This window comes from Mytilus galloprovincialis, chromosome 14, assembly GCF_965363235.1.
Source record: "Mytilus galloprovincialis chromosome 14, xbMytGall1.hap1.1, whole genome shotgun sequence".
Classification (NCBI taxonomy): domain Eukaryota; kingdom Metazoa; phylum Mollusca; class Bivalvia; order Mytilida; family Mytilidae; genus Mytilus; species Mytilus galloprovincialis.
The window spans coordinates 26,929,384-26,993,385 of NC_134851.1; the positions used below are offsets into that span (position 1 = coordinate 26,929,384).

At 33.9% G+C, this 64,002-nt stretch overlaps 2 protein-coding genes and 1 long non-coding RNA gene across 3 annotated transcripts in view; all 3 read right to left on the minus strand.

Moving 5' to 3' along the window:
* LOC143059414 (uncharacterized) overlaps positions 1-706 on the minus strand; it is a 5,010-nt gene extending 4,304 nt beyond the window's left edge. The window contains exon 1 of the mRNA XM_076232902.1: positions 589-706. Coding sequence (XP_076089017.1) covers positions 589-621 — 33 coding nt within the window. The 5' untranslated portion in view covers positions 622-706. The remainder of the gene's footprint in view (positions 1-588) is intronic.
* Positions 707-13,018: 12,312 nt separating this feature from the next.
* Positions 13,019-29,300, minus strand: LOC143059415 (uncharacterized). The gene is made up of 9 exons (XM_076232903.1): positions 28,731-29,300; positions 26,938-27,516; positions 22,941-23,039; positions 21,146-21,442; positions 20,172-20,375; positions 19,054-19,094; positions 18,196-18,264; positions 15,881-15,940; positions 13,019-13,111 (listed from the first exon to the last, which is right to left on the minus strand). The coding sequence occupies exons 1-9, from the start codon at positions 29,269-29,271 to the stop codon at positions 13,019-13,021; spliced, it is 1,983 nt and encodes a 660-aa protein (XP_076089018.1). The 5' UTR covers positions 29,272-29,300.
* A 6,000-nt stretch (positions 29,301-35,300) lies between these two features.
* On the minus strand, positions 35,301-38,080 carry LOC143058791 (uncharacterized). The gene is made up of 2 exons (XR_012973229.1): positions 37,737-38,080; positions 35,301-35,469 (listed from the first exon to the last, which is right to left on the minus strand). It is a non-coding gene; the product is annotated as an uncharacterized LOC143058791 (long non-coding RNA).
* Between the last annotated feature and the right edge of the window lie 25,922 nt (positions 38,081-64,002).

The following is a 64,002-nucleotide window of genomic DNA, read 5'->3' on the forward strand; positions in this document are numbered from 1 at the left end:
TTATGTGTTTTAAAGATATCAAAAATCTTTCATCAGATGTAATTAACTTAAGCCGAAATAAGCACCACCGGACATCTTACTTTACTAAGTGATATTTTTTTTTTATTTCATTCGTTAGCACAAAAATGAGCTTTCATTTGAATTTTGGTGTAAAACACATGATGAACTGCTCTCACACGCGCAAGAACATATATCTACGGTAAGTTTTCGAAATTCACATTTATGATACGTGGGAAATATAACATTCTTACATCTCAAAAAAATAAATAACCACCAAACCTAAGTGGTACAAGACGGATCGTCTTGAAATTAAAAGTTTAATGAAACCATTCATAATTATGTTATAAAAAAGCTACAAAAAGTCGTTTGAGAAGACAATTATCATGGACGGCACATTAAATGACCTAATCCAATCCTTAAAGACACATATTTTGTTTATACATGTGTAATAATTTATATCTCTTATTGGTAGCATTGCACAAAACGTCATTTATGTGTACGCTAAAAGAATCAATAAGATAAGTTGTATTCAATTAATTAAGTAATATAAAAATTTCATTAATAATCATAACTCTATTGTATGTATACCTTTCCTGGGAACCAAGCAGTGATTGTTTGCATTTCGTGTTCAATGCCATGTAGAGGACATATCCATACTTTGCTGAATATTTTTAGCTGGCTGACGTCAACATGGTCAAGGATACAAGGGTTATCTGATGAGTTACAACATATTCTGGTTATAAAGGATGCATCACTGATTTGATTCTTGTCGCTGCTGGTTCTTATATACAACTGACTTATTCTCTCCAAGGCAGATGTTAAACATTCATTGATGCTGGAAGCCAAATCCCTCTTTATTACTGCGTTTGTTCTAGCATGAACAAGACGGGCAATTATAGTCCCATCTTCACAAATAATGTACATATCCAAAGAAGGATTAATAGTAAAAACCCCTGATCTATGGAACAGCATGTCCTTATTTGTCTCACCGTATGTCTTTACCGCCCAGACATATAGACAGTAACTTAGAAATCTAAAGGATAATGCAGGAGGTATCATCAGTGATGAAGATTGAAAGGCTATTGCAATACTTCTTCTTGTGAAGCCATCTGACTTAAGGTATCCAGAATCATCTGTTGCTCTGACCATACTTGCAATATAGTAGAAATCTGCAGGTATGCGTTCGTTGTCTGAATCATACCTCTTTGGTTCTACCAAAATATCCAGATGGGTCATAACTTTCTGTAAATATTCCTTGTTGTTGTAAAATGTACGATATTTCTTTTTCTTCCAAACTGTTTGGATATCATTTTTTGATACCACTCCTTGCTTGCCCATCACATCCCACAAATTTTGTCTTTGTTTGTCTCCTTTATATAACCTTCTATCAGTAACAATAGATTTAAAGGCATCAATGAGAAGTGTGGGTGACAAAATTATATGTTTGTCCAATTTGTTTTCATCAAAGTACAAAATCTTGCCTATTGAGTGCTGAAACTTCAAAAATACCTTTAACTCAGTTTCCGAAAGAGGTCTAATACGTTGCGCTGAGTTAATTGTATTTAGATGCTCTAGAGTAATCAGCGGAATGTTACGTCTGATAAGTGATGCAAATTCTAATTCTAGAGGGATGAAGCATTTCGGTAGAGATTCACCCCATGTTGGTTGATTTTCTGATTCTCTGATGATAACAGCTTTGATCTTCTGCATCTCTGGGTCATGTTCGTCTTTCGCGTTTACGAATATCTGATCATCAATCACCAAATGTTGCATTAATGGCGTTGGTGCAAACAACTCTCTGATTTCTGCGAAAAGTCTTAGTCTTTGGCTGTCAACCTCATTCTTAAAAATACAATGGAATGATATAAACTGATTATCAGATATGTTAATCACCTGAGAAAAAATTGTTGGTTGATGCGTTTATAATAAGTCTTACCAGTCATCGATTATTTTTGATGTAGAATGTTAATAGAATTTTTGTGTAAAAAGACGTGTTTTTTTAAAGTTTGAAAATTTAGTTTGATTCTTTAGATTCCTTAGATGAGCATAGTAAACATATAATCACAGATCAAACTGCACCGATTGCAAATGTACAATTCCAAAATTGCTTTAAACCAAAAGTTTGAATATGATGCAACACTTATCTAAAGCATTTGTATTAATAATAGAAGTTAAGATACCAAATTCTTGAAAAGATCGAAAACATAGAAAAGAGAAGGGTTTGAAATTCAACAGAAATCCAGGAAAAGTTTTTGACAAAATTCAGATGCAACCTTGGTCAAACTTCAGTTATACAGATTGTAAACTTAAGTTTTACATCAACATGTGATTTGATGTAAACCAGCAACATAATATTGAATATCACTCTCAACAAGTAAGGATTAATTATATATAATTTTAAACACACACAAATTAAATTCCATTGTATTTGCGTCACATTAACTTGTGTTACTAAGACCAAAACGCATATTTCCCCTAATAGATATCAATCCTAGTAATGACTTCTTCGGGGTAGTCCATAAATGTGTAAATACCAATTTATATAATAATTGAAACACACACACTGTTTCCGCCATAAACAAGAAGTTTAGATTCAATCACTGTTTATCATTTTTTTTTATCAAACTATGATTACGTTGAAAATGAAAAAAAAACCCTCACCATTCATATTACCAAAGATTTTGTTCACATACATATACTTACTGCCTTAACCTTGTCCTTATGCGTTAGAACAACCATAATTTTCGGAAAACCATTAATACTCCCCTTACAGTAGGTTACAATTGTGTTTATCCAGAATAATAGATAATCTGTCAAAGTAAACAAATAAAAAAGTGTAAATGATTGAAGACGAATTCCTGAGGAGTATCTGAATTGTAATTAATAAAAAAACTTAATTATTCACTCTTTCATCAAGTTCAAAGATGGACATAACTCATATGATGTATGCATTTAATATTTTATGAAGCATATTGTACAGATTTCTATTGAAAATAAAATTATGTATTTATATACACACCTTTTGATGTTTTATGACCAGTCTTTCCTGGGAGGTACTGATCCACAGGACAGGGGTCGTCAAGTTTTCTACTTCCATCCAATACAATCATGTAAATTGCTCTATATGTTAAAAATGTCTGATGAGTTGAATAGAAAACATCCTGTCCTCCAAAATCCCAGATAATTATTGGTGCTATCTTTTTACTATGTAACTTCTTCCTCCCAACTGTAGAAGACATTTTTGATAAATTTTCCTTTGTAATTGACACTTTGACTTCTCCTACTTTTTTGGTAACGCCAAAAAAGGTTTTAAGCCTTCTAATCAGTCCAGGTTTAGTGACAATACGTGTGTGCCTGTCACCAGGGAAATCTGACTGTAAAGACGCATCATCTGATTCATTTAATTTTGTCTCAAAAGGAGTTTTTCTGTATTTGATAGAATCCGTACTTTCTCGGCCAGTTTCGTAATCATGATCAATGATTTCGTTATGATTGTTGATACCACCTGCACTGTTTTCGTCAAAAACTTAGCTTCCTAATGGTCTGCTGAAACTAGACATTTTCTTTTCTATACCTGACGGATACATGTCATCGGTGTATTGTGATTTCGTGTTTTGTTTATGCATATGGTCTATTGGCCTGTCGAAAACAAGTTGATTGATTGGTGCTTTATCTTGTGTTTCGTCTTCTTTTAAAAAGGATCTACTAATGATGATTTCTTCTAGGGAAAAATCTACAATCAGATAATATTTAAAAAGATTTTCAAATACATGTACACATGATACTTTAGAATTCTGGTCCAACAAGATAAACTATCAGTTAGTCAAAAAAGGAATGTAACTTATTTTTACCACTGAATATTTTGTGCTGTATTAGGACATTGCTTTATATCTTAAAATTAAAGCTAAACTTAAATGTATGTCTACATCGCATCCGATCAACAAAAATTTACAAAACATATCGATACATTAGAAGACGATTACCATAACTGTCATAGTTTTCCATGTGTACAAGCTATACATCAGCATGTAATCCCAAGTGCTAAATTCTATAAAAACACCAATATATGCATGATATGTAAACAACTAAAGAAATTTTTGCTGCAATGAAATGTCGAAATAATGTTACAACTGTCAGTTTAAAGGAAAACTTTTCTTTAAGAGCATCTTTCTGAAATTACCAGATGTGACGTAATATTATCTGGTGGTATTACACCAATAGATTTTTTTGGTTGAATAAAATTAATGTATTTGTTTACCACTTTGTCTTGCTTATAAGATTAATTTAATTTTCACATTTTCTCAAAGTTTCACATTTTAGTCCAATCATTTAAAAATTTTATATAGTTTTCACGTATGTATGCAAGAAATGTGTTAATAAATGAGCAACTGAGTATTCAAGCTTTATAAACTATAAAATTTAACTGATATGGAAATAAATTGAATTTACGCCCCACATTCGAGAGAGGTATACAAAACTTCCCTATAAGTGAATATTTTTTTATTGGGGTTTCCGAAAAAAATATTAACTTATAATTATGTATTTATAAGGGTGTTACTAATAGATTTTTTTTCTACTCAGGCAAAACATAAGAAATGAGAAAAATGTGCTGGCTTATATTCTTATATTCATGGTAGAATTCTATTTTAAGGCATTTTTCTCTTAAACTATGTTTTTGAGACTCAATCAACTCATAATATTTCATTATGTAATATATGACATAAATAATATGACATTTTAACAATGCCAAATGTGCATATGCAACATCCAATTTTAGGTAATGTACATGTACCACCAGATTGATCTTTCTAATCTAAATTGTTCAGAATTTATCTGTGTTTCATATAAAGAAATACTTGGCATGAATAAAGCTTGATCCTGTCAAGTGCAACAGTCAAATTTCACAAAAATTCGTTGTATAAAAAAATACATGTAATAATCATCACTGAAGGAAACAAATTTAAGAATTTCACATTTTTTTTTCTTGTGTACCAGCTTTAAATAACTATAAAACCTCAAGTTTTCTTTAAAATGTTATACAAAACACCAAATGATAACACAAATTAATGGTAATATGCAGCACCTCAGTTTTAAGTTAATGAGTTTACTGCTATGAAATGTAGGATAAATTTCCTACAACTGTCAAATTCAGGTGAATATTTTTTTCAACCAACTTTCGTGGAAGTATTCTCAAGTTTTGTCAAAATAAGTTCAATAGTTTGATAAAAGTCTAGTATACTGTAAGATGACATCTACAGCGATTCGAGTAATATTTCTACGAAAATATCATAGCAATATAACCAATCAATAATCAAATAGTTATCACAAATGCCTACAACAGTTGAATATGATGCAGAATAAATACAACAGTAGTATACCGGTGATCAGAAGTCAGAAATCGTTAAAGGGTTACAAACTAACAAGATGAATATATCAAATTAATAATGAATGTTGAGAATGTGTCAAAAAGACAATACGAGGCCAAATCGCAAAAAGCAGCCGAAGACCACCAATGGGTTTTCACCATAGGGAGAACATTCTGCCCAGGCGGGATTAAGATTGCCATTACACAAATGTGTATTATTGTGCTAGTTAAATGTAAATGAACAACACATCAACCATATCAATAAATTAAAACCAAAAAAACAAAACATACAAGAATAACAAATGACAGAGTTGGGACACGATCAAACATGCGACGGTGTTTTGTTGAATTTTCAACCCTTCCAATATAATTCTAACCATTTGAGAATAAACATATAGCAAGACAGTAAAGTTCAGTTTTCAAGAAATCAGAGTCCGATTCAGAATTGGCAAAAAAACTAAGCAAATTGACAATGATAATTGTACATAAATAAACACTGGACTACAGACATGCCAGCCTGAGACCTCAATTACACTGATTAACAGATTATGTTAAAAATCAATCAAATCCCTCCTGTAAGGGGTATGATGTCTTATCATCATAAAATACTCGAGAAGAACATAACCAGTAACTTGACAACAAGTGGTTTAAGAATACACGAGTTTATATCAATGCAAATACCTTATGAGTGAATAAATATTAAAACCAAAATATGTCATCTTTGATGACATGACAACAGTTTTATAATTATGTTCTGTCTAAATAAGTCTGTCCTTATGCTTAATTAGCTATGGAGATGAATGCCAACATTTTTTTACTTTGTATAGAATATTACAATAAATGATTGGAATGCAATACCAGGATGTATTAGATCTTATTTTTATTTCTATTTCTAAATAATATTATTATATCGATGATAAAATTGCATAAAATAAATGTTTTTATATTAACCATCGAATCGAAGAAGTTGAGATCTGCAAACAACATAAGATGGTGACAAGGGAACTTTACCATCTGAAAATATATTATTTACTGTAGGGAATGATAATTCATAATTCATTGATTTTGTATTTATCATCCCGATAAAAATATCAAGATCCTTGAAAAGGCAGTGTTCATTGTTAATATCAGCTTTATTTGAAGTTAGTTCAGCATAATATTCTAAGGTTATTGCATGAATATTGTCCCGAGTAGAATTTATATTGCACGAGTTTGTTATTGCAATATATGTTCTACGAGGGACAATATTCCCCCATATTCATGCAATAACCCTTTTATTGTATAGCAATATAATATTTGAAAGTACAAATTGGTTTAAACTAAGATTTTGTCGTTGATGACATCAGGATTTTTGAAGATTTATGGCACTAGCAATGACTAGTGCAATATTATGATTTATTGCACGCTAACTTTTGGTTACTTTATGTGGGAAATATAATATTGCTATGCAATAAACCTCTTTATTGCACATACTGAAGTCGTCATTATTAAGAGCCAATACGTCATTCAAATATATAAAAGTTTTATTAACTGTTTGTATTTGATTTTGTTTTGATGGATTTTTGCTAATCTTAGTCAAAAATTATAACTCAGAACAATACAGAAACAATTCCACCAGTTATGATGCACAATTGGACCACATTGGAATTCCGATAATTTATTGATATACAGAATCTTAAAAGCAAACAAAACCCTTTTCAATGTCATTTATCGAATTAAAGCAGGTCCATGGACATATTTCTTTTGTTTAAAAAAACTTTAAGTGTCTAAACCAAAGATGATGTAGTATGATTGCAAAGATTCTTATCAATGGTATAATCCGACATTGCTATAACAACGCACAATTTCTTCTATCGGGTCACTCGGATCATTTCATCATTTTTGTTGTTTATATATGCAAAAGGTGCGGAAAACAGTATCACATCAATGCCCATGATATTACCGGAGAGTATTGGTTGTTATGCAAATGAAGGATCCACATAGATACATTGATGGCAGATATACATTGGAAAATAATCTTGGATGATGTGAGTGTCAGAATTATACAGCGCAATCACAATAGGTGTTTTTGAAAGATTGTTTATCCCGCTTATCAAAATAAATCATCTTGAATGAATGCGTTTGGTAATTTGAATATTTTCGAGAAAAAAAAACCCAGTGCCAATTGTAGCTTACAGCGACTATAGTTGTATATTTATTACAGTATTATTTACGAAATATGTTCTATTCTACTACTTAACATAAAAAACAAGGAGAAAAATTCAGGAAAAATCCAAGAAATACTGAGTATTGCTTGCTCTGTCTTTTAATATTCATGGTAGAGTCTTATTTGTAATACATTGTTTTCTTATAATGTGTTTTTGAGACTCAATCCACTAAGAATATTTCTTTTTTGGTGAAATTTTCTTGTATAGCATGAAGTTTTAACAAAAAGGATTGCATACAAGGTCAAATATGCATGCGTTTCATCCCAGGTAATATATTAGATGTGTACCATCGTTTATTAGTCGTTGTTTTATTTTGTACTTTTATAAGTGTTCAGAATGTATATTCGTTTAAGTTATAGAATTGCATGGCATGAGTTTTAATCTGTCCGGTATATATTCTATCATGTCTATTGAAAAAACAAATAAAAATAGAATGATGATTGGAGACACCCAAGATGTATGCATTTTTTTGCAATGTAGAAATTCTGTAATTGCAAAATACATCAATACTGGTACATATATGTTATCATCGTTTTTAATTCCTGCTTTATCTGAATTGAATTCTTATACCAATTAAATCACAGTCGCCTTTGAAAGAATTTGATAACAACAGTTTTACAATTTTCTATTCATAAATTAGTATATCGATACGGACGAATTAGTGTTAATTGTCTTGAATTATTGTTATAAGCATGAAACACTATCATGTTATTTTGAGGCGGTATGTGTATATTGGTGGAAGAAGACTAAGTGCCCGGAAAGAACCACCGTCATTCGGTAAAAAAACTCAGTGAATATTCTAGTCACTTACGATTGGAGTCGAGATTACGAGCCTTCATGTTTTTGCGAGATTTGAACTCACAACCTTAATTTTGCTAGGCTTGCGATACAGTAATTCAATGGTTTCTACAACTTGGTCTTGGTATAAATGAAAACAGATATGTTATAAACATGAACTTGGTACATTACATTTATGCAAAGCTATTATTCTACAACCTGCACAGTAATCCGCAACATAGAAGGTTTCACTAACAGTCAATCATATGGAAACTTCCAGCCTTTCAGGGGATATAAACTCTAAGCCGGGAATGTCACAGTATATACCCTGTCTGAGACCTGAATAACATATAATATATATATATATATATATATATATAATTCATGACCACACTGTCGAAAAGGAAATCGAAATCACTGGAGCTGAGTAAACCAAATGAGCCAATAGACAGAAAGAATTCCGAAACGCGAAAAAGAGGACATGTGCGGATTTACAATATAATGCAGATAAAAAACAGACATAGACGTTTGAGCTGGTAATCAGTCATTTTTGGTAAGCATACAAAGATATTTCCCATTAAATTAGTTTCACACATCATTCAATTGCTCCAAGTTGATGAAAGCCATGGAATTACAGAAACACTCGAGAATCACAAAGCAAAATGTACAAAATTGTCAAAACAAAATCTCAATATATTTTGTTGGAAAAAACAAAAACACACTCTTGAAGGCCAAGATGAGTCACTAATTGAAAGTACTAGTACAGAATGACCGATTCGATATTCATGCTGCTCTTCTGTTTAGACCCAATTTTATCCTATTCTTGTCATAAATTCTTGGACTGAATTAGAATTCACAATGTTAGTGTAGACTTATTGCATCAACGTTCCTGATCATGTCCCGTTGAGTTTATACGAGTATACCAGCTTTAGTTTTATCAGTTTTTATATTTTATATAAGAATTCATCATTATGCTAGTAGGTGATTCAGATGTCGAAAATCGATTTTAACTAGTAGTAGCTGTTAAAATAAGCTGTATAAGAAATAAATACCTGTATAACCTGTTCTTTCATATGTTCCTGAATAAACAAAATATCTATTCAGTAAGTATCATACACCTTTAGTCAAAATCATTTTTAACAAAACAAGATTTAAAATGACGCATTTAAAAGAAATACGAGACTATCTCTAGGTTGGAATAGCAGTTATTTGTTCTAAAACAACATAACTACTTGTTTAATTCAACTGGCACTGTTTACCAGATTGGTGAAAAAACCCATGAATCTCCGACAAAATATATAACGTAAATATGATGACTTATTACTACACAAAATATGTCTTACGTTAAGAAGCTAATCAATGATAACAGGACAAATGTTTTGTACACCAATAGACTCATCAGGGACGCTTGAATAAAAGAAACTCACTATGTTAAAGAAAAGAGGGACGAAAAATACAAGAGGTGCGAATGATATCCGAGGGACAGTCAATCTCATATATTGAAAATAAACTGACAATGCCATGGCTTAAAATAGAAAAATAAACAGACACATAACAGTACGGAAGACACAACACGGAAAACTAAAGACTAAGCAACACGAACCCCACCAAACACTGTTGGTGATTTCAGGTGCTACAACAAAGTAGGAAAATAAATGAGCACCGAAGAAACCCACACGTGTTTTTTTTTTTTTTAGAAAACACAGCTAAGGTAATCTATTCCGCAGGGTTGAACATCCATTATATTTCCAACTATTTGAATCTCCGTCAACAGTCTATTTTAGAATGTGACCATATCAAACATATCTATATTAAGTTGTGTCACCACAGACGTAGTGATTGAAAACAGAAGTTTCAAATATCTTTAATGTCTTAAATCGTCACATAAGAAACTATGAACTTGATATTTTAGAAAATCGAAGAAACAAAGGTGATTTCAGGTGCTACAACAAAGTAGGAAAATAAATGAGCACCGAAGAAACCCACACGTGTTTTTTTTTTTAGAAAACACAGCTAAGGTAATCTATTCCTCAGGGTTGAACATCCATTATATTTCCAACTATTTGAATCTCCGTCAACAGTCTATTTTAGAATATGACCATATCAAGCATATCTTTATTAAGTTGTGTCACCACAGACGTAGTGATTGAAAACAGAAGTTTAAAATATCTTTAATGTCTTAAATCGTCACATAAGAAACTATGAACTTGATATTTTAGAAAATCGAAGAAACAAAGGTGATTAAGCTTCGTATTATATCGTATTGACAAATTATCTATCCCGAAAGCTATAATCACCACTAACGATTAATTAATTTCATATTATTATAGTTTCTAACACCGTATTTTTTTATTTTCGTTTTTTTTTTCACTTTATCGTGTCGAAAAGAAAACATTTAGTATCGAAATCACTGGAGCTGAGCAAACCAAATGAGCCAATGGACAGAAAGAATACCGAAACGCGAAAAGGAGGACATGTGCGGATTTACAATATAATGCAGATAAAAAACAGACATAGACGTTTGAGCTGGTAATCAGTCATTTTTGGTAAGCATACAAAGATATTTCCCATTAAATTAGTTTCACTCATCATTTAATTGCTCCAAGTTGATGAAGGCCATGGAATTACAGAAACACTCGAGAATCACAAAGCAAAATGTACAAAATTGTCAAAACAAAATCTCAATATATTTTGTTGGAAAAAACAAAAACACACTCTTGAAGGCCAAGATGAGTCATTAATTGAAAGTACTAGTACAGAATGACCAATTCGATATTCAAGCTGCTCTTCTGTTTAGACCCAATTTTATCCTATTATTGTCATAAATTCTTGGACTGAATTAGAATCCACAATGTTAGTGTAGACTTATTGCATCAACGTTCCTGATCATGTCCCGTTGAGTTTATACGAGTATACCAGCTTTAGTTTTATCAGTTTTTATATTCTATATAAGAATTCATTATAGTGGTAGTAGGTGATTCAGATGTCGAAAATCGATTTTAACTAGTAGTAACTGTTAAAATAAGCTGTATAAGAAATAAATACCTGTATAACCTGTCCTTTCATATGTTCCTGAATAAACAAAATATCTATTCAGTAAGTATCATACATGCACACCTTTAGTCAAAATCATTTTTTAACAAAACAAGATTTAAAATGACGCATTTAAAAGAAATATGAGACTATCTGTAGTTTGGAATAGCAGTTATTTGTTCTAAAACAACATAACTACTTGTTTAATTCAACTGGCACTGTTTACCAGATTGGTGAAAAAAAACCATGAATCTCCGACAAAATATATAACGTAAATATGATGACTTATTACTACACAAAATATGTCTTTCGTTAGGAAGCTAATCAATGATAACAGGACAAATGTTTTGTACACCAATAGACTCATCAGGGACGCTTGAATAAAAGAAACTCACTATGTTAAAGAAAAGAGGGACGAAAAATACAAGAGGTACGAATGATATCCGAGGGACAGTCAATCTCATATATTGAAAATAAACTGACAATGCCATGGCTAAGAATAGCAAAAAAACAGACACATAATAGTACGGAAGACAAAACACAGAAAACTAAAGACTAATCAACACGAACCCCACCAAAACATTGGTAGTGATTTCAGGTGCTCCAATAAAGTACGAAATAAATGAGCACCGAAGAAACCCACACGTGTTTTTTTTTTAGAAAACACAGCTAAGGTAATCCATTCCTCAGGGTTGAACATCCGTAATATTTCCAATTATATGAATCTCCGTCAACAGTCTATTTTAGAATATAACCATATCATGCATATCTATATTAAGTTGTGTCACCACAGACGTAGTAATTGAAAACAGAAGTTTAAAATATCTTTAATGTCTTAAATCGTCACATAAGAAACTATGAACTTGATATTTTAGAAAATCGAAGAAACAAAGGTGATTAAGCTTCGTATTATATCGTATTGACAAATTATCTATCCCAAAAGCTATAATCACCACTAACGATTAATTAATTTCATATTATTATAGTTTCTAACACCGTATTTTTTTATTTTCGTTTTTTTTTTTAACTTTATCGTGTCGAAAAGAAAACATTTAGTATCGAAATCACTGGAGCTGAGCAAACCAAATGAGCCAATGGACAGAAAGAATTCCGAAACGCGAAAAAGAGGACATGTGCGGATTTACAATATAATGCAAATATAAAACAGACATAGACGTTTGAGCTGGTAATCAGTCATTTTTGGTAAGCATACAAAAATATTTCCCATTAAATTAGTTTCACACATCATTCAATTGCTCCAAGTTGATGAAGGCCATGTAATTACAGAAACACTCCAGAATCACAAAGCAAAATGTACAAAATTGTCAAATTAAAATCTCAATATATTTTGTTGGAAAAAACAAAAACACACTCTTGAAGGCCAAGATGAGTCACTAATTGAAAGTACTAGTACAGAATGACTGATTCGATATTCAAGCTGCTCTTCTGTTTAGACCCAATTTTATCCTATTCTTGTCATAAATTCTTGGACTGAATTAGAATCCACAATGTTAATGTAGACTTATTGCATCAACGTTCCTGATCATGTCCCGTTGAGTTTATACGAGTATACCAGCTTTAGTTTTATCAGTTTTTATATTTTATATAAGAATTCATTATTAAGCTAGTAGGTGATTCAGATGTCGAAAATCGATTTTAAATAGTTGTAACTGTTAAAATAAGCTGTATAAGTAATAAATACCTGTATAACCTGTCCTTTCATATGTTCCTGAATAAACAAAATATCTATTCGGTAAGTATCATACATGCACACCTTTAGTCAAAATCATAATTTAACAAAACAAGATTTAAAATGACGCATTTAAAAGAAATACGAGACTATCTCTAGGTTGGATTAGCAGTTATTTGTTCTAAAACAACATAACTACTTGTTTAATTCAACTGGCACTGTTTACCAGATTGGTGGAAAAAACTCATGAATCACCGACAAAATATCTAACGTAAATATGATGACTTATTACTACAAAAAATATGTTTTTCGTTAAGAAACTAATCAATGATAACAGGACAATCGTTTTGTACACCAATAGACTCATCAGGGACGCTTGAATAAAATAAACTCACTATGTTAAAGAAAAGAGGGACGAAAAATACAAGAGGTACGAAGGATATCCGAGGGACAGTCAATCTGATATATTGAAAATAAACTGACAATGCCATGGCTAAAAGTTAAAAAAAATAAACAGACACATAATAGTACGGAAAACACAACACAGAAAACTAAAGACTAAGCAACACGAACCCCACCAAACACTGGTGGTGATTTCAGGTGCTCCAATAAAGTACGAAATGAATGAGCACCGAAGAAACCCACACGTGTTTTTTTTTAGAAAACACAGCTAAGATAATATATTCCTCAGGGTTGAACATCCGTAATATTTCCAACTATTTGAATCTGCGTCAACAGTCTATTTTAGAATATGACCATATCATGCATACCTATATTAAGTTGTGTCACCATAGACGTAGTGATTGAAAACAGAAGTTTAAAATATCTTTAATGTCTTAAATCGTCACATAAGAAACTATGAACTTGATATTTTAGAAAATCGAAAAAACAAAGGTGATTGAGCTTCGTATTATATCGTATTGACAAATTATCTATCCCGAAAGCTATAATCATCACTAACGATTAATTAATTTCATATTATTATAGTTTCTAACACCGTATTTTTTTATTTTCGTTTTTTTTTTTAACTTTATCGTGTCGAAAAGGAAAAACATGTAAGTATCGAAATCACTGGAGCTGAGTAAACCAAATGAGCCAATGGACAGAAAGAATTCCGAAACGCGAAAAAGAGGACATGTGCGGATTTACAATATAATGCAAATATAAAACAGACATAGACGTTTGAGCTGGTAATCAGTCATTTTTGGTAAGCATACAAAGATATTTCCCATTAAATTAGTTTCACACATCATTCAATTGCTCCAAGTTGATGAAGGCCATGGAATTACAGAAACACTCCAGAATCACAAAGCAAAATGTACAAAATTGTCAAATTAAAATCTCAATATATTTTGTTGGAAAAAACAAAAACATACTCTTGAAGGCCAAGATGAGTCACTAATTGAAAGTACTAGTACATAATGACTGATTCGATATTCAAGCTGCTCTTCTGTTTAGACCCAATTTTATCCTATTCTTGTCATAAATTCTTGGACTGAATTAGAATCCACAATGTTAATGTAGACTTATTGCATCAACGTTCCTGATCATGTCCCGTTGAGTTTATACGAGTATACCAGCTTTAGTTTTATCAGTTTTTATATTTTATATAAGAATTCATTATTAAGCTAGTAGGTGATTCAGATGTCGAAAATCGATTTTAACTAGTAGTAACTGTTAAAATAAGCTGTATAAGAAATAAATACCTGTATAACCTGTCCTTTCATCTGTTCCTGAATAAACAAAATATCTATTCAGTAAGTATCATACATGCACACCTTTAGTCAAAATCATAATTTAACAGAACAAGATTTAAAATGACGCATTTAAAAGAAATACGAGACTATCTCTAGGTTGGATTAGCAGTTGTTTGTTCTAAAACAACATAACTACTTGTTTAATTCAACTGGCACTGTTTACCAGATTGGGAGAAAAAACCCATGAATCTCCGACAAAATATATAACGTAAATATGATGACTTATTACTACACAAAATATGTCTTTCGTTAAGAAACTAATCAATGATAACAGGACAATCGTTTTGTACACCAATAGACTCATCAGGGACGCTTGAATAAAAGAAACTCACTATGTTAATGAAAAGAGGGACGAAAAATACAAGAGGTACGAAGGATATCCGAGGGACAGTCAATCTCATATATTGAAAATAAACTGACAATGCCATGGCTAAAAATTAAAAAAAATAAACAGACACATAATAGTACGGAAAACACAACACAGAAAACTAAAGACTAAGCCACACGAACCCCACAAAACACTGGTGGTGATTTCAGGTGCTCCAATAAAATACGAAATAAATTAGCACCGAAGAAACCCACACGTGTTTTTTTTTAGAAAACACAGCTAAGATAATCTATTCCTCAGGGTTGAACATCCGTAATATTTCCAACTATTTGAATCTCCGTCAACAGTCTATTTTAGAATATGACCATATCATGCATATCTATATTAAGTTATGTCACCATAGACGTAGTGATTGCAAACAGAAGTTTAAAATATCTTTAATGTCTTAAATCGTCACATAAGAAACTATGAACTTGATATTTTAGAAAATCGAAGAAACAAAGGTGATTGAGCTTCGTATTATATCGTATTGACAAATTATCTATCCCGAAAGCTATAATCACCACTAACGATTAATTAATTTCATATTATTATAGTTTCTAACACCGTATTTTTTTGTTTTCGTTTTTTTTTAACTTTATCGTGTTAACAAAAGTAGATTGGTTTAAAAAAAAGTCATGCTTTCTGTCAAAACCATAAGTTTTAAGATATGTAAGTGTATACCTTTGCTACTTGTGCGTATGTTACTTGTTCTTCTGAATAGTCACACAGGTCTGCATTTCCCTAGAATAAAAGAAAAACAAATAAATATGTTGAGTAGGAGACGAATGTCCATTTGTCCGTAGTCAAAAAACTTTCAAATTTCTAAATTTGTCTTACTTTGAAAGAATGAATATTAAAAGAGAAGACACATGTTCTGAAATTAGTTCACGAAGTTTTACATATAGACTTTTTACATAGCATTTATCGAACCATTAAAGTATAATTAAAGTTGTAAACAAGGCTATGCAAATGCAACAAAACTATACAGTATTTGCTTTTATATATCGAAGAGAATTATAGCATCGCTAGTAATTTGTCAAGTTTGGATTGGTTTAACGCCGACACGTAGTGTTCCCATATGGATCCCTAGGCGGATAGTAAATTTTAGCCCAAAACTGCAAAAAGTGAAAATCCTTTTCCTTCTAAAATAATAGACAACACAGATGCAAACTGTTGAAATTCGGTTTGAATTGATTTTGTAACAAGAACCATCTGATAGAAGGGGTGCTTACTGATATCAAGTACAATAATTTGCCGGCTCACCGTTTACAGCTGTCAAATTGACTAAGATTTTTGTTAACATGTTACTTTCTTGCAACATTGCAGCGTTGTGTGGACGACATGGAGTCTGTTTGGATCTCTGACATCACGTCTATAATTTTCCTATACTTATATTATTTGTCGATAATTTCTAGCCTAAGGCCTTTTTATATCGCCAATCGCATCACCAAAACGTTCTTCATTTTCAGATTGAAAAAAGCAATTTCTGTTTATAAGACGGCAAGAACATTATAATGGCTACCACGTTTAACACCAACAACATCATTTTTGAATTATCAAAAATTTTGCTTAAAATCTGTAAAGACATATTCGAGAGCTTTCTGTACTCAAAAGTAAGCAAGTTGCATCAGTTGTCTTTGCCATTCTACGTTTACTGCTTATAATTCTCTATGAAATACCTTGGGAAATATCATCTCTATCCAACCGCAAAACAAAAACGACCATATGTCTGTATAAAGAATGAAATAACAGTGTAGCTACGGACATTCATTGGCGCTTTATAATCTCCAATTGACTGGGACAGAGTATGTGAACGTTCATCTGTAATGCCTACCGCTCATGACGTACTTATTATAGACATTTAAATTGTGCGGTCACCAAAGGTTCTTAAAGCCTAAATACAATAATTTTAAAAAACAGGAATTACCGTTATGAATTAATTTATATTTAGTACGTAAACGTTCTTTTCTTGTGTATTTTTGCATATTTTGATAATCAATTTCCTAATATTATTATATCGCATGTTCTTTCAGAAAAAAAATGAATTAATTGGTTTAGAAGTTAGAATGCATGTGTTGATTGATTATCTTTTTTTCGGACGTCTAATCGATTTAACAATTGCAGTTGTTGAATTATGTCATCTTTTAACTTTAATCACGTCTAAAATCTTTTTTAAGAACGAATGCTTAAAAATTATGCAAATACAAAATGAAGACAGAATAATTTTCTGCCCTGTCTTTTTCTTACTTTCAATTTAATGGACAGTAAAAAAACACACTATAAGAATTTACGTTATTTTATAGGTCAAATGTATAATTTGGCGTATATAGGAATCTTGAAATTATTTGGATGCTTTGTGTCTTGATCGAATTTTTATTGATGCCATCGCGTATGTTTTAAATAAGAAAAAAGGGGTAGAAAAAAGCCCCAGATGACTTTTAAAAATGTTTATATCATCAAAAAAGGTCCAAATTATCACCCTAGGTAAAAAAAATGCCATTTTGCTGCATCAAAAAATGATATAACCTTTTTCCCATCGGCGACTTATATATTTCATTTTTTTTCTTCAAATAAACTATACTTAAACTTAACTATTGTAAAGTTTAAGCGATTACTGTAGTTTTGTTTATTTTTTATTTTGATTTTACCCTTTTTTTCTTATTAGCTCAACTGAAAAAAAGATTTTTAACATAAATGCATGCTTCTTTCAAAGGCAGATTGTGAGCCTAGATGAACGGTGAACCCATATATGTATTATACTTTTCCATCAAGTTTAGGATAAAGTGTATTTATAGAAATAAAAAAGCGAAATCCTATATTTAAAACAAAAATTAATTGAGACACGCGAATTTTTAGAATTCACGTTTTTAAAGAAATAGAAAGAAAGAAGAAGACGCATACATCATCTAAATGTATCAAACGAATTTCTGGTTGTTTCATTAAGAAGATGGTATTAACCATTGAATGCAGATATACGTTGTATGAGGCAGTAATACCTGATCTTTCTTTTCGTATTCTATATCCGTATCAAAATGGTCAAGATCATGTCTGGTGTCTGTATTTTCCTAAAGTAAAACATAAATATTGATATTTTAGCTGTCATGGTTTATAATTCGTCTGTGTTTTGGAAACATGCAGAATCGAATTGTTCATGTTGTTTGTTTATTGATGAATATGTATCTAAATATAATCCACATGATCAAGGTACGAGGAGAACTATTCAGTGTCAATGTTCGTTATGTTTAATACATAAAATGCATGTGTTTTTTTATGCTGTGATGGTATACTATTGTTTCAGATAAAGGGAGACGGTTTGGTACCATTAAAACGTTTAATCCCGTTGCAAATGATTCTCTCTGTCCTAAGGCAGGACTCTGATGTGCAGTAGTTGTCATTTGTTTAAGTTATTTATACTTGTTTCTCGTTTTTTCTTTTTTTTTTTTTTGTATTAGAACGTTGGTTTTACCGTTTGAATGGTTTTACACTAATAATTTTTGGGACCCTTTATAGCTTTGTTGTTCGTTGTGAGTCAAGTCTCCATGTTGAAGGCCGTACCTTGACATATAATTGTTTACTTTATACAATGTAACTTCGATGGAGAGTTGTCTCATTGGCACCACTCATACCACATCTTCCTATACCGATGTTAAAATTGTCATACATGTCAATAACGGGTTCTTTCTATATAATATATTAAAATAACGACCGTCTTTACAGCTAAAAAAGTAGTCCTTGAGAAATTAATGCAATCAAATATGATACAATTAATAGTAAAGCGTAATTAATTCCATCTACAGTTGTAGATGTACATAACATTTCAATCTGCTTACAATTTTAAAACTATATATTAATACCTGAGTTGATTTATCGTATTCTTTAAGTTCTTCTGCGAAATCTGGAATTGAAAATAACATACACGCGAGCTACATTGTATTTAAGATATTAAAGTATAGCGTTCTTAACTTATAAAATCCGTATTGCCTTGACAGGTATACTTGTCGATTCTGCTATGGTGGAGACAATTATTTTAATTGGTAACAATGATGATGTGAGTCTCTCGATGCAATCAACGTAACTACATGAACTATACGAATTCGCTTCAGAAATGTTAACCAAAAAAGTCACTTTGACATGAATTTTCAGAATAACATGACTGATAGCAACCAAAACGCTGAGATGAACTTAAAAAAAAAACCTATAATTGTTGTGTAGCAGGGTTCATACTTTGTATTATTATTTAATTTAATTGCATAAAATTTCGCACTTGAAGTTTAAGTTGCCACATGATCATGGATATTCTTTGACGTTTTATATATAAAAAAGAGGATGTAGTATGATTCCAATGAGACAAGATATTAAATGACATAACAATTATTTGTCACAGTACGGCCTTCAACAATGAACAAAGGCCATACCGCATAGTCAGCTATAAAAGGCCCCAAAATGAAAAAGTGAAACAATTCACACGAGAAAACTAACAGCCTGATTAATTAACAAAAATGAACGAAGAACAAATATGTTACACATAAACAAACGACAACCACTGAATTACAGGCTCCTGACTTGGGACAGTACATACATACAGAATGTGGCGGTATTTAACATGTTAGCGGGATTGAACATATTAGCGAGATCCAAACCCACCCCTAACCTGAGACAGTGGTGCAACAGTTCAACATAAAAACTAACTAAAACATCAGTTGTAAAGTGCTTAATCAGATGGATAGAAATACAAATACTACAAATACAAGTGGACGTGAGCGGATACTTTTACATCCAAATAACAAATAGACACTTAGTACAGATATGAGAGTAAACGCAGTTACTGGCAGCTAGTTCAGAGCCTCTAAAAACTAATAAAAAATCATGCATCTAAGGGTAAATGTTCATTTCTATTTTAAATTGTATTGAAATAAGCAGCAATAAGTTCATGTTTAGAAAAACGCTTAATTGTTTTGATATTTATAGTTACCGAATTCCAAAGGCATAACTGTTGCTTTGATTTCGCCTGTTGTTCCACTGCCGTTTGATTTCTTATAAACATTATCAACAATATCAATTAGTGCTGCTTTCATTTGTTCATCAGTTTCAAAATGACGAGCATCAATATCGAAATCAAGGTTAACTACAGAAGAAGTAACCGTTTCTTTCTTTGTCATCTCGAAGAATGTGTTTTCTGAAGAAATAAAATAAGACGTGTTTGATATAAACATGGGTTTAGCTAAGGTAGACTTCGGTTCACAAAGTTTCTCTTCGAAAGTGGTGCATGTGGTGTACAGGGATCAATTAGATCCAAAAATATTTATTTTCTTCTTATCAGGGTAAATATTTCATTTCATAGTTACCGGACCCTAGCCTATATTTACGTATTTTATTAAGAAAAAACTTTCTAAGGTTAAATTTAGAATATACTGGTTTCATCGAAGATGAGCTTGTGAATATTGACTGGTTGGGAAATTAATGTTTATCCCATTTTTAAAATGCCTGTGCCAAGTCAGGAATACGACAGTTGTTGTCCATTCGTTTGGTGAGTTTTATCATTTTATTTTGCCATTTGATTAGGGACTTTCCGTTTTGAATTTTCTTCGGAGTTCAGTATGTTTGTGTTTTTACTTTTTACAAAATTCATACATAAACGTGATTTTAAGTACTAATTTTCTGAAATCTTCAAATGACCTTGAACAATGTCAGGATTTAAACTGTGCATGAATTCAATTCTTTAACACTGTACAATGCCAAAAACTTATGATAGATACTAACATCAACATTAAGTGTTCAAAGGGCAACAGACAGTCCCAAATGAAAGACACCGTGTCCGTGCGTATAACTTAAAGTTGAAGTGGGTACAAAGGACAGCTTCATATCTCTACTATAATCTTGTTTGAATTTTTTGCGTAACAAAAGTATCTAGATAGACAATAAAGTATATTATTTAAAATGGTTTACCCTCAGAATATATCAACACAACATCCACATATCCAGCTGAGGAAACGCTAATTATCTTTGTCTCAAGTATTGTGTTTATAAACGAGTATAATACAAGTTGCATTTTTTCATCTGTTTGCATTTCGTCAACAAGTATATCTACACAAAGGACTATACTTCCGGATGAAGCACATACAAAATTTATTCCGTTTAATCCCTGATTGATTTCATCTCTAAGAGAGTTCAGGATGCTAACTGGTATGTCATTCATGTCACTCTCAGTTTGAAAAACTATTTGTACACGCAATTTATCATTACCTTAAAAAAACAATTTAAAATTGATTAAAGAGAGCATTGATAGGCATTCAATAACTTTCAAAAAATCAATTAATGCATTCAAAATAAACAGTACATGTCACGATGTTCATTTGTATGTCATTCTGTTCAAATAATGTGATTAAACATTGAATATCACGTTTTACATCTTTAACGAATCATTTAAGCCTCATACGTACTGATTATTCCATCATAACTAGTCAATGTTTTCCATTTACAAGTTATCAAATGTTTTTTTTTGATATATCAAAGATGAATATTAGAAATATTGAAGATAAAGACCATGCAGGTAGCAAATTCCTAAATAGTATATTTTCGTGTTACATGCAATTGTTGAAAACCGTGCGGAGACTATTTTTGTAAACATCTATATCGTTTAGTCTCTGGTTTCAGATAGACAACAAGTACCAAATGGTTAAATAAAGGCAACAGTAGTAAACCGCTGTTCAAAACTCATTAATCGATTGAGAAAAAAACAAATCCGGGTTACAAACTTAAACTGAGGGAAACGCATCAAATATAAGAGGAGAACAACGACCCAACAGAAACACAACCTTGAAATGTAACATCCAGAGAAACGAACTATAATATAACAATGACCATTTTCCTGACTTGGTACAGGACATTTTAAGAATAAAAAGGGGAGGGAGGGCTCAACCTGGTTTGGTGGCTGCCCAACCTCCAGCTTTTGTGAGAGAAAACACATGTTCGGTGTATTACCCATACTTCAATTAACGCTAAAGTACCCCGGGGAGAGTTTTGATATTTTTGTTACAACATCTGTGCGAAAACGACCGTTTGTTTGAAAATTGTGTCACTGCTTAGTCATGTTAGTAGTCTTGTATATTTATAATGAAAAAAATGAGGCATCATATAATTCTCTTACAATATTCATATGAACAAAGAAGATGTGGTATTCTTGTCAATGAGAACTATCCACAAGAAACAGTCACCGTCCGGCCTTCAACAATGAACAAAGCCCATACCGCATAGTCAGCTATAAAAGGCCCCGACATAACAATGTAAAAGATTCAAACGAGAAAACTAACAGCCTAATGTATGTACAAATATTGAACGAAAAGCAAAATATGTAACACAAAACAAATGACAACGACCGAATTACAGGCTCCTGATTGGGACAGGCACATACATACAGTCATGTTCGGTCAAAATAATTAATGTGTTATGGTTTTACCCATGTTCGTTATCCTCTCGATGTCGTGTCAAAATTGTAGATATGGACGATACCAACTTCTTGTTAAATCATGGTATTGGACTTTGATATTTAGTACAGTTTATACTTATCCTTTTTGTTGTTTTTCGAAATCAAAACCTTTTTTTAAAGACAATATGTGTTTTGACTCAGACAACTGAGCACACACCTCTCGCACAGTTAAGTAACCTTTTCCTTTTTTGTTTATATTACCCAAAAATCAAGGAACAGTGGTGAGTTCTGAGCATAAAGAATATAATATTTTACCTTCTAATTTTTCTTGCTTAATCATCGTTCGCAGATTCATAAGATTTTTTTCAAAAGTGTCGCCCCAGTAGTATTTAACCGGCTTACTTTCGTAATGCACTATACAATAGAAAATTATAGTAAAATTTGTATTTAAAAAAAAAGAAAACAGTTATATTTGTACATTCTGTTAGATGGTTAGTAATACACATTTCAATTGAAATTTTCTATTGAAGCAAAAGAAACATTTTTTATCACTATCATCGTATTGTATTATATTTCTTATTTAATATATAAAGAGTTTTTCTAAGCATGTTTTAAGATAAAAACTAATATAACAAATAAACTAGAGGCTCCAAGAAACCTATGTCGCTCATATAATTTGTTTATTTACAGTGGATCATGACATAATGCAACAGTTATACTTTTGCTCTTGTTTCAGAGTTACAAGTCAAAAGCTGCATTTTCCAACTATGTTCTATTTTAGACATGTCTGCAATATTGGTTAGCAGGAAGGGTTATTGGACACATTTTCAAAATCTTAATAACTAGATAGATATAGGAAGATGTGGTTTGAGTGACAATGAGACAACTCTCTTTCCAAGTCACAAGTCACCATTATAAAAGTAAACCATTATAGATCAATGAACGGTCCTCAACACGGAGTGTAGGCTCACACCGATCAGTAAGCTATATCAATTACCATTCAAACGGGAAAACCAACAATCTAAACTATATAAAAAACGAGAAACGAGAAACACTAAGGAACCACATAAACAGACGACAACCACTGCACATCAGATTCCTGATTTAGACAGGTGCAAATAATTGCAGAGGTAAGCTTATATGTGGCCAAGTTTCAATGCTCTTTAACTTTGTACTTGTTTGCCCATAACTATTTTGATATGAGCGTGACTGATGAGTCTTATATAGACGAAACGAGCGTCTGGCGTACTAAATTATAATCCTGATACCTTTGCATCTACGCTGGCCAAGGGTTATGATCCACTCCCGCTCTCTTCATAGCGGGAGTGGATCGTAACCCTTGGCTATCGAAGATGGTACCTTTGATAACTATTTCATTAAATTTGTCTCAGTTGTGTCAGGAGAAGACTTTTGTAAAAGATAACAAAACTTACGAAAATTTGTTCAACATGTTCAATTTGACTTTGGAGGTCAATAACTCCTTTTGGGGTCAATTGAACATTTTGGTCATGTTGACTTGTTTGTAGATCTTACTTTACCGAACATTATTGATGTTTAAAAATTATCTCTTAGAATTCAAAAATGTAAGACAGCAATTCATTTGAGGTAATCAATAAATTAAATAAAATGGTAACAGTCTTGTTTTATCCAAACTTGATAGAACGTTCTTTTATCTTATTAATGATATCATGGATAAACAAGGTAACATCTCCCAAAAAGTAGTATTAAATAAATTCAAAGAAAAATCAAACTGGATAGCAGAACTTTCTAAACTAAAATCTTCAATCAAAAGGGAAAAGAAAATCATGTTAAAATCAAATCAATCAATTTTAACTAAAGTTCAAATAGACAGAAATCTTAACTTCTAAGCAAAACACAAAGCCAAATCAATTTGCATTGAAAAATTAAAAGCTAAAGATATATATAATTATATCAATTGTATAGAAAGTGACACACCTATTGGCTTCATATAATGGAAAAAAAAAGCAATCTTAAGTCCTCAAATCATATTCACTATATATTAAACTTTACATTTCACCAGTTAAACGATAACAAACTAAAAAAGTTTAGGTGGAAATTGATCAATTATATATATATATATTATATATAACCATGCAAGCAACTGCTTTATCAATGGAAAATAAGGACGGATAATCAGTGTCATATATATCACTAAGTAGACAAGTATACTCATTTTTCTTAAAGAGTGTGAACTTTTCCAAACATTTTGGATTAAAGTTCGGTAATTACTAGATAAAACAAAATAGGTACACATATTTTATCAATGCAAAATTAATATTTGGATACAAAGTTCATGACAGTTCATATTTTGATATAAATGTGTTGTTAACAATTGTTTTATTTCTGGTTTACAAAAGTAATTATGCATTAGAGTTAAAACACTAGTACATAAAAATGTATATAATGTTTTTAAATTAGAATTCTTAGAACGGTATGAAAATAGTACACTCTTAGAAAGAAAATGTAGTAAATTTTTGAAAGATACATTTAAATATATATAATTCACCGCAATGTAATTCAAAAGGAGAGGTGTATAAGTACTCATGGTTGAGTAGTTGTGTGACAGGGAGTGTTTGTGTGTGCAAGTTTTGTGACCAAGTTTTTGTGTAGGTATATGTGTGGGTCTCTGTTTATGTGAAAGTTAAGACATTATACTTGTAGAGCAATATTATGTTTCTCATTTATGTTTGATGTATAGTGTTTCTCTGTTTACACGAAACGATTGACATTACTTTATACGAAGTATCAACAAAAACTCATTCTTTCTCCATGTTTTTGATCAAGTAAACTTACCATGAGAATGTCATCAATGATTGATAAATACCCATAATGCTTTAAGCTTTCAGTATTCCGTAGCGCGTACAAGTTATCGTTAAAGACAACAAATCAGTTATTGCACAATTGGTTGTTAACACATACCCTAAAAGGTACAAAGTAAAACACAAAAATACTGAATTCCGAGGAAAATTAAAAAAGAAAAGTCCAAAATAATCTATCCCAAATAGGTTTATCCCTCCCTATGTGTGAATACTCAAATGAACCAAGGGATTCACATGATAAACTTTTTATAAGATTCAAAAGTGGTCAATATAATATTACAATCTATGGAGTTTACAAAATCTGCATAGCGACAAATCTAATAAACATACGTTATATCTGTTTACGTTTTTCTACTTATTTTAATTGTATATCACGTGGTATAGATGTTTATTTTATATCTACAACACGGGTATTCTATTAATTCATGTGTGTTGGAATATTCTTATCTTATTTGGTTAGTTTTAAATTTCATGAAATGAACTAAATTAATATTTAAAAAGTATCTATACTAATGTTCAAAATAATAACCAAAAACAACAAATCTGTTTAAAATAACTGTATCAGGGGAAGCAATCTAACAGCAATTTGTCTGATTCGTCTGAAAATTTCAGGACATATATCTGTTAACCTGATGAACATTTTTCATCTCTGTCAAATTTGCTCTAAATGCCTTAGTTTCAGAGATGAATGCAAAAAACTACATTTTACCCGTATGTTCCATTTATAGCCATGGCAGCCATCTTGGTTAGTTGGTCCGGTCATCGGACACAGTTGTTAAACTTAATACCCTAATGATGATTGTGGACAAGTTTGGTTAAATTAGGCCCAGTAGTTTCAGAGAGGAAGATTTTTGTAAAAGTTAACGAAGACGGAAGACGGCAACGGACGGACGACGACGGACAACAGACGCCAAGTAATGATGAAAAGCTCTATGTGAACTAAAAACGAAATTCCAAGGAAAATTATAAGAAAAAACAATTAAAAGGCAAAATTAAAAGCTCCAGCACACCAAAGAAATGGAAAACAACGATCATATTCCTGAGTTGGTACAGGCATTTCATGATGTAGAAAATGGTTAATTGTGGTTTTATAGCTATCTTAACGCGTAAGTGTATGACAGCCATATGACAATCCATGGTATTGAAAACAAAAGGTAAAAATGTAAAAAACTAAAGGACAAGAGCTGTCAGCATTGTGTTATTATCTTCATCACTATAAAAAAAAATAAGGAAAATAAAGACAAACAAAATTGACTAACGACAACCTGTATCCATAGTATATATTCACAAAAGAAGACAAAAAAAACAAAATGTAAAAAATAGTTCCAAAAAGTTTTCGGAATGATTTGTTTCCGATTAAAATACAAAACTTTATTTCCGTTTTCTTATTAGTTTGTGTATGTTATAAGTTTTGGACATCGCTTAAATTTGTATTTATATTTCTATTTAAATATTTGTCTTATATAACTTACGTTTAAGATTCTCTAATTCTTTGACAGCATTTTCGTACCTTGTCTGCATTTGGATATCCAACGGACACATCCTACATTCAATCACTCTCTGCTCATAGTTTGTTTTTCCGGTAAAATAAACATCAATTCTCTCACAAATTTCACAAAACCTTACAAAGAAGGCATCACAGGTATTCTTGTCAATTTTTGCATCACATCTATGCGCAATTTTATTTCGTAACGTTCGGATACGTTCAATATCATCCGCAATTAGATTGTCAGTAGGATCAGGGTCTTTTCCCCATCCTTTCGAAGGTGGAGATATTAATGAAAAGTATCTAAAGAGTTTATAAATAATGGGTATATCTAAGAAAGAAAATGATTGTTTTAGTTTTAATGTCTTCAAATACGTTTGTTGGTCGGAAAAGCATGAACTAAGAAATTTTTTGTCGCATTTCTTATACATGTCTTGTGGAGAAATCGTTGACTGAAGTATGTCTCTAAGAATATCGGGAAATATTTCAGTGACTACAATTGCAATTCTGGAGTATAATTCCCTCATCATGGTCGTCCCAGCAGTTGTCATGATGGATGGAATAACTAGTGAAATGCGAAGAGAAATCACAATCATTTAACAAGGGTTGTAATGATATATCACATGGAAGGAAGTCAAGTTAGATCACTTGGAAACATTTGACTGGTTTATTTAGTAATTTGTCAATTCTTTGAAATTGTTTTATTAGCATTTTTAAATGGACTTCGTTTTGATAAAAGTAATTGTACCAGATGAAAAACAAATCACTGTTTATTACTTTATTGAAGTCCTGTCAAGAAATGTTGTCATTTAAGTGTTATATTTAACATTGCCATAAAAAGAGGGAGGTTTCACTAACAACAAAACCACGGTCAACCTAACATTTTACCTTATATTGTTCAATACCAAGTCAGGAAAATGGCAAATGGTATCTCATAGTTTTTTTCTATGCGTGTTGCATTGTCCTTTTATTTTTGGTTACATTCTTGGGTTTCTGCTGTTTCGTTGGTTTCCTTTTATATTTGATGATATTCCCTTAGTTTTAGTTTTTGACCCAGATTTATTTTCCCAATCGATTTACTACTTTCGAACAGCGGAATACTACGGTTGCCTTTATTTACTACATATGGATATGAAGATTGTTGTTGCACTACATATTCATATGACGCTGCGTAATCAAATTCTACTGATGTTGCATTGTCACAACATTTTGATCTGGACATTGATGGTCTTCAACAAAAAAAAACATCTACCTGTATTGTTGTCGGAAGGAAAATAAAACAAGTGTCTGACGTCAAATTGTCTGGTTGTAGCACGTTTACATTTTCCTGTATGCAGTATTTATATGAGCTTATTCTTTCGATTATTCCTCAGTTTGTTTGTCTTTGCAATATAGAGATGCAACATTTTAAAACTTATTAAAGTTTGGCCAAGGATTGAAAGAACTGTTTCAAAAAGAAAAAACCTGAAAAAATCTTTTATTAGTTCCAAATTTCGCTTTCAGAAAATCATGCGACTTCAATAATCCCGTATGTTAATAACCACAGGCAAAACAGATGTTGATTATTTTCTAAAGAGAAAGAAGTATGGTAAGAATGAACATGTATGATGATTTAACATGATTTGATAAAATAAATCCTCTATATTAATGTTGCGTTTTTTAAAGTCATTCAGTATATATTATAAATAAAAATAGGAAACCTGTATATTGCAATAGGCATGACAATACATTTTAGAATTACACAATGGAACATTAATCTGATCTCTTTTTTAATCTTACCTTTAATTGGGTGTTTCAGTATTACTTCCTCGAGAATCTGAAGGAGTTCAGATACACTTATTTTCTGAATATGTAGATTTTGATACGATTGCTGACAAGTGTTTCCATTTAGATATGCATCAACTCTTCCAGTAATCCTTTTCACATTGTCGACATATGAATCACGAAACATCTTTGTAATCTCCTCTGAAGATTTGGTAATAACTTCATTGGACGCATTAAGTATCCTTTGAATATCATCAGCAATGGCAATTTCTGTTTCATGCGGAATATTGCCCCATTTACACTTTGGTTCCCCAATTAAGTTTTCAAATCGAAGTATTTTATAGCAGATTTCTATCGTGAAATCATCCATATTTGGAAGCATTTTCATTAAACCAATATCAGTTACCGTTAGTTTTGTATTCAATGTATGGTTTAAATACATTCTTTTAAGTGTTCCTGGTGTAATATGGTCTTTTAAAATGAACTGTACAATCGTTGGAAACAGTCTCAGAACAAAAACTCCCAATTGAGCATGCCGTTCTTTTGCACCATCCATCTTTCTTATAAGGGTCAATAATTATGTGGCTTTCACTGTAAAACAAGTTAATTTTTGAGGTAGGGTTTCTACTACAAAAACAAATTAAAACTCCAAAAACAAACAAAGGGTACAAACGATGTGCTGGGTCCGTAAGATATTATTTGTGAATTGAACAGTAAGGCAGTAGATTCCAATACAGAAGATAACTCTCAATTTTTTAACAATAGATAAAGGAAGATGTGGAGTGAGTGCCAATGAGACAACTCTCCATCCAAATAACAATTTATAAAAGTAAACCATTATAGGTCAAAGAACGGCCTTCAACACGGAGCCTTGGCTCACACCGAACAAAAAGACTGTATAAGTGTACTGCATGGTGTCTAAACTATACTGGCTTTAATACTTAAGGAAGGTACCTGGTTTAAATTTTGATACGCCAGAAGCGTGTTTCGTCTACATAGGACTCGTCGTATTGAGTCTTAAGGCATATTTTTTAATCGAATTTTGAAACTGAATATACAGTTCGGTTTATAGATAAAGTGAATCATCCTCATGACTTACATTGTTGATGACGTCTATATGCAATACGATTGTGATCCATTCCAAATCTTGCAAACATAACGCCATTGTTATAAGTAACATGACTGTAGTGTACATTATTTCCTTGTCATAACAGGTAAACGTATTATCTGAAACGATACATCGCGCATTTAAATAAAGTTATAATAAATAATAAGCATTTGTGATAATTACCAGACGAAAAAAAAAACAACAAGGAAAAGAGGAATTATATTTTGTTACTAAGCTCTTCTTTGATTTTAATGAAAGTTCGCACAAAAATGTTGTCACCTCAACACGATAAAAACCCAAAAGCACTCGTTATTATGTCTCTAAATGGAAATTTATGGAACGCCGTAACTGCCCAATGGTACTCTCTTCTTCATCTTGATGAGGTTTTTCTTCATCATGATGAGCTTTTTCTTTATTATGATGAGGTTTTTCTTTATCATGATGAGGTTTTTCTCTATTATGATGAGCTTTTTCTCTATTATGATGAACTGTCTATTATGATGAGCTTTTTCTCTATTATGATAAGGTCTTTCTCTATTATGATGAGTTCTTTTCTTTATTATGATTATTAAAACTCAAACAGCTCCAGTGTCGTTGCACTCCCCGATAATATATGTAATCATGTGCTACTGACTATCCAGTCACAACTATCACACCAACGAGTATGTTTTACCCATTATATGGTAGCTTGAGCCATGCTATAGTCTAGTCCCAATTGTGTCACCAACAGGTAGGTTTGTCACATAATATATCATATGATACAATTAGTCCAGTTTCAACTGTCTCATCGTCAGGTAGGATGTCTCATGATATGATATCATGTATTATAGCCAGTTCAGTCACAACTATCTCACCCACAGGTACGTTTGTCTTATATGATGCGTGTGTGAGATATTTGTGACTGGACTAGCTGTAGCACGAGCTGACATTTAATTGGCAAACTCATTCAGTATTGTGATAGTTGTTACTGGATCAGCTGTAGCACAAGATGACATTTATTGAGTAATACTTACCGGTTTGAGAGATAATTATGATTTGACTAGCTGTAGCACAAGCTGACATACATGTATATGAGACAAACTTATTCATTGTTGTGATAGTTGTGACTGGATCAGCTATGTCACAAGCTGACATCCTTTGAGGAATACTTACCTGTTTATGAGATAGTTATGACTGGACTAGCTGTAGCACGAGCTGACATACATATACAATGCGACAAACTGATCCATTGTTGTGATAGTTGTGACTGGATCATCTGTGGCACAAGTTGACATTCTATGAGGAATACTTACCTGTTTATGAGATAGTTATGACTGGACTAGCTGTAGCACGAGCTAAAATACATGTATAATGGGATAAACTTATCCATTGTTGTGATAGTTGTGACTGGTTCATCTGTGGCACAAACTGACATACTATGAGGAATACTTACCTGTTTATGACATACCTGTGACTTGACTAGCTGTGGTCCATGCCGACATATTTTGAGGAATACTTACCTGTGTATGAGATACCTGTGACTTGACTAGCTATAGCCCATGCTGACATATTGTGAGGGATACTTACTTGTTTATAAGATACCTGTGACTTGACTAGTTGTGGCACGGGCTGACATATTTTGAGAAATAATTACCTTGTTATGAGATACCTTTGAATTGACTAGCTGTGGTCCATGCTGACAATTTGTGAGGAATACTTACCTGTTTATTAGATACCTGTGACTTGACTAGCTGTGGTACGGGCTAACATATTGTGAGGATACTTACCAGTTTATGACATACCTGTGACTTCACTAGTTGTGGTCCATGCTGACATATTGTAAGGAATACTTACCAGTGTATTAGATACCTGTGACTTGACTAGCTGTGGCGAGGGCTGACATAATGTTAGGAATACTTACCTGTGTATCAGATACCTGTAACTTGACTAGCTGTGGCACGGGCTGACATATTGCGAGGAATACTTCCCTGTTTATGAGATACTTGTGACTTGACTAGCTGTGGCACGGGCTGACAAATTGTGAGGAATACTTACCTGTTTATAAAATACCTGTGACTTGACTAGCTGTGGCACGGGGTGACATATTGTGAGGTATACTTACCTGCTTATGATACATATTGTGAGGAATTATACTTACCTGTTTATGATATACCTGTGACTTGACTAGCTGTGCCAAATGCTGACATATTGTTAGGAATACTTCCCTGTTTATGAGATACTTGTGACTTGACAAGCTGTGGCACGGGCTGACATATTGTAAGAAATATTTACTTGTTTATAAGATACCTGTGAGTTGACTAGCTGTGGCATGGGCTGACATATTGTAAGGAATACTTACCTGTTGATGATATAGTTGCGACTTGACTAGCTGTTGCACGGGGCTGACATGTTGTGAGTGATACTTACTTGTTTATGATATAGTCGTGACTTGACTAGCTATGGCACGGGCTGACAAATTGTGAGGAATATTAACCTATTTATGAGATACCTGTAACTTGACTAGCTGTGGCACGGGCTGACATATTGTGAGGAATACTTACCTGTTTATGGTTTGACTTGACTAGCTGTGGCACAAGGTGACATATTGTGAGGAATTATACTTACCTATTTATGATATACCTGCGACTTGACTAGCTGTGGCACGGGCTGACATATTGCGAGGAATACTTACCTCTTTTAGATATACCTGTGACTTGACTAGCTATGGCACGGGCTGACATATTGTAAGGAATACTTACCTGTTTATAAGATACCTGTGACTTGCAATTGACTAGCTGTGGCACGGGCTGACATATTGTGAGGTATACTTACCTGCTTATGATACATATTGTGAGGAATTATACTTTCCTGTTGATGATATACCTGTGACTTGACTAGCTGTGCCAAATGCTGACATATTGTTAGGAATTATACTTCCCTGTTTATGAGATACTTGTGACTTGACTAGCTGTGGCATGGGCTGACATAGTGTGATGAATACTTACTTGTTTATAAGATACCTGTGAGTTGACTAGCTGTTGCACGGGGCTGACATGTTGTGAGTGATACTTACTTGTTTATGATATAGTCGTGACTTGACTAACTATGGCACGGGCTGACAAATTGTGAGGAATATTAACCTATTTATGAGATACCTGTAACTTGACTAGCTGTGGCACGGGCTGACATATTGTGAGGAATACTTACCTGTTGATGATATACCTGTGATTTGACTACCTGTGACAGGAGCTTACATATTGTGAGGAATACTTACCTGTTTATGGTTTGACTTGACTAGCTGTGGCACAAGGTGACATATTGTGAGGAATTATACTTACCTATTTATGATATACCTGCGACTTGACTAGCTGTGGCACGGGCTGACATATTGTGAGGAATACTTACCTGTTTTAGATATACCTGTGACTTAACTAGCTGCTGCACTGCCTGACATACTGGGAGAAGAAATTTAACGTATATTGATTCAGAAAATCAATTGACCTTTGACCCCTAGCACGTGTCGGACTTTGATGACAATACAATTTTTTTCTGCCAAAATTTCTTCATCCTTAATGCCAATTGAATATACATGTACAAAAAGTGTAAAAATGTTGATAACTTAGATACATTGTCTTTAAAACTATGTTTTCTGTTTACTTAAGCTTATTTTGTAGTTATCAGCTTTTTCAAATGATTTAAAAAGGGAATAAACAGAGAGAACAGTAATGAGATTGAAAAACTGAAAAAAATAAATTTGACTAAAACTGAACATATTTAGCAGGGTAGTGGTTATTCTAATATTACTTAAAGTATGTTTATGATTGTAACTGATTTGGTGGAAATGACAAAAAAATAAGCATTTAAAACTGGAGAACACAAAGGAGAAAAGGAGGAGGAAAAAAAGGGGGTACGGTCGGACCACTTTTTTTAACTTCTGATTTCGGAAACGAAGTATATCATCATAGGGATATTTGGATTTAATTTAATCGAAATCGGGATTTATGTGTATTTACGTCCAGTAAATCAGGGTTTTCATTTATCGGGTATTAGTATTGTAATACTGAAAAGTAACCCTCCCAAAGCTTCTGACTTTAATCCCCAAAAATGTGTTTGATTTTGGCGTTACACAATCTTGTTTCAATGCAATCTACAAAGTTATAATAATGTAAGTCACTGTGGCGGTGCATGCAGGGGCAGATCCAGTCATTTTAAAAAGGTGGATTCCCAAACTAGGACAAAAAGGGGAGTGTTGAGGGTTCCAACTATATGTTCCAATTCAAATGCATTAATCGTCCAAAAAAGTAGGGGGGTTTCAACCCCCATAACCCTCCCCTTGGATCCGCCACTGCAGTGATCACTCATAACACAGAGCTAAATAGACTTTATAATAAAAAAAAAATGGCACTCATACCACATCATCCTACATCTATTGACATAGTATCCTGACTACAGACTAGTTCAACAAAAGTTGCAGAGAGATGAAGAGTGATAACGTGTACAATGCCTATCAAGTAACCGAGGAACATTGTTGCCTTCTTTTTTTTTAGCTCAAACTAGACAACTTATTTATGTTTCTTTTAAGTTTTTGAATATAGCGCAGTATCTGTGTATATATAATCTGTTTTAAACTAGACTATATTAATAAGATACAGGGAATCTGCACAACAGACACTCAGACTGGTTGCTTTGAACAGTGCACATTCAACAATCAATGTATTTTCCAAAAATATAAAAGCATGTAATTTTATCGGGATTTTGCGATATTGTCATAATAAGGCTCTGGAAATCGAGATGAACAAAAGTAAACTCGGGATTTAGGAATTGGACCCATCTCAACCCCAAACCAACATAATGGAGCAGGTCTTATAGCAGTGCAAAAGGAAAAATTTCATATACATGCAATTTTAAATGGATTTACATTAGTCATATTTTAGGGCCTTTTGTATAAGAGGGGCGAAAGATACCAGAGGAACATTCAAAGTCAAAAATCGAAAATAAACTGACAAATATCAATTGACCAGTATTAGCCAGTATTGACCACTTGCGGAGTATAATTGTCCGCCCAACCTTGACGCCATGGCTAAACATGAAAAAGATAAACAGACAAACAATTGTACACATGACACAACATAAAATACTAAAGAATAAGCAACACGAACACCATCAAAAACTGGGGTGATCTCAGGTGCTCCGGAATAGTAAGTATATCCTACTCCACATGTGGCACCCGTCTTGTTGTTCATGTTATAACAAATTCAGTGAATAGTCCAATTCGGAGGTCACATTTATGAAAGGGAAGAGGATTGTAGCTTACTGTTCAGTGTCAGCCTACTTCGGCTCCGTGTTGAAGACCGTACTTAGACCTATAATGGTTTTTCTTTTTTGCAAATTGTGACTTGGATTGAGAGCTGTCTAATTGGCACTCATACGACATGTTCTTATACCTATTGATCGTGAATGCCATGTTTGCCAAGAAAAGATTAAATTATACTAAAAGATCAAGAATAAAATGCTTTATTTTGGGTATTTTATTTCGTTGGCTTTATATAACAAGTACAAAGACAGGACAAAATAATTTTTCAAAATGTTCTAAATTAAGACTGAATAAAAAAAGTTCCTTCATCAAACAGCTAGTTCCATCTTATTGCTCAGCAGTTGTTTCACAACCTAAAAGTATAAAATAGTAGAAATAACAACCATTTGTTCTATACCTATATGTTTTTAACAAACATGTAAACCCTTTTTCATTTTATATATAATCATTATAATATTAAAAAAAAAGGAGTATCGTCCTTGCAAAGAATATGAGATCGGTTGATAAATGCCCAGTGGCAGATATTTCATTATAGTCAGGAGGATCAAAGATATAGATTGGTTAATTAATGCCCAGTCGCAAATATTTCATTATATTCAGGAGGATCAAAGTTATAGATTGATTAATTAATCCCAGTGGCAAATATTTCATTACATTTAGGATGATCAAAAATATAGATTGGTTGATTAATGTCAAGTGCCAAATATTTCATTTTATTCAGGAGGATGCAAAACATATATATCAAATTCTGTTTAGACCTGATGAATGCAAAATTTAAAAACAATTTCCAGTATTGTTTTCTGTAGTTGCAAACTGATATGATGTAACTTTGTCAATATTCCCATGTATTTGATTAACCTACTTTCATAAAAATGTTAAAATACTAAAAATATTTCAGACATTTTAAAATCCTGTTTATATGTATCATGTACCTTGTAGAATTATGATTTTTTTTTTGCTTATATGCCTGGCTTTTATCATGTGTGGTTGAGTACATGCTGATTTTATGTTTTCAATTGGCCTGAGGTTTGCTTGTTAGAGAACAAGAACATAACTCATGAGTCATTGCAAGGATTTTTTTTTTAATTCAGAAAGCATATATCAGTTTCAATCTAATGCATTATAATTAAATGAAGTTTCCATCCCAAATAATTTATCATACTCAAATATATTGAAACAATGAATTATCGATATCAAATTGCAACAAATGGACTTAAGATCCCGCTAACATATTTAACACCGCCACTGTTCTGTATGTATGTGCCTGTCCCAAGTCAGGAGCCTGTTATTCGGTAGTTGTCGTTTGTTTATGACTTACATGTTTGAATTTGTTCATTTTGTACACAAATTAGGTCGTTAGTTTTCTCGTTTAATTACATTGTCTTTTCAAGGCCCTTTACAGCTTTTCTATGTGGTATGGGCTTTGCTCATTGTTGAAGGCTATACAGTGACCTATAGTTGTTAATTTCTGTGTCTCTTAACTTAGTGTGGACAATTGTCTCATTGGCAATCTTACCACATTTTCCTTTTTATAATAAATATTTTTACAATATTTGAACTACAAATCAAATTAAAAAAAAATCATTCTATTATTAATTAAAGGGTCCTTCATTACATATTAATTACAAACAAGAAAATAATAATAAAAAAATACTACTTAATTGTTATTTGACTATTTACATAATTATATTATTTTTCTCTGATTTGCCTAGCAAATAATATAAACATTACAGCCTTCTGTCATCTAACTATATAATACAGTTCATAGGGAATTATATTATGTCAGTTAAAAATATATGGAACTATATAGCTCATTTGTCCTGCCAACTCTGTATGAAGCTCTTTTTATTTATTATCCCGCATAGTGCCTCAAAAGTTTTACCTGGAAAGGGAATTAACCCATATATCTAAATTACAAACCAACAGAAATTCTAGACCAGCGATTATAATTATCCTCGAGTGATCAGTGTGAAGAGTACATTACTATAGTTTTCTTCGTGATGAAATTGAAACACAGTATTAAATAAAAAATAATTGTTAATCACAGATATCAAAAGTTGTAAAATAGGAAGACACTTCTACGGAGCGCCGATTTTATTATTCGATCTAATCTGAATCTAATCAGAAAATATTTCATGTGCTTTTGTGTAACGTCGTGAACGTCCACGGCTATCTTTATTCTCCTTTTCTTAGACGAAACATACTATTTTTACCAGGATCGCGCCTTGCATATGTAGAACAGATCAACACATATGAGGGGTGGTAGGAGGGGTCCTGATCCCGAAATCCCGGGCTTAAAAAATGAAATCCCGAGGTCCCGAATTTAAATAAAGTTAAATCCCGGATCCCGAAACCCGAAAAAAAAATTCCCGGATCCCGAAGGGGTTAATCCCGAAATCCCGAGCTTAAAAACACCCTATCCCTGAGTCCCGATAAAGGTCCTATCCCCCCTCAAATATTCAACATGATTTCACGGAGAAAATATTCTAGATTTTGGAAAAGTATGGATCCCTCCATTATTTTTAGAAATAACACTTATTTTTTGGCAAAAACATAAAAAAATTGTCGTTAATATTAATAATTTCCTACCTTCTTCTACAATTTTACACGAGATACTTACAAAATCAGATTCCTGGTTTATTTCTGCATTTGAGTGTGAATTTTCGTTGTCTGTTTACCTTTCTATAAATAGCGCGAGGATCGGAAAGGGATAGCATTTATCTGTCTCGATAGCTGAAAACTGACGTTTACGGCAACTCTTATCGTAGTTCAAAGATTTGCTGCAAGCTTATATACACGTTGAAATATAAGATTATTACTGAATTTAAAAGCGCAGATACTGTAGTTTCTCAAGCTATTTTTATTTATTTTTTAGAGTGAGGAAAAAGTTGTTCATTTTGCAGTTACAAAAACGTTGCAAATGCAAAAAATGCATTGCGGCAGATATAGGTTTTTTAACGTGACGTTCCAACAGAGGAATACTTACCTCTTGATGATATACATGTGACTTGGGTATCTGCGGCACGGGCTGACATATTGTGAGGAATACTTACCTGTTATAAGATATCTGAAACTTGACTAGCTGTGGCAATTAAGAGCTGACATATTGTGCGGAATACTTAACTGTTGATGATATACCTGTGATTTGACTAGCTGTGGCACGGGCTGACATATTGTGAGGAATACTTACCTGTTTATGAGATAGTTTTGACTTGACTAGCTCTGGAACGGGCTGCCATATTGTGAGGAATTATACTTACCTGTTTATGATATACATGTGACTTGTCTAGCTGTGGTACAGGCTGACATATTGTCAGGTATACTTACCTGTTGATGATATACCTGTGACTTGACTAGCTGTGGCACGGGCTGACATATTGTGAGAAATACTTACCTGTTTATGAGGTAGTTTTGACTTGACTAGCTGCGGCACGGGCTGACATATTGTGAGAAATACTTACCTGTTTATGATATAGTTGTGACATAACTAGCTGTGGCACAGCTGATATATTGTGAGGAATACTTACCTATTCATGATATACCTGTGACTTGACTAGCTGTGGCAAGGGGCTGACATATTGTGAGGATACTTACCTGTTTATGAGAAACCTGTGACTTGACTAGTTGTGGTCCATGCTGACATACTGTGAGGAATACTTACCTGTTTATGAGATAGTTTTGACTTGACTAGCTGCGGCATGGGCTGACATATTGTGAGGAATACTTACCTGTTATGATATAGTTGTGACTTGACTAGCTGCGGCACGGACTGACATATTGTGAGGAATACTTACCTGTTTATGATATAGTTGTTACTTGACTAGCTGTAGCATGTGCTGACATATTGTGAGGAATACCTTTATATTTATGAGATAGTTTTGACTTGACCAGCTGTGACACAAGCTGACATATTGTGAGGAATTATACTTACCTGTTTATGATATACCTGTGACTTGACTAGCTTTTGACACGGCTGACATATTGTGAGGAATATTTACCTGTTAATGATATAGTTGTGACTTGACTAGCTAGGGCACAGGCTGACATATTGTGAGGATACTTATCTGTTTATGAGCTTTCTGTGACTTGACTAGTTGTGGTTCATGCTGACATACTTTGAGGAATACTTACCTGTTTATTAGATACCTGTTACTTGACTGGCTGTGACACGGGCTGACATATTATGAGGAATACTTACCTGTTGATGAGATACTATTGACTTGACTAACTGTGACACGGGCTGACATATTGTGAGGAATACTTACTTGTTTATAAGATACCTGTGAGTTGACTAGCTGTGGCACGGGCTGACATATTGTGAGGAATACTTACCTGTTGATGATATACCTTTGACTTGACTAGCTGTGCCACGGACTAACATATTGTGAGGAATACTTACCTGTTTATAAAATACCTGTACCTTGACTATCTGTAGCACGGGCTGACATATTGTGAGGAATACTTCCCTGTGTATGAGATACTATTGACTTGACTAGCTGTGGTACGGGCTGACATATTGTGAGGAATACTTACTTGTTTATAAGATACCTGTGAGTTGACTAGCTGTGGCACGGGCTGACATATTGTGAGGAATACTTACCTGTTTATGATATACCTGTGACTTGACTAGCTGTGGCACGGGCTAACATATTGTGAGGAATACTTACCTGTTTATAAAATACCTGTACCTTGACTATCTGTGGCACGGGCTGACATATTGTGAGGAATACTTACCTGTTGATGATATACCTTGGCGTGAATAGCTGTGCCACGGGCTAACATATTGTGAGGAATACTTACCTGTTTATAAAATACCTGTACCTTGACTATCTGTAGCACGGGCTGACATATTGTAAGGAATACTTCCCTGTGTATGAGATACTATTGACTTGACTACTGTGGCACGGGCTGACATATTGTGAGGAATACTTACTTGTTTATAAGATACCTGTGAGTTGACTAGCTGTGGCACGGGCTGACATATTGTGAGGAATACTTACCTGTTTATGATATACCTGTGACTTGACTAGCTGTGGCACGGGCTAACATATTTTGAGGAATACTTACCTGTTTATAAAATACCTGTACCTTGACTATCTGTAGCACGGGCTGACATATTGTGAGGAATTATACTTACCTGTTTATGATATACCTGTGACTTGACTAGCTGTGGCACGGGCTAACATATTGTGAGGAATATTTACCTGTTTATGATATACCTGTGACTTGACTAGCTCTGGCACTAGCTGAGATATTTTTGAGGAATACTTACATGTTGATGATATACATGTGACTTGACTAGCTGTGGCACGGGCTGATATATTTTGAGGAATACTTACCTGTTGATGATATACATGTGACTTGGGTATCTGTGGCACGGGCTGACATATTGTGAGATATACCTACCTGTTATAAGATATCTGAAACTTGACTAGCTGTGGCAAGGGCTGACATATTGTGAGGATACTTATCTGTTTATGAGCTTTCTGTGACTTGACTAGTTGTGGTTCCTGCTGACATACTTTGAGGAATACTTACCTGTTTATTAGATGCCTGTGACTTGACTGGCTGTGACACGGGCTGACATATTATGAGGAATACTTACCTGTTGATGAGATACTATTGACTTGACTAGCTGTGGCACGGGCTGACATATTGTGAGGAATACTTACTTGTTGATAAGATACCTGTGAGTTGACTAGCTGTGGCACGGGCTGACATATTGTGAGGAATACTTACCTGTTGATGATATACCTTTGACTTGACTAGCTGTGCCACGGGCTAACGTATTGTGAGAAATACTTACCTGTTTATAAAATACCTGTACCTTGACTATCTGTAGCACGGGCTGACATATTGTGAGGAATACTTCCCTGTGTATGAGATACTATTGACTTGACTAGCTGTGGCACGGGCTGACATATTGTGAGGAATACTTACTTGTTTATAAGATACCTGTGAGTTGACTAGCTGTGGCACGGGCTGACATATTGTGAGGAATACTTACCTGTTTATGATATACCTGTGACTTGACTAGCTGTGGCACGGGCTAACATATTGTGAGGAATACTTACCTGTTTATAAAATACCTGTACCTTGACTATCTGTAGCACGGGCTGACATATTGTGAGGAATAATACTTACCTGTTTATGATATACCTGTGACTTGACTAGCTGTGGCACGGGCTAACATATTGTGAGGAATATTTACCTGTTTATGATATACCTGTGACTTGACTAGCTCTGGCACTAGCTGAGATATTTTTGAGGAATACTTACCTGTTGATGATTTACATGTGACTCGACTAGCTGTGGCATAGGCTGATATATTTTGAGGAATACTAACCTGTTGATGATATACATGTGACTTGGGTATCTGTGGCACGGGCTGACATATTGTGAGATATACCTACCTGTTATAAGATATCTGAAACTTGATTAGCTGTGGCAAGGGCTGACATATTGTGCGGAATACTTAACTGTTGATGATATACATGTACCTGTGACTTGAATAGCTGTGGGACGGGCTGACATATTGTGAGGAATACTTACTTGTTTATGATATACCTGTGACTTTTCTAGCTGTAGTACAGGCTGACATATTGTCAGGTATACTTACCTGTTGATGATATACCTGTGACTTGACTAGCTGTGGCACGGGCTGACATATTGTGAGAAATACTTACCTGTTTATGAGGTAGTTTTGACTTGACTAGCTGCGGCACGGGCTGACATATTGTGAGAAATACTTACCTGTTTATGATATAGTTGTGACATAACTAGCTGTGGCACGGCTGATATATTGTGAGGAATACATACCTATTCATGATATACCTGTGACTTGACTAGCTGTGGCAAGGGGCTGACATATTGTGAGGATACTAACCTGTTAATGAGAAACCTGTGACTTGACTAGTTGTGGTCCATGCTGACATACTGTGAGGAATACTAACCTGTTTATGAGATAGTTTTAACTTGACTAGCTGCGGCACGGGCTGACATATTGTGAGAAATACTTACCTGTTTATGATAAAGTTGTTACTTGACTAGCTGTGGCATGTGCTGACATATTGTTAGGAATACCTTTTTATTTATTAGATAGTTTTGACTTGACTAGCTGTGACACAAGCTGACATATTGTGAGGAATTATACTTACCTGTTTATGATATACCTGTGACTTGACTAGCTTTTGACACGGCTGACATATTGTGAGGAATATTTACCTGTTAATGATATAGTTTTGACTTGACTAGCTAGGGCACAGGCTGACATATTGTGAGGATACTTATCTGTTTATGAGCTTTCTGTGACTTGACTAATTGTGGTTCATGCTGACATACTTTGAGGAATACTTACCTGTTTATTAGATACCTGTGACTTGACTGGCTGTGACATATTATGAGGAATACTTACCTGTTGATGAGATACTATTGACTTGACTAGCTGTGCCAAATTCTGACTTATTGTTAGGAATACTTCCCTGATTATGAGATACTAGTGACTTGACTAGCTGTGGCACGGGCTAACATATTGTGAGGAATACTTACCTGTTCATAAAATACCTGTACCTTGACTATCTGTAGCACGGGCTGACATATTGTGAGGAATTATACTTACCTATTTATGATATACCTGTGACTTGACTAGCTGTGGCACGGGCTAACATATTGTGTGGAATATTTACCTGTTTATGATATACCTGTGACTTGACTAGCTGTGGCACTAGCTGAGATATTTTGAGGAATACTTACCTGTTTATGATGTACCCTTGACTTGAATATCTGTGGCACGGGCTGAAATATTTTGAGGAATACTTACCTGTTATAAGATATCTCTGACTTGACTAGCTGTGGCACGGGCTGACGTCTTGTGCGGAATACTTAACTGTTGATGATATACCTGTGACTTCACAAGCTGTGGCACGGGCTGACATATTGTACGGTATACTCACCTGTTGATGATATACCTGTGACTTGACTAGCTGTGGCAAGGGCTGACATATTGTAAGGAATATTTACCTGTTTATGAGATAGTTTTGACTTGTGAAGCTGCTGCACGGGCTGACATATTATGAGGAATATCTACCTTTTCATGAGATAGTTTTGACCTGACTAGCTGTGACAAAAGCTGACATATTGTGAGGAATACTTACCTATTCATGATATACCTGTGACTTGACTAGCTGTGGCACGGGGCTGACATATTGTGAGTGATACTTACCTATTTATGATATAGTCGTGTCTTGACTAGCTTTGGTACGGGCTGACATATTGTGAGGAATACTTAATTGTTGATGATATACCTGTGACTTGACTAGCTGTGGCACAGTCTGACATATTTTGAGGAATACCTACCTGTTTATGAGATAGTTTTGACTTAACTAGCTGTGACACAAGCTGACATATTGTGAGGAATTGTACTTACCTGTTATGATATACCTGTGACTTGACTAGCTTTGGTACGGGCTGACATATTGTGAGGAATACTTAATTGTTGATGATATACCTGTGACTTGACTAGCTGTGGCACAGTCTGACATATTTTGAGGAATACCTACCTGTTTATGAGATAGTTTTGACTTAACTAGCTGTGACACAAGCTGACATATTGTGAGGAATTGTACTTACCTGTTATGATATACCTGTGACTTGACTAGCTGCTGCACGGGCTGACATATTATGAGGAATATCTACCTTTTTATGAGATAGTTTTGACCTGACTAGCTGTGACAAAAGCTGACATATTGTGAGGAATACTTACCTATTCATGATATACCTTTGAATTGACTAGCTGTGGCACGGGCTGAAATATTGTGAGGAGTTATACTTACCTGTTCATGATTTACCTGTGACTTGACTAGCTGTGGTACGGCTGACATATTATGAGGAATACTTAATTGTTGATGATATACCTGTGACTTGACTAGCTGTGACACAGTCTGACATATTTTGAGGAATACCTACCTGTTTATGAGATAGTTTTGACTTAACTAGCTGTGACACAAGCTGACATATTGTGAGGAATTGTACTTACCTGTTATGATATAGTTGTGACTTGACTAGCTGTGACACGGGCTGACATATTGTGAGGATACCTACCTGTTTATAAGATACCTGTGAGTTGACTAGCTGTGGCACGGGCTGACGTATTGTGAGGAATACTTACCTGCTTATGATATACCTGTGACTTGACTAGCTGTGGCACGGGCTAACATATTGTGAGGAATACTTACCTGTTGATAAGATACCTGTGACTTGACTATCTGTGGCACGGGCTGACATATTGTGAGGAATACGTACCTGTTGATGATATACCTGTGACGTGACTACATGTAGCTGTGGCACAGGATGATATGTTGTGAGGAATATTTACCTGTTTAAGAAATACCTGTGACTTCACTAGCTGTGGCATGGGCTGATATATTGTGAGGAATACTTACCTGTTTATAAGATACCTGTGACTTGCTAGCTGTAGCACGGGCTGCTATATTGTGAGGAATACTTACCTGTTTATAAGATACCTGTGACTTGACTAGCTGTAGCACGGTCTGACATATTGTGAGGAATACTTACTTGTTGATGATATACCTGTGACTTGACTAGCTGTGACACGGGCTGACATATTGTGAGGAATACTTACCTATTCATGATATAACTGTGACTTGACTAGCTGTGGCACAGGCTGATATATTGTGAGGAATACTTACCTGTTGATGATATAGTTATTACTCGAATACCTGTTTATGAGATACCTGTGACTTGACTACCTGTGGCACGGGCTGACATATTGTGAGGAATACTTACCTGTTGATGAGATAGTTTTGACTGGACTAGTTGTGGCACAAGCTGACATATTGTGAGGAATTATACTTACCTATTAATGATATGCCTGTGACTTGTCTAGCTGTGGTACAGGCTAACATATTGTGAGGAATACTTACCTATTATTGATATACCTGTGACTTGACTAGCTGTGGCACAGGCTGACATATTGTGAGAAATATTTACCTGTTTATGATATATCTGTGACTTGTCTAGCAGTGGTACAGGCTGACATATTGTGAAAAATACTTACCTATTATTGATATACCTGTGACTTGACTAGCTGTCGAACAGGCTGATATATTGTGAAGAATATTTACCTGTTGATGATATACATATGACTTGACTAGCTGTTGCACGGGCTGATTTATTGTGAGGAATACTTACCTATTAATGATATACCTGTGACTTGACTAGCTGTGGCACAGGCTGATATATTGTGAGGAATACTTACCTGTTTATAAGATACATGTGACTTGACTAGCTGTAGCACGTGCTGACATATTGTGAGGAATACTTACCTGTTTATGATATACCTGCGACTTGACTAGCTGTGGCACGGGCTTACATATTGTGAAGAATATATACCTGTTTTTAATATAGTTGTTACTTGACTACCTGTGACAGGGGCTTACATATTATGAGGAATACTTACCTGTTGATGATATACCTATGACGTGACTAGCTATGGCACAGGCTGACATATTGTGAGGATATTTACCTGTTTATGAGATACCTGTGATTTGACTAGTTGTGGTCCATGCTGGCATACTGTGAGGAATACTTACCTGTTTATTAGATACCTGTTACTTAACTAGCTGTGCCACATGCTGACATATTGTTAGGAATACTTACCTGTTAATGATATACCTGTGACTTGACTAGCTGTGGCACGGGCTGACATATTGTGAGGAATACTTACCTATTAAAGATATACCTGTGACTTGACTAGCTGTAGCACAGGCTGACATATTGTGAGGAATACTTACCTGTTTATGATATAGTTGTGACTTGACTAGCTGTGACACGGGCTGACATAATGTGAGGAATACTTACCTGTTGATGATATACCTATGACTTGACTAGCTGTGGCACAGGCTGATATATTGTGAAGAATATTTACCTGTTGATGATATACATGTGACTTGACTAGCTGTGGCACGGGCTGATTTATTGTGAGGAATACTTACCTATTAATGATATACCTGTGACTTGACTAGCTGTGGCACAGGCTGACAGATTGTGAGGAATTCTACCTGTTTATGAGATACCTGTGACTTGACTAGCTATTGCACGGGCTGACTTATTGTGAGGAATACTTACCTGTTGATAATATACCTATGACTTGACTAGCTGTGGCACAGGCTGAAATATTGTGAGGAATACTTACCTGTTTATGATATAGTTGTGACTTGACTACCTGTGACAGGGGCTTACATATTGTGAGGAATACTTACCTGTTTATGAGATAGTTTCGACTTGACTAGTTGTGGCACAAGCTGACATATTTTGTGGAAATATACTTACCTGTTTATGATATACCTGTGACTTGTTTTGCTGTGGTACAGGCTGACCTATTGTGAGGAATACTTACCTGTTTATGAGATACCTGTGACTTGACTAGCTGTGGCACAGACTGACAGATTGTGAGGAATTCTACCTGTTTATGAGATACCTGTGACTTGACTAGCTATTGCACGGGCTGACTTATTGTGAGGAATACTTACCTGTTGATAATATACCTATGACTTGACTAGCTGTGGCACAGGCTGATATATTGTGAAGAATATTTACCTGTTGATGATATACATGTGACTTGACTAGCTGTGGCACGGGCTGATTTATTGTGAGGAATACTTACCTATTAATGATATACCTGTGACTTGACTAGCTGTGGCACAGGCTGATATATAGGGAGGAATACTTACCTGTTGATGCTATACATGTGAGTTGACTAGCTGTGGCTCGGTCTGTTATATTGTGAGGAATACTTACCTGTTTATAAGATACCTGTGACTTGACTAGCTGTAGCACGGGCTGACATATTGTGAGGAATACTTACCTGTTGATGATATACCTGTGACTAGACTAGCTGTGGCACGGGCTGACATCTTGTGAAGAATACTTACCTGTTGATGATAAATCTGTGACTTGAATGGCTGCGGTACAAGCTGACATAGTGTGAGGAATACTCACCTGTTGAAGATATACCTGTGACTTGACTAGCTGTGGCACGGGCTGAAATATTGTGAGGAATACTTACCTGTTCATGATATAGTTGTGAGTTGACTACCTGTGACAGGGGCTTACATATTGTGAGGATTACTTACCTGTTTATGAGATAGTTTTGACTTGACTAGTTGTGGCACAAGCTGACATATTTTGTGGAAATATACTTACCTGTTTATGATATACCTGTGACTTGTTTAGCTGTGGTACATGCTGACCTATTGTGAGGAATACTTACCTGTTTATGAGATACCTGTGACTTGACTAGCTGTGGCACAGGCTGACAGATTGTGAGGAATTCTACCTGTTTATGAGATACCTGTGACGTGACTAGCTGTTGCACGGGCTGACTTATTGTGAGGAATACTTACCTTATGAGATAGTTGTTACTTGACTAGCTGTGGCACGGGCTAACATATTGGGAGGAATTATACTTACCTGTTGATGAGATACCTGTGACTTGACTAGCTGTGGCAAGGGCTGACATGGTGTGAGGAATACTTACCTGTTGACGATATACCTGTGACTTGACTAACTGTTGCACTGCCTGACATATTGTGAGATATACTTCCCTGTTTATATATGAGATAGTTGTGACTTGACTAGCTGTGGCACAGTCTGACATATTGTGAGGAATTATACTTTCATGTTTATGAAATAGTTGGGACTTGACTAGCTGTGGCACGGGCTGACATATTGTGAGGAATCATACTTACCTGTTTATGATATAGTTGTGACTTGACTGCTAATATCACAATCTGACAGATAATGGAACACTCGTATTCGCTTTAAGATATTTGTGACTGTACTTGCTTAGGCACGAGCTACCATATAATGGATAAACCCTACTCGTTAGTGACATAGTTGTGACTGGTGCAAAATAATGACAACTAGTATCGGGCAGTGGAACGACAGGGGAACTGTTTAAGTATTAATCCCATCATAATAATGAAAAATCGAATCATATTAGATAAAACCCTCATCATAATAGAGTAAAACCTTATCATAATAAAGGATACTTAAATGCTTAATTTATATGAATACAATAATAATTTCATTTTGTTTGCGGGCCAATATCAATTATGACTAGATTCGGCAATTTCCGTTAAATTCACGAAGTTAACTGAATCTATACCACCAACATCACACACATCAATAATCAACATCACCATCACTGATCATCACCTTCATAACCGAAACACGTATATAATGTTGTGACCAGTTATAGATATTGGAACGCCATGACTGCCTTATGTTAATGATCAACATTATATACAGTGCTCACAACATTACATGCAGTGCTCACAACATTATATGCAGTGCTCACAACATTATATTCAGTGCTCAAAACATTATAATGCAGTGCTCACAACATTATATGAAGTGCTCACAACATTATATGAAGTGCTCACAGCATTATACGCAGTGGTCCAAACATAATATGCAGTGTTCACAACATTATATGAAGTGCTCACGACATTATATTAAGTGCTCACAACGTTATATGAATTGCTCACAACATTATATGCAGTGTTCATAACATTATACGTTTTTTGTTAATGAAGGTGATGATCGGTGATGGATGATGAGATTGATGTATGATGAGATGATTAGGTAAAATTCGGGTTTTTTTAGCGGAAAATTACTGAATCCGTTATTGGTAATGCCCATCAAACAAATTTAAACAGTTATTAAAGTCATCTTATCATTAAGGCAGTATACAATATTTAAAACTGATTAAAATAAGGAAATTAAGAAGTATGATCAATTTACCACAATTTTATTCCACACCAGGGCAATTTAAACTTATTTTGATTATCATTTTCATCATATTCACAAGTTAATATGTATATATTTTAAGTTTTGAATAGATTGCTTCGCCGAACGCAGCTGGATACGACCACAGAGTTCCAACCCTGAACCGTTGTGACAAAAAGTGACACACTATTTACTATAATTTGAATTGATACTTATTTTTTTGGTTTTGCACTTCGCTGTTGCGAATTGCCCCACCCCCTCCAAAAATTAAAAAAACAAAAACCTTTGTTTGTTGATTTTGTGCAATACACTATGCTGTTGTATATTGCTGTTGCATATTGACCCCAACCCGAAAAAGAAAAGAAAAATGTATCCCCCACTTTTTTGCAAATTTTTTTTTTAATTTCTGAAATCTGGTATGAGAAAAAAAAAATCTTAAAGCCCTAGTCGCACTAGACCACGATCGCACCATGCTCACCGCGAACTAAAATAAATTGAGATCGTAGTGAGGTCGCGGAATGAGCGGCATGAAAATGTTAAGGTTCGTTGCTTTCACGATGCTACTACGTCCTCATTACGCTTCTACAACGATCCCGCTACGATTATATCACGTTCTCACCGCGCTTATTCTGCGACCTTATTACGCTTATCTTGATGGTTCTCACTACGACCATACCACGAGTTATCCGATTGCAACACGATCTTCAATCTACTGTGATTAAAGCACGTTCTTACCACGATTATACTTCGTTCATATACCGATATGTTTACGCTCTCAGCAATAACGTCAACATCGTGTTCCATATCAGTATAGTTCACTTCCTCCTATTTTTGATTAAAACGTAGGTTTCTCGAAAACAATAGTCATGCCACCAACATCTACTAGAACACGTGGGCGTGGTGGTAGGTGTTGATGGAGAGGCAGAAGGCGCTCTTATAGAAACGAATCATGACCAAGTAGAGATGTCGGATCGACCAATCCAACCTAAATTACAACCTATTGCTGATCCATAAAGCTGAAATGACGCTATTTTAGTGAACGATAGCAGAGATGACACATATGTGTCAATAGATAAAGGAGGATGTGGTATGAGCGCCAATGAGACAACTCTCCATCCAAGAAACAATTTTTAAAAGTAAACTATTATATGCCAAGGTATGGACTTCAACACGGAGCATTGGCACACACCGAACAGCAAGCTATAAAATGCCCCTAAAATTACTAGTGTTAAACCATTCAAACGGGAAAACCAGCGGTCAAATCTATATGAAAACGAGAAGCATGGTTGAGCCGTTAGATAAAATGGACCAGAAGTCCCAATTACATACAGACAAACAAAACATGGATAGATTTAATATATTTTACGTGAAAATGACAATGAGAATGATGGTCGTAGTATGAACGTAGTCTGGTCGTAAGAAGAGCGTTACGAGGACGGCAAGGGCGTGCTATAATCGTACTATGGTCGTGAACAGCGTGGTATAGTCGTAGTGGAAGCGTAGTTGGGTCGCGGTGAGAACGTAATAGTCGTATTGAGGTCGTAATAACGTCGCAATGAGATCGTAGCGCAGTTTCTCCGAATAAAATCACGCTTTCTCTACGCTTTCGCTACGATAGTACAGCGACCTTTGCGATCTTACTACGATATTGGTGCGCTCTCACTACGCTTCAACTACGACCTGATTTCTTCACTACCGCACCACGATTGTTTTGAACATGTTCAAAGTTGGCCATGCTCATCACGATCGACGACTGTGATACGACCTGTCTGCGATCTACACGATCGTACTACGATCATCAAAATTTGCATTTTTTTCACAGATCGTAGTGCGATCGTGGCCTAGTGGGACTGCGGTATTACACATAATTCTAAAGCAATGTAAGAGCGGTAATCAAACATGTTTGGATTACCTCAATATATTGGGATTGCCTTCCTTACACTGGTTTTAAAATGTCTTAATTGGCCATTAACCAAGAAACCCTTGTGTCCCCTTTTTTTGCCTCTAATTCCCAAACGTTTTAAGCCATAACACCCTCCCCCCCCCCACTCGCCTTTCCAAGCAAATCATAACCATCCTTTTTGTGGTATGGAAACTTGTGGTATAATTTCAGAGAAATTTATACCCTTAAGGACTGGAAACTACAAAAATGTTTATCTGGACCACCTTTTTGGCCCCTAATTCCTAAAGAGTTGAGACCATAACCCCCAAATCAGTCCCTAACTTTCTTTAGTGGTTATAAACATTGTGTTAAAGTTTAATAGATTTCTATTTACTTATACAAAAGTTATTATCCGAAAACAATCTGTCTTCGGCGACGCCGACGACGAAGACGACGTGATAGCAATATACGACATTTAAGTCATATGAAACGAGTGACCGGTGAAAAATAATGGTATTTCAATTCTTGAACCAATGCATACAAACATCATGAACTTAGTCTTTTGTGCACGATTTTGTCCTATTTTTGCTTAAATTTCGTATAATCGTCATTTTTTTTCAATCGCTCAGTGTTGCTGTGAAAATATGGCAGGGTATTAAAGTTCGCGTTTTGAAGCCGAAGTTTAACGATTGTGACCTGTTGTCAACAATCAACAAAAAACATGGATATTGAGCACGTGTTTAACATGTACAATCAGATAATAGTTTATTTCAGGGACATCCATGCGTATTGCGGTCACCGGATGGTCACACTGAGGTCACCATGCATACGGAAAATATGTCGGGAAATTGTTTCCTGGAAGGAAGCAATTAAAATAAAGTATATTTTCTTCAGAAAAAAGTATATGTGCATAAGTTTTATAAAGAAAACTATCCTTTGAGTTATATACATTATTTTTTTTTTAACTTGAGGTTAAGTATGACTCTCAAACATATAGATTTATACACATATATAATTGAGAATTTCTGATAATTTAACTCTAAATAAATATCTTCAGATTACTCGGGACTGCAATTAAGATATGTTATGACCCAGTATTTTTTCAAGGAGAACCAAATATCTGTCAGAAGTATACTGTTCTTTGCTTTTTTTTTAATTTTGTATTAATGTTGGTCAGCGATGTTATTCGAAATAGAATTTTACTTAAACATTTACGATTTTCAATCTTATTTCAAAAAGGCATAGCACAGCAATGTTTAGTGCAAAATAACTAGTTTGTGAATTTAAATCCTTTTAAGTATATAATTCGGACTATGCTATACATAAAAGTCAAATTAGTTTTGACAATTTTCCAATTTTTACCCCGTGAATGATCCATATACAGGAGAAAGAAGCCCATCGTCAAAAGTAACGTTCGAGATAACGAAAAATATTCAGATATGAAATTTTCAACCTCTTACATTGATCCTGACATGGGATATGGAAAACAAAATGTTAGCAATAATAACAGAAATCCACAGACTTAACAAGCTTGTATGTGAGAAGAATTAGAACGCCAATAACAACAACGAGAAAAATTCATAGTAAAGCATAGTCCGAGATTACTCTGACGTCCAACGGCTGTTCTGCCAGACAAGCTGGGCCTTGGGACCCCAGCTTGTATGGCAAAACAGCCGTTGGACGTCAGCGTAATCTCGGACTATGTAAAACAATACTAGTAGTTCTTCATTATTATAATTATATTACAATTATATATTGAAATAATAACGAGTATCGGTTTTTTTTTTGTGCTTCTTTAACAAAATTTTTGTTAGGACCTTCAATTAAATCAAAGAAGTGCTCAGTAACATATAGCATTCCTCTTTTAGTTACTATCATCTTGACCTTAACACAAATTTAAATCTTTTTTCAAGGTCCATTGTTATCAAAGAAGTGCGATCTTTAAGAAAGCATTTTTCTATGATTTGTAGTTGATTAGATTTTGTATCTTAATGTATCTTAACCAAAATTAACTTAGATCAAGATGACTCCATGGACAATCGTTACTATCCAATAATAGTAAATCATTCTTTTTACTCACAGTTTGTTTCAATCTTTAGCTAAATGCAAAACTTAGATACATGATTTTTTTTATTAGTTGTTAGTAGTGGTTTTGAACTAGCTGTCAGTAACTACGAGTACTATCAGATCAGTACTTAGCGTCTTTTTGTTGTTGGGATATACAAGTACCCGACCACGTCCACTCTTTATTTTTGTTAGATGTTAGTATTTATATTTGTATCTATATGTATCTGATGAGTTAAGTCTTTTCCAACTGATTTTCATAGTTCGTTCTTATGTTATGTTGTTCTGTTACACAACTGTCCCAGCTGGTTAGAGGGAGGTTGGGATCCCGTTAACATGTTAAAACTCACCACATTCTGTATATATGTGTCTGTCCCAAGTCAGTCAGGAGGAGCCTGTATTTCAGTGGTTGCCGTTTGTTAATGTATTACATGTTCGTTTTTCGTTCGTTTTTGAACATAAATTAGGCAGTTAGTTTTATCGTTTGGAATGTTTTACGTTTATCATTTCAGGGCCTTCTATAGCTGACTATGCGGTATGGGCTTTGCTCATTGTTGAAGGCCGTACTGTGGCCTTTAGTTGTTAATTTCTGTGTCATTTGGTCTCTTGTGGAAAGTTGTTTCATTGGCAAGCATACCACTTTTTTCATATATTAACCGTGCAGACCGACGAACAAACGTAGTAAATGAAGGCAACAGTAGTATACCGCTGTTCAAAATTCATAAATCGACAGAGAAAAAAAAACAAATCCTGGTTACAAACTTAAACTGAAGGAAACGTATCAAATATAAGAGAACTACGATGCAACAGAGACACAACACCGAAACGTAACACACAGAGAAACGAACTATAATATAGCAATGGCCATTTTCCTGACTTGGTACAGGGCATTTCATGAAAAAATGGTGGACTGAACCTGGTTTTGTGGCATGCCAAACCTCCCGCTTTAATTGCAGTGCTAATTATAACATTAAAATCACAACATTACACGACAGGGTTACAATAAATAAACAGAGAAATGGGAGAATATATACGACAGAGAAACAAACGAATAATAGCCATCCAAAGGTTACAGGTTAAAACATATTTTTATACACCAGTAAACGTTTTATTCACCCCCACAAACTCAGTTTTCATAAGAGATGATAACTATAAATGAAAATGTTAAACTGGGTCTTGAAAGGGTAAATTTTTCTGATGAAAGTTTATATCTCTATATAAGACTGCTGGTAATATTTAGAAGACAAACTGCTTGGCGTGCTAAAAAGCTTCTAAACAAATTATAATAATTGATGTAAAGTTGTGTTTAACACCTACAATGAAATGCTTTAAACTGCATTTTCCATATCTGTAAGATACTTATTCATGTAAAATTGCCAAATTCTGAAAATCGAAGCCAATAATGACTCTATCATAACATATATAAGCTAGCGTAATATGTCACTAAGTTGTTATAGTTGTTAAGTTGTTTATTTAAAAGGTAATTAAGCTTTTTAAAACTGAGTACAGACTATAAAGTGGCACCTTGCTAAAGTTCTTCAGTAGGAAATGAAATCTTGGCATATATCATACAAATTTTCCTTCGATATTTCACTAAAAATTTCATTATTTAACTTACATTATGTCATGCGTATTTCTTACGACGAACATAACTAGTTCATTCATTCACCTCTTAGTTTCATCTTTTCCTCAGAATGAACTTCCAATAAATTAATAAAATTATATCTGTCCTATTGCAGACAATAGCAGGCGTTATTTTTTTCAGATATAGTTTTCAATCGAATTACCTTGATAACATGACTTCAACAACTGTTTCAATTTGTTTGGGGGGCACTATCAATTATGACTGTATTCAGTAATTTCTGAAGAAAAAAACCCCGAAGTTTACCGAATCATCTCATCATACATCAATCTCATCATACACATGTACATCAATTTGAAACATCATCATCACCATCACCGATCATCACCTTCATCAACAAAAAACGTATAATGTTGTGAACACTGCATATAATGTTTGGACCACTGTGTATAATGTTGTTAAAACTTCATATAATGTTGTGAGAACTTCATATAATGTTGTGAGCACTGCATATTATGCTGTGAGCACTACACATAATGTTGTGAGCACTGCATATAATGTCGTGGGCACTGCATATAATGCTGATCATTAAAATAAGGTAGTCATGGCGTTCCATAATATGGTAGATATTGACCCAGAAAGTCGATATATATGATTTAATCTGCACAGATCGGGTAATGCTTATTAATCAAAGCGACGTCAGAGTTCGAGTTAAAAGGTCACCGATACATGCAGAGAATATTATATGGACCGATTTGTTTGGCCAATAACTGTTTTAACACATGACACGATCAATTTACGTGATTTTTTTGGAAATATCAATTCACGGCTCCAAGGAAAGTTTCTTGTAGAGTAAAGAAAGGGGAAAATAGGCCTAATAAGTAGTAAAAGGTTGGTAAGTTTTAATTTATTAACTTTTTTCATATTTAAGTTTCTTCTTATGAAGATGAACCGAGGAAGATGCTAGTACCTCAATTTAGAATTGTTAAATAAACATACCCAAAATGATTTTCTTTCCAATCTTTTACTTCTCTCCTATTCCCACCGGTCCCCCCCCCCCCCCCAAAAAAAAATATTTAGTTTGTCTACTGTATCAACTTTTGAAGACATGTCCGTCTTATTTAAACAAAGTCTGATGAATCTTTAGCTTATCCTCCTGTTGTGTCACAAACTTAAATATGACCGTCAATAAATTCGATCCGAAAAAATAGATAATAACTTTATATAAATAAATATTCAAAAAGTCTGCAGGTTTCGGTTTTTTTTTTTTGGAAAAGGGGGGGGGGGCGAATAGGTCGTCCACACTTGGATTTGACAACGCATCGTGTTTTAGCATACAATCGTCAAACTTGTTTTATGCCTCGCTAAACTCGGTGATATTTTTCTCATTTCATAGAATAACACCCTTTTTAAGCTAAAGGAAACGCCCCTAAAGGTATTAATGCATTTGAACTGTGCATTATATATGAGGAAGTTAATGCACACATAAGCTGTGGGCTATTCATATTATAGCACAGTAAAAACAAAGGGATTTTATCTATGTCATGTGTTAACTGCATAAGATGTTCCAACAACTGCATAATGTTGTGACCACTTCATATAATGTTTCAACCATTACATATAAAGTTCCGATAACTGCATATAGTGTTGTGACCACTCCATATAATGTTGTGACCACTGCATATATAAAGTTATGACCACTTCATATAATGCTGGCACGGCTGCATATAATATTGTGGCCAATGCATATACGATGATCATCAACATAAGGCAGTCATTGCGTTCCGTAAATTTACATTAAATTGTAGCAAATAACTTACCACAACTAGAATAATGCTTAAACTTGTCAACTATTCATTCTGAGACCGTCAATGCAGTGTATTCCGTCCATCACAATATAAAATCCTTAGGAGATGTGTAGGTATGACGATGTAACCCATATTAAATAAAAGAAAATTATTTAAATACTTTGGTTATTGTAATATCTATATACGAGAGGCTTTGTGTCAGTTGACATGTAATACGTACATTCACATAAAACATTACAATCTATTGAAAAGAAAATGAATTTGTTTTAAACACGCTTACATTAAGTCAAAACTTGTCACTTATCAAAAAAAAAAAACACGAGAAGGCTCTATTTTGTATAATGAGATCATATCAACACAGGGAGACATTTTATTCACAAAATTAAAAAAAAAAATGTTTTGCTACTATTTTTCATGTACACTAAAATAACATTTGTTGTTTCGATATTTGATAAATATTCGTCTTACTAGTTTCAAGTTTGTATATAATTTAAAGCATTATAATTCTCTTTGGATGTTGCAACTACATGTACAAATGACTTTTAATGAGATGGTTATTGTAAATGTGTCGATGCACTACGTTTCCACATATCAAATGCATGGTATTTTTCCCACTTCTATATCTTAAGTGTTGTTTATTCCAGTAAAATAGATAATTGGGGTAGGATAAAAATTAGTATAATAAAAGAATAGTTGATTTTTGATTTCAGTTGATACAATGATAATTTTTATATCAACCCGAGAAATATGAAATTCACCCTCGGTCTTTGGCCTCCGTGAGACTTCTTTATCTGTGGTTGTTAAATAATCGTATCGCCTCATCAAAGGAAATAATTGTATATTAACTATACTATATATAAAAATATTAATTTTCGCGAATCATTTAGGTCAAGGAAATTCAAAAATATGGCATCAGTAAGGAGAGTTGTACAAATAGTGTGAATACACAGAACCCCCATCCAATTCATCTTTTATTAGCTAAAATAATTCGTCATTTTCTATTTTATATGTACTAACAATATTCCATTTTTCTATAGTTTCGATTAAAATGTGCCAAAATCTGAGTTATTGAAAATAGGTTGAATGCCCCAAATAAAGATTCAATAAACTTTCCCTGATTGGTTGAAGTACTGTGGCGTCGATGTAAAGCATAGCAAGCCTCGATGTAAAGCACACGCTTCACAAGAATAAGGAGAGTTTTACAAATAATGTGAATACACAGACCCTCAATCCAATTTATGTATTGCTGAAAATAATCAAGTGTTCATCATTTTCTATTTTGATTCTGCTAACAACATTCAATTTTTTCTATAATTCCGATTTAAATATGTGAAACCCCGCAATAAAAATATATTAGATGGCCTCAATGATGTAAACGCAACGCAAACAATTTCCGTTAATATGTTAACATCTTGAACTTAGACCCTGGGTTCAAAGGGGTTACAAAACCGATTCACAAATAGAGATCTCCTTCCGCTTAAATGTTATCCTTAGTGAAGTATACAGGCAACTTCGTTTACAGAAATATATACACATTTTATCAAATATATTGTCATGCATCTGCATATTCACGTTTTTTTATGCTGAACTTTAGTCAAATTCAATTCCATACAAATTTTATTACGTAAAGCAATAGGAGTAAGAATAATTGTAGCGCCAATTTAACCAGCATTGATCATTTCCATCATCAAAGTTATTTATCGTATCATATGAATTATATTTAAAAAAAAATGGCTAGGTAATACTTCTCATCCGAATACACACCTATATATAAATCATATGTCATTCGACATTTTATTTCGTACTTTTGTCACTTCTGTATCGAAGCATAACTGTTATCATTACATCAGATTTAAAACCTATTATACACGATTGTTAACAATCTATCGTCGTATAATGCATTCCATTCGTTTAAGAATTGATTCAATGATAAATGTGTTTTAAACCAGGACACATTCAGTTACAATACTTGTTTTTTTTTTTAAAACGCAGTGTCATTAAATATGTGACAGATACAGATACTGCAAGTATTCTTTGAGAAAGACAAATACAAAAAATAAATTTATGTTATATAATGATAAATGTGTTTTAAACCAGGACACATTCAGTTACAATACTTGGTGTTTTTTTTTAAAACGCAGTGTCATTAAATATGTGACAGATACAGATACTGCAAGTATTCTTTGAGAAAGACAAATACAAAAAATAAATTTATGTTATATAATGATAAATGTGTTTTAAACCAGGACACATTCAGTTACAATACTTGGTGTTTTTTTTTAAAACGCAGTGTCATTAAATATGTGACAGATACAGATACTGCAAGTATTCTTTGAGAAAGACAAATACAAAAAATAAATTTATGTTATATAATGATAAATGTGTTTTAAACCAGGACACATTCAGTTACAATACTTGGTGTTTTTTTTTAAAACGCAGTGTCATTAAATATGTGACAGATACAGATACTGCAAGTATTCTTTGAGAAAGACAAATACAAAAAATAAATTTATGTTATATAAGTTTCTAAATCGTTCATTGTTAATTAGATAATAACTTAACTTATTCTATACCACTAAGAAAACCAAAACCGATAACCATTTAATCTTGACCATGGTGAGTGGAATACCGGCTTCACACATTGTTTTACACCAACGTAAGCCGGGCGTAGTAAAAACCCGTGTACGCTGCCAATACGAATGTATGCTCTTTGTTAAGGTTGTTGTTTCTTTAAAATATATGCCAAAGGGGTGTTTTATACGCCCACAGAGCGCCGAAACAATTCCAGGCGTATGTTACAAACAAACTTATCTGCAGCGTTTCCAAGCGCGCTTGTAATGTAGCGAACAGATATACGCTTGAAAAACGCGAAAGCTAGAAGAAACGTGTTCTGCTGCATGACACTTTCTTGGAGTTCAAGCTTATACCTTTGCATTTCGACGTGATTTAAACTGATACAACGCGCGTCTTATATTTGCTTAGCGTTCCACTTGCGTGCACTTAACCACGATAACCTAACACATACGGACTTAGTCGATTTTCTTTGTACATCTGGTGCACGTCGGTTTATACGCCAATATGTGACGCCGGCATAACATTATGTAATGCTAGCATTTAGATAAGGTAAACGCAATGTGAATAATTAACATTAATACTCAAATGCCTCTCTCTTACGTATTGTCAGTTCGAACAAGTAGTTGTGTCTGAAATGCAGCTATTTCTATAGTTATTTAAACCTTACGCGTTACTGTTTGACGTGAACTTTATGTCGGTGAAAGTTTGATAATCGCTGAATTGTAGCTTATTTGACGTCTATGAAGTACATGTATTTAATATTTACCGGAACAACAGACCGAAATCAATCCATCCTTAAAATATATACACAGTTTTGACATATACATATTTATATATTATATGAAATCGTATAGTGAATGAACTTCGTCATATAAGTATAAAGATACTTCAGCTGTATTGCTTGATGAATGAGAATGCAATTATTATTTTATTTAGATTAGAATGCATACATCGTCATTGTTCTTCGTACTTTTTGAACATATATGCTGAATATTTGTGAAAAGATGCTTCAATTTTGTTTGCATCGTTTACAATGTCTTTATGTCCTCTTTTTATAAATATTATTTGCCATCAATCATTTCAAAATTAACTCTGCATGAATTCATTTCATAAAATGTTTGCAAAAACCAGTCGAGGAGAATACGAAGTCTAAGCCAAACACATAAGTCAAACATAAAATGACAACGCCATGGCAAAAAAAAAACAGACAAAATAAAACAGGCAAACAACAGTTCAAACACTCTATATACTGATATAGAAAACAAGAGACTGAGCAGTACGAACACCAACATCATAATGCTCATGTTACTGTTAATTCAGAAATTGTTGCAATGTTTTTATAATTGCGAAAAATGCCACAGTAATCACAATAATTTAAAGTTGCATCTATATCGCAAAAACTAAAATCGTTGTTTAGTTTTGAATGACCAAATCGCAATAATAAACGTACGCAATAATTTCTGAATTTACAGTATTACAAACCCGATGAAATTTCTCAGTCAGTTAATCCCAACTTGGGAAAAGATTTGTTGAGTAGTTCTTTATTTTTTCATCATGTGTTCCTGTATAAAGTCTCCATCAAATGAAGAATGATTGAAACAAAGAGAGAAGCAGAGTTGGTTTTCATTAGAATGATTAAAATTGAAAATGGAAATAGGGAATGTGCCAAAGAGACAACAACCCGACCATAGAAAAACAACAACAGAAGGTCACCAACAGGTCTTCAATGTAGCGAGAAATTCCCGCACCCGGGGGATTAGAATGCCGATTGTCTGTTGGAAAACACGTTTTCCAAACAAAATCTATATATGATGTCAATCAACAAACTAAGCATCTTGATAATGTCAGTTTCAGATTTTTTGTTTGATTGTTTGATTCCTAAAAAAAGTACGAGTTATCCTTCTCACGCCAAGCAAATTGTATCTACGTAGGCCATTCTATTTTATGAAAAAACAGAACCAAATCTTTTATTCTTTTTAAGTGTACACATTCGCGCCATCTGTAGAATAGGTTGTTTACAATAATTTTGAAGCCCGGCCAGATGCTGATAGAATTAATATTTAATCTAGAAAGATGTTTTGTGTAGCATTTTAATTGTAAGACCCAGCTATACAACGTAGCTTGTATGATTAAGGTGTCCATTGGTAAGAGTTTGGGGTATAACTTGAGTTTCAAAGCGAATTGTAGATACCTATTTCATTAATCAAGCAGTTAATGTAATGTGATTTACTTAATAAAAGATGCTGCATGGGTCGTTATAGAGCTTTCTTACAAATTGACGAAAGGTACGTAAGATTGACGAATCATACTTAAGACTCGTTTTAGGGATCCTTTATTTTGACATATTTAAATAATAGTCGTGGAACTTCTGACAATTATTGTGCATGCAACGACACTTATTAAAATTGGATTTTTCTTGAGATATTTAGGATTTCGGGACGTACGATATGTTAGAATATTATGATTATTGATTCAACCAGGTCGTCGTAGATAACACTACAAAATATTTTAGATATAGAGTAGTCAGACGAACAAAATGCCCCTAGAAGACGAAAAACCGGCCCCTCCCCCACTCTTCAATATTACAATGTTGAACTGTGTAACCTAATAAAATGTCAAAGCAAATACATTGTCTTCTTCTCTAACAGAAACACAAATACTTCCTTGATTCAAAATTTGCAACGCTCAAAATAATAAAACGAAAATGAAGAAAACAAGATGATCTTTATACTATGCCATATGCTGGCTCGTTTCATAACTTTTGAATCATCGCCTCTCCCCTGGTAATATTCATTGCCACCCCCACCCCCCCCCCTTAAATGTGTATATATGATACACCGGAGCAATGGAACGGTTATTTTAGCGTATAACTGCGTTTTGCCTATAGTGCTGAACATTCATGAAATATTAGCCACTGGACGATAAGTGACAACTTCGCGTCTATCTTCCAAACATGTGTACTGTTAAATCGTCATTATAAAATCCACAATATATATATGGTGCAAAATTGTAGATTTATTTTCTTGATAAACAAAGTCTTTTTCTAGATTTATTCAACATTACTTTTTAAAAACATTGTAGCATCATTTTTTTGCAAATCTCGATATTCCACTTTGATAATTTGCAGAAAGTGTACTGTAACAAATAAAAATAAATGTGAATCTTGTCGTTAAATTTAGACTAACATACTTCAATAATGTCATTGAAATGTTAATCGTGAAACTCGTGCTTAAAAAATTCCCGCGGAAATGTGTGTACTCGTGGTTTACGTAAGTAACGTATCGGACGTAAGTGTATTTGACACAATTTTTCTCTGTTTGATTATATTAAAATCGTGTATTATTTGCGATATTATTTTTTTTTTTTTTAAATAAACTTGATTTAGAAAAGAATGCTGTTTTACTGGATAAAACAAAGACTCTTTTAACTGTTATTGTAGAAATGAAATACGTGCTCCCTTTACGTTCGTTCGTACCTTTCGTCAATTTGTAAGAAAGCTCTTATATGCGGCAATATATTTGTAGTATACATGTAGGTATAACATAACTATCAATTTAAGGCAGTCACATGTGACAATTCGGCTTTTTTAGGAGGATTTTTAAGGGTAGAAAGGATACCTCGGCGTTGTTTTTAACAGGTGTATCCATATCATCGTCACTAATCGTCTACAGGACAGCGAATCGCAAACGGAATGAACTATACTCATTTAATCATCAGATTTTGCAACGTAGCTAACAATCCTGTTCAACAACTAACCGCAAATGTTCAATCAAAGTCTAGATATATACATATTGGAACTAGATGTACACCTGAGAAACCGGACATCATTTTTTCCAGGGTTTCCGATGTATATCGACATAGACAATCATAAATATGTTGCATGAAAACAAGACAGTAATTTCGGGTTAACGTAGTACTGCGGACCAGTTAGTTGTGTTACTTGAAATGGTTTGATGGTATAACAAAATATGAGGCTACTTGATTAAAGATTTATGTTCTAGAGAGAAAATGACCGTTTCCATGTCTATGCAACTTTAGAGGTTTGCAAGGAACTGCGTCCTAGAGATCAACACTTTTGGTTTGTTGGGATGTCATACATTTTGATTGGCACATCCCCAGCACCTTTAAATCCACTCGATACATTTATGCGCACAGGCACTTGTCTCAGAAAAAAATTGTCCTAAGGTATAAAGGAAAATTTTATTCTGAGACAAGTGCCTGTGTTTATGCGGTTTTGACATTCTGCCCGTAATGAACAAATCAACCGCTCCACTGATCTAAGACAGTACTCTTTTTGAATCTATTCAAACATTTGCAGGATGATATTGATAAATGTCAGACTTTCCTCATCCAGTGCCGAAACCTATGCAATAGCTGCAGCAGTCCTTCGATCAAGAATGGAGGAAAATTCCGAATTACGTATTCGCCGATCTATCGATTTTTTCCGAAACAGTTCCATGCTTTGTTAAAGGCTAATGGTGAGCACATGTGATGATTTTTTTTGCGACTTTGATGTGAGTTAATTAAAAAGTAAAATAAACAAAATACTGATCTCAGAGTAAAACTCAAGACTGATAGTCCCTAATAAAGAGGAAAAATCAAAAGCTCAAACTCATCAAACGAATGTTCTTGTTATGTAATATTTATCAGCCTTTAATTTTATTCAACGAAAAAAGTTGATACGTCATTTTAGATAATATCTTAATTGCGAGTTTCTTTTGCATGCTCAACGGTCTTTGAAATGTTAAAATTTCTTAAACCAATGAAGATCGAATCATACACGAACAATGTACATACGTAAACGGTTATCTGACCGAACGATTTACGATTGATAACAAAACGCTGCACACACGTTGTATAGACGCTGCATGTACAATGTACAAACATTTGCATAACCATAAATCATACATGTACGACAAACAAAGCCACATACTGTTGTTTAGCGTTCATCATTTCGTCAAGTCTCTGCTTACTTTTGCTACGATTTTCTATAGAACTTATCAACACCTCAAAGGTATTGCTCTTATGCCTTCGGTGTAGGTTATCTGCATATTCCTGCCTACTAATTATATATCTTCAATTGATACGATATTCCCGGGCTTGTATTTCCTAACACGATGTCCATGATAGAGGGTTGTTACTCACAGGGAAGCTATTAAACCAAGAG

Excerpts from the sequence above, each read along its gene's own strand:
- LOC143059415 (XM_076232903.1), bottom strand. The coding sequence starts at position 29,271 with ATGGATGGTGCAAAAGAACGGCATGCTCAATTGGGAGTTTTTGTTCTG. Across the intron at positions 18,265-19,053 it reads AATACGATAAATCAACTCAG|GAAAATACAGACACCAGACA; the intron begins GTATTAATATAT and ends GTTTTACTTTAG. Across the intron at positions 15,941-18,195 it reads AATACGAAAAGAAAGATCAG|GGAAATGCAGACCTGTGTGA; the intron begins GTATTACTGCCT and ends CTTTTATTCTAG.